The following is a 72,089-nucleotide window of genomic DNA, read 5'->3' on the forward strand; positions in this document are numbered from 1 at the left end:
TCATACTAAAGAACCAAACAGGTACTCAATTCTAGAAAGGTCGGGTAGTCAACATTGTGCTGGCCTTGACTTAATGCACCTACTTTCAGACCTCATGGGAACCTTAGCCCCTCTAGATGTCTTTATTTGCTTCTTTAACTCACTGACTAGTGAGTGTGCGTGTCTCACACTGGATTGCAAAGATAGTTTATATTTCCTAATTCTTTTGTTGTTGGTGGCGGTGATAACATAAGCCAATCCTTTAGATTCCAAGTAACAGCTTTTGAATGAATCTATTACGTCAAATGTTTTATTTCAAGATCTATACAATGATGGTCTCCTTTGACAGTTACCTATTCTTGAGGTTTCAAGGAGGCTTGAGAAAACCTGTAATTAGATCCATGGAGACTGCGGTCATAAAATCAACCCCCGGTTCACATATGACCCATGGCTCCTGGCCTGCCTCTCCTGTCTCCTCCCCTGAGCTTGGGGGAAATGTGTGGCTTCTTGAGAGTCTTCGAGTTCAGAAGACAAGAAAAGGAAGAGGCTGACAAAAGCAACAGTCTGGGGCCATTACGCCCAGGGTTTTGGCCCTATCTGTGGTAGGGGACCAGGAGTCGGGGAGCTCTGGCTCCCAGATGGCTGGGCCCAGCAGTAAAGACATGGGCACATGCATCACAGAGAGCCTGACTCGGAGTCCTAGTTTCAGTACTTAACCAGCATATTCTTACAGTGCACATTTAATCTCCAGGCTTCTTTGGGGATTATGACAACTAAATTAGATAATGTACAAAAATGTAAGCTCCATGAGGACAAAGACATTTGCTTCATTTGTGCTGCAACCCTAAACCTCATGCTCACACCATTGTTTATGGTGCTCAGATACTGGCTGGATAAATGAAGTAGGCAAACCACTTAGCACAGGGCCTGAAGCATGGCCAATGCATGGAGCATCACAACCACCGTTATTTTACCAGGGATGCATCCTGCACCCTGCTGCTTCCTGATCCACTCATCTACCAGGACTTTTTTGTGGGTGCTCCTGGGTGCTGGGCTCTCGCACTTCATCATGAGTTGAGTTTGCTGGCTTCCTTTTATGACTCAGCCAGATGGCAGATCTGTGCAGCGGGACTGTGGGACTGGGGCAGCAGGTCTAATGCTGGTGACTTCAGCCTGCTGAGGACTAGGACAGGCCTGGGTAGGGTGCCAAGCTGAAGCATTTCAAACAGCAGGAGTCCCGGAATGCTTGAGGAGAGGCTGTTAGGTGCTGAAGAAGGGGTCCAAGGGGGGAAGTGGCAGGAAGCCAAAGACACAATGTGCCTGGTTTGTTTGAGGAACTTTCCCAGGACCAGTCCTGTACCCAGAAAAGCAGAAAGACATTTTTCTTTTCTTTTTTCTGTATACTCCTCCCTCCTGATTGTGTGAATTCTCTTGTCAAATCACAGAACCGAGCCTAGTACAGTTAGCTCTACAGCTGAGCCACAGTTTGGATTCCATGGGCTCTTGCTATTTGGAGAGAGACCTGAACCACCCATTGACACATTGTTTCCATGAGAAATTCATTCCCAATTCCAAACAGATGATTAATGGTGTAGGTCTCAGAATGAAACCCATTCTATACCCTGTCCTGGAATCCTGACAAATCAGAGCTTGATTTTGGTGACGGGCATTGGGGAGTTTTGTTTGCATAATAAAGAATTTGCAGGCCTCCAGGGAGAGCCAAGGCAGACTCTGGGGCTATCAGCTCCAGACAGATAATTCTTGAATAAATTGGAATGATCAAACTGGAGGCCAAAGGCACTTCTGCAGCTTAACATACTAGAACCCAACTTGAAGAGAAAACGCAGATGCATCAGCTGGGATGGAGGCTGGCTGCGTTTGCACAGCAAGGAACATCTTGAGAGTGGTCATCTAAGTGTTCATACCCTCTCCCAGCCAGGTTTCCTAAGGGGCCTGGGGCAAGAAGCTTATTGAATGAGCAGAAAAAGCCAAGGAAAGATGTGCCCCACTAGAACTGTTACAGAAATACAGACAGGGGAGTGCTTCTCGAGGTACCTCTTCAAAGATTTATCATGCTTGTGAGAGAGCAGTGACTGGGGCCATGTCAGGGTTGCGAAGGGGGAAGATGACCAGATCGTTCTTCGGCAGCCAAGGACGGACCTGTCACCCAAAGGGATGCGGGGTGCTGAGAGAGGAGCCCATGAGTAGCTGGCAGGACTGTTGGTGCCCACAGCCTCTTGGCTGCCAGAAGCACCCAGGGTCCCACCCCACCACGCCTGAACATAACCTCAGCTGCTATCAGAACCAGAGTTACTCTTATAGAGGCTTCTGGAATACACAAGGTTTGACATGTAGGCATTCACCCTGCGGATTTCTGCTTGGCGTCTTCTCCCATCTATCTTCCCTCTAATGAGAAGGTAAAGGGAGGAATAGGAGGAGCTGGCCAGATGGGTGCAAATGTTCATGGACCTAACCTGTTACATAAGTTATAATTGTTTCCAGTTAGTTCCCTGCCACCCCTTGTTAGCTACAGCAAACTGATTCGACAAAACTTTACACAAAGGGCAGCCAGCTCACTTCCCACTGCCTCCTTCTCCTCTCCCTGCCCACAGTAAGAATGCTAGGAATTGTTGCCAAAGCATTGGGAAAAAGAAATAGGACATTGGGGGTTGATCCATTGCAACCAAGCTTTTCTGGTGCCATCTGGATATGTGTTTCTCTGGAACACTGCACTTCCTTTCACAGATTATAAAATATGATGGCACGTCCTAATTATACTCCATAATAAAGACGGAGGGGGGAAATTGCATCTGAGAAGTTAAAAGCGAATTCCTAAACCTGACCTTAACAAGTGGTTTCCACCTCACCCACACCCTTGCCCCCACCCCATCCAGGAGAGTTTCTAGAAAAGAGCCAGTTTCCACTGCTCAGTAGAGGCTTTCAGGCCCCAGGGTGCCTAAACTGATCTGCAGCAGGAGGGAAAAGGACAAGGCTAAGGGTGAGAAATACCCGGGGAGATCCATTCAATTAGGAGACCATGGTTGCCCACCGGGCTGACAGAGACCTTCATATTCCAGTGTTGCTCTGATATTGCATGCCCGGGGTGGGGGTAGGGGGGGGGCATTTGTGGTTCCAGCACCTCATCTTTCCCACCTAACAACTGGGATTCTTTTTCTTTCTTTTTTAATTTTTAAACTGTTTATTTTTGAGAAAGAGAGAGAGCATGAGCAGGGGAAGGGCAGAGAGAGAGAGGGAGACACAGAGTCTGAAGCATGCTCCAGGCTCTGAGAGGTCAGCACAGAGCCCGATGCGGGGCTCGAACTTATGTCACCATGAGATGGTGACCTGAGCTGAAAGTCCACGCTTAACCGACTGGGCCACCCAGGTGCCCCTTAAGGCTGTGCTTCCTAATACGTATTTCCATATCAATAAGGAGATAAAATCCAAGAAACCTTAAAAGGTGCCAAAGCCTTAGAGAAGATTTCCACAGAAGGGGGGGGGGGGCATATCAGTTTCATGCTGAAGGCAAGGACATTTATCAAAAATTGGAGGGGAGTCAAGAGCTAAGGGCCGGAGAACGTTGGGTGTGGACGTGTGGGTGTGGTGATCATCTACCAGCCTGCAGAGGTGGGAACTGGGAGCATTCTTTTTTTAATCCCTGTTAGTATATCATAGTCGTGTTCCCTGAGTCAGTAAGGCCTCGGGGCCACCTCTTCCTGGTTCTGCACTGGCAGATAAAACATAGTCTGCCCTGTCTCCTGGGCTATAACTCATGACTGTCCCTGAGGCAGAAGCCTAAAATTCCCTGCTCACTGATGATCCCAAGCAAAGATATGTCCACAAATGGATCCCTCTCAAAGGGTGCCAGGAATTTTGAACACGGGTGTAATTCATCTTCTAAAGACTGAATACGTTTTTTTCTTTCTTCACCATTCAGTTATTTGTATTAAGTTTGGTTTGACAGTGGTGTGAGGCTTTATTTAAATTTGTCCCTCCCCCCCCCCCCCCCAGCCGGGGCAGGTCAGTTGGTGGGTCAACACTCACTGTGGGGCTGCCACAGTCTTCAGAGTGGGAGGGACCACTCACGTTCCTGTCTCAGAAAAGCGATGGATAATGATGCAAAATTCCTTTTTATAATTATGTTCAGCCAGCTTGAATTCCCCAAACTCGTTGTCACTTCTAGTTATAAAGACATGCCTGCCCTTGAGGTGCCTCCCCCCGGGCCCACCTCCAGGGAGCAGGCGAACAAAGAAAGAAGTATGGAAGCCAAAGTGATTATTAGGACAGAGTGACAGGATGGAGAGACTGTAAGGAAGTGATACGCACAATTAGCGGCCTGGCAAGTTTACAGACATTACTCAGTGAGCCCCCCCAGGATTTCCCTGAATACACTGATGGGGGCTTTGTAGCAAACGTTAGCTTTTTATACATCTTAGTAGCAATGAAAATAGAGCAGCTGCAGTTGATTGACGGAGCCAAGTATAGCCTATTTATCCATTCCCGAGCTTTTGTTAGAGAGGGGAGGTGAAAATGTCTTTAGCGCTCAGTGGTCCCTGCTCCTCGTTGAGACCCCAGCCATCTTTTTCTCTCCTCTGAAAAGTGCTTTGGCTCTAGCGCAGGGAGGTCAGTGGGAGAAACCAAGTGAAGGTCAAACTTTTTCTTTCTCCTTTATTTTTTGTTAGTCATGGTTAGTGGCTGAATTTTTTAAAAGATCCAAAAGCAGGAAGTGGGCAACTTGAATATTCTAATTTGCATATTCATGTCAAACCTGTGTTGCCAGGACTCTGTTATTTCAGAGACTGTTGCCAAGGGCCCAGCTTGGAAGGGCCTCCGCATGTAGGGGGGCACCTGGGCCTTTGCAGAGGGCTTCACAAAATGAGAATACCCCGCCGTTCCCCTTCTTTCTGCTGCTCTCTGGTCTTCCCCTGGTGGAATGAAGGACAGCTTCTCTCAGTGGCTGATGTCACCCATCCGTGTGCCTTTCTCCATGAAGGTATTCACGTGCAGTGAGCTGCAGGCACAGGATTTGGAGATAGGGGTATTTTTCTTTTTATGTCTGTGTTTTTGATCACCTGCTTGGTTTGTTTGTTTGTTTGTTTTGAGAGAGAGAGCATGAGAGAGGAACAGGGGAGGGTCAGAGAGAGAGGGAGAGAGAGAATCCCAAGCAGGCTTCTTGCTGTCAGTGCAGAGCCTGATGCGGAGCTCCATCTCATGAACTGTGAGGTCATGACTTGAGCCGAAATCAAGAGTTGGACTCTCAACCGACTAAGCCACCCAGGTGCCCGTCACCTGCTTTTTTTTCTTCTTTTAAATTACACTTATCATTGTTTGTGCTCTGTGTTAACCTGGGTTATCCCAGGTGCTAGCAATAGTGGGGCAGGGAGCATGATGGTTTTCCATCAGACACAGGAAACTTGTACTTTTACTATGTTCTCATAGCAATGAACTAGAGGAATGTCGGATTTAGATGGCCTAAGAGGAAGCATTCTTCAATAAGATAAGCTATTAAACAGAGAAATTAGTTTGTTTCGGAACATGCTAGATTTCTATCCATTAGAAGTGATACTTCTTAGGGGCAGAGGGACGGATTATGTTCCTTTCCAGGAAGAGCAAACAGAAACTGCAGGACCCTTCCTGGAATCCCAGGGGTTTTATGAGCACCAGGTGCCCCCTAGTGTCCAAATGGCACCAGTGGGTTTGCATGCTTTAATCCTGACAAAAACATAGCACAGGTGAGGGAGAGAGGAAGGGGAATTGCAATTTCTATTTGTTCCCTGGGGCCTGGCGTGTTGCAGGGGAGGAATAGAGGAAGGAAGGGGACCAGTTTCAGGAAGCCATAGTGTCTTGCCCCCAGACCACTCGGGGAAAGGGCCGACCGAGGCTAGGGCTTCCTCACCAAGTATCACCATAAGAACAGGTCCATGCAGTGGAAAGAGCCTGGGATTTGGGAATTAGAGACACTGGAGCTCATCTCCTAACTTAACCTTTAACCAACAGTGCGACCTTGGACCGAGCGCTTGATCTTTTTGATCGTGGCACCTTCTAGGTGGTGGCAGGAGTAAGTGTATTTCAAGGTTAGGATGAGAATGAGACAAATATGTGAATCACCTGCTACCTGACCCCCTTTGCCTCTTGCCTGTCCCTCCTCCCCAATTTGAAACTGCTTCCCAGGCCCAATTCGCTTGACACACAGCTACAAGGGCTGGCTTCATGAATATGCTATTTCCATTTATAAAAATATTATAGGGGTTTGTGGGTTTTTTTGTTTTTGTTTTTGCTGTTATAACTGATAATTAAATAAAGTAAATCTCCCTTAAACTTGGCCAAAAACAAAACAAAACAAAACAAAAAAACAAACAAAAAAACAACAACACCTCATGCAATCATTTCCACGTGAGATGTGGCCATTTGGCTTTTGGCAATTGTAAGAAAATGCTGAGCATTCAAACCTGCGCCGCCTGCCGGCTGAATGAGGTAATCCCCTAATGGGCTGCCGTGCAGTGTCTGGGAACGACTCTTCTGAAATGAAGCTTCTGGCTTCATTAAAAGTCATAAATATGTTTCCCTAGCGATCCACTCCAATGTAATATCAACATATTTTCCTGGAGAATCTCAAATCTTAGCTTCTAACTTTCTCTTATCTTTATTTGGGGAAGCTTTTTTTTTTTTTTTTAAATCAGGAGAATTTGGATTAATTAGAAAAGACTCTCCTCCTTTCCAATTTTACAATGGAGGAAGAAAAGAGGGATTATGGGTAGCCTAGGTAGCATAGGTAAATGTGAAAATATTTTACAGACTAACTTCTCTTACCATAGTCTTAAGTCTTCCCTAGAAGAAAGGGGAATAAATTAGAACACATGAATAAGTCATTTTGAAAAACTTGCCTTGTGTGTGAGAGGAAGGGGCAGGAGGAATGGAGACATCCATAAGTGTCTAATGAACTAGGACTGAGTTCCACCTCAGTCAGGTGTGTGTGTGTGTGTGTGTGTGTGTGTGTGTGTGTGTGTTTGGGCATGACAGTCAATGTCTCTCAAATCTCTGGTTTTCTCAGCTGTAAAAAGATTCGTTATAATAGCACCTATTATAAGGTTGTTGAGATTACATGAGATAATGCATACATTCACATAAAAAGTGTTCAGTACGTGGTATGTCTTTCTACTGTCATTCATTCACTTTCTTTTTGTGCTTATTTTGGGTTTGTGATGTATCTTTTGCAAGCTTCGTTGGCAATTTACAGAAGGAACAGGTGGTCTTACTTCACTTCCTGCTGAAATGTAAGAGAGTTGTCGCTTTAACCATCTAGGGATGAGATGTAGAGGGAGGTCTTATGCAATCCTGCAACAGGACATTTTGCCAGCCCTTGACTTGGCTCTAGAAACAAAAGACACAAAGGAAATGCTCATCACCTAACTTAGAGCCAAGGACAATGCTAACTACTAGGAAATATGCCAGTACTTATACTTGTAGGCATCATCAGATGTAGCCTCTTGTCAGCACACTGCTTCTGGGAGCTGAGGGGGCATCCAAGTAGAGTGTCCCACTAATTTGTTCTTGGTTTTGATTTTAAATGGAGACATTTGTAACAAAGAGCCATAAGTCAGGTGCCCCAGTGATGTTTCTGTTGTCATCCCCAGGCTGCTTTGTCACCTAAAGAAGGACCTGGACCTCTCAATTTTGAACCCCCCCCCCTTTTTTTTAATTCCATAGTACCCTTGTCACAGTGTTCAGGTTGAGTGTGATGGCTCAAGTTCAAAACCCAACCACAATATTTCCTGTGGTTTCCACTGCATTTCATTACACAGTGCTAAGAAAGTACAGGGGGGAAATGTTGTAGTGTCATTACCTGGGAGAAAGGCAATAATGTCAGTGAATTTATGGTAGCACAAACAATATCAGACCTAAATTCACCAAAGATTTTGTATAAGAACCTGTTCTTACATCAAGATGATTGTGGTGCTTATTTGATGATAATTTTCATAGTTCGAAACTCCATATGGAAGATCAAGTGAGTTTACTTCACTTGTAAAAAATAAAACTTCTCATTGCTGTGGCTTAGGTAGTCTAAAAATATATACTTATAGAGCAAGATGGACGCTTAGCAGCATCTGGTGCTGGTGGCTGCCTCTAGGAGGCTGTCCAGAGTAGAAGCTGATTGTCCTGACTGATACCCCCCAGCTCTAGATGCCGGGTAAGTTGAGTATCCTACCTGAACTCTACTCTTCTTCATAGCCACCTTGCAAGGTTGTTGTGTGAAGGTTAAGTGAGGTAGTCATGCATGCAAAATAATTAACATAGTCCCATGCATGCATAGTAGTTGCTCAATACGTGGTATTATTGTTATCATCGGCCCATTTCTGCAGCTCTTCAGGAATGATGATGTTAGGGGTCTTAGATGTGTATAGGTCACTCTCTGGGGTCAGTCTTCCTTCTGTATCATGGAAGTCTCTTATATTTCTCACAAAAGAAGAAACCCAGGTCTTATCTGAGCCTTGCTCTGTTGTGAAAATGACAGATAATCTTGTTGCAGTCTTCCTATCTTTCAGGACTCTTGTTCCTTTTTTTTTTTTTTTTTTTTGAAATTAGAAGATGAGTCAGAGATCTGAAGGGTCTTACCACTCTGCTTCTCCAATTCTAACACATGTCTAGTAACTGGATGCCTTGTCAGGCCAGTCCTCTGTCTTTGTCATAGTACCTTAGGTAGGACGCAGTGGGTGCTGAGAAAATGGTGACTGTTTGTGTGGCTGTTTTCTCCTCCACAGGTGTTGGTTCTTCCTTTCATCATTTTGAGTGCTCCACTCTGAATTTAATCCCTTCTTATCACACTTAACTTATAGAATTGAGAAGAACAAAAATCAGAATATTGCTCTTGTCCTTGTCTCTGGCCAATCCATTCAAATAATGGGCCAAGATGGGGCTGACCTACAGCTAAGTTCTACCATGAACCTTAGATAATTTGAGAAGGTTCCAACAAAATAAACAATAACAATAGCTGACATTTATTGAGCTAAGCTTGACATGCATTCACTAATTTAATTCTTATAACTGTCTTAGGTAGCTACTCTTGTCATTCCCAGTCTATAGAGGAGGAAACTAGGGTTTAGAGAAATTAAGTACTCATCAATAGTAAAGTCAGTAGTAAAGGCAGAACTGGGTTTTTGACTCCAGCAGCTCAATCCAAGAGTTCTTTCTTTTCTTTTTCTTTCTTTCTTTCTTTCTTTCTTTCTTTCTTTCTTTCTTTCTTTCTTTCTTTCTTTCTTCTTTCCTTCCTTCTTTCTTTCTTTCTTCTTTCCTTCCTTCCTTTCAGAGCTCACACAAGCAGGGGAGGGGCAGAAGGAGAGGGAGAAAGAGAATCTTAAGCAGGCTCTACATCCAGTGCAGAGCCTGCTTGATCACATGACTGTGAGATCATGACCTGAGTTGAAAACAAGAGTCAGACACTCAACTAACTGAACCACCAGGACCCCCGAGAGTCTTTGTTCTTAATTACTTGTGAAGCACTTCTAGAAAGGTATATCACAGTTTTTAAAAGGTATTCATTTGGGACAGATGCTTTGAAGCAAGAAGGCAGAGTAGGTGAGCTGACAAGGATTGGTTTACTCCATAATTTTGCCCAATCAATGTGATGTTAATACCATCATATGGCTCTCTAACCAAGTAGCACAAACTTTGGCTTAAACAACAGAAGTTTGTTGTCTCCCAGTCCTGGAGGCTAGAATTCTGAAATCAAGATGTTGGCAGGGTTGATTCCTCCAACAGCTGGGAGGGAAGGCTCTGTTCTAGGCTTTTCTCCTTGGCTTGTAGATGGCTATCTTCTCCCCTTGTCTCTTCATATTGCTTTCCTTCTAAGTGTACTTGTCTCTGTGTCCAAATTTCCCTTTTGAGAAGGACACCTGTCATATTGGATTAGGGCCTAACCTAATGACCTCACTTTAACTTGATCACCTCTGTAAAGACCCTATATCCAGGTAAAGTCACATTCTGAGGTACCACGGCTCCAAGCTATCTATTTATGTGGAGGGGACACAATTCAGCCCCTAACGGCTCCCCTCTGTCATTTCAAAGTAGTGATCTGCATCATGACCCCATCTCCCCATAGCAGGGAAGTGGTTTACTTCACAGGGAACTGTCCAAGAGAGTTAGCTTTTGGAATCAAATAGAGCAACTTTGTTAATGCCTCATTTGCCACTTTTAGGCTATACCTCTGAGAACTCACCTACAAAAATAGAAAGGACAGGTTTAAGAAATAAAGAAAGAAAAGGAATGTTTCAGTCAGTGGCTAATGTTTAGAAGCTCTTGACTGTTGATGATATGCAACAGACTCTCAGACACCGTTAAGGAATCAGATATCAGGGATATCTGAAAGAGGGCGAAATGCTTTCTAATTGGTTTCCTAAAACAGTTAGTTAGTCTCTCATAGAGGAGAGACTTACCTTCTGAATCACTTATTAATGATTTGGAGATCCCGTTTGTAACCAGTAGAGTTGGTCAATAGCGTTATACTCTTAAGAACTGCTTATAATCAACACAGTTATCTCCTTTCTTATTTTATCCAGGGTAAGGATTGTTGCACTAAATTAGAGAGGAAACAAGGCTGTAGGAAATACAAATTTTAAGATCTATTGAATGAAAGGATAACAGCACCATGATTAAGTCAGGGGCTGAAGAAGTAAAATGACGAACTCATAGCTGTCTATTGCCTCTGGCTGGGCCAGATTTAGAAAGGAAACTGAGCATTTGTTTTAAATATTTCTACTCTTTCGTTCATTGAAATTTGAACGTGTTATTGAGAAAAGTAGAAAAAGTGTGTAGAGTCTAATACTGCTACCACTTGTGTAAGAATGAGCACAAGGAGGAAATCTATATATTGGTATTTAATCTACATGTCCCGGGGGGACAAGAGCTCCTAGCTAGGAACTAGAGGACTGGTGGGAAGAAAAGTAAATTCTCACAGTATATTATTTGCAGAGTTTTATTTATTTAAACAATATCCATTTTTAAAAGTCAGTCCATGTTTTGGATAACTGCATACACACAGCTAAACTAGTCAGGGACACACAAGTTCCAAGCTCCTTCCAGCTTCCCCTTCTCTGTGCTGGCCCCGGGGCTGCCTCTGGGCACTGTCTCAAGTATAGTTTAAGTTCATCTGGAAGCCTAGAAATGTGGCTTTGAGCACCTTCTTCTTCGTCCTTTTCAGGCTAAGATGAGCTTTCCAGGATTGAAGAAATGAAGTTTCAGACCTTATAAGAAGTGGGATGAGAGGCATTTGGCTTCTTGCTCTGTCAGATTTCAGGGACTGGAAGTTCTTAGCTGTCTATCACTGGAATGTGCCATATCTGAGTAAATCTTAGGAGTCTTAGGTTTGTGAGAGTCTTGAAATGTCAACCGAGTCAGCCATTCTGGCTCACTTGAATTCCTTCTCCAGCATCTTCCGCCCAACGGCTCTCCTCCCTGTGATTGCCTATCAGCCATGCTTGTTCTTCAGTCAAGCTCTTTCTGGCAAAAACAAAAACAAAAACAAAAACAAAAACGCTCCTCCTTTATATGGTGCTGAACTTGAACTCTAACTAACTTCTACTCCTGACCCTGGTCCTATTGTTATAGCCCCCTGGAATAAGTTTAATTTCTGCTTTCACAGGGAGGACTCTTTGAGTGACTGCTCTGTCTCCTGTTTCACAGGCTCTTCTTTCAAATACCTCCAGAGTCTTCAACTCTGTTTCCACTAAGCTGCTTTCAGATAACCTTGATCTCCTGGACACCCTCTTTGGAATGTCTGTGACTACAAGAGACTGGGGTTCCCAACATTTTACCAGTTCTCTGAGCAGCTGAGAGTACAGATAGACATCACCAACCTTAACTATATATTATAAATTTAAAATTTAGGGGTGTCTGGGTGGCTCAGTCAGTTGAGCATCTGACTCTTGATTTTGGCTCAGGTCATGATCTCTCTGTTTGTGAGTTTGAGCCCCATGTTGGGCTCCTCACTGACAGTGTGGAACCTGCTTGGGATTCTCTCTCTGTCCTTCCTTCCTCATGCCCGCATGTGTTCTCTCTCTCAAAATAAATAAACTAAAAAAAATAAAATAAAATAAAATTTAAACCAAGGACAAATGATCATTTATTTATTTTTTCCTTGCAAGGGTGGTGGGAGGGGGTAGGCAGTTACTTCCTACCATTACATCACACTGTTGACTCTCTTTGAACTATTGCATAAAATGCCTCAGTATTTCTACAACGTGGCTCTGAATCCCATGCTTGTTTTTTAGAACCACAGCAGAACCCTGCCTCTTTCTCTATATCATTTCATCTTGTTAGCCCATGGCTAGAACTCAGATTTGAAACCCAGATTCTATATTCTTAGGTATTCCCCTGGTGGGTTCACAAACTGCCTCTTGTGTCTTCATCTAAATCAATGATAAAAACTGCTCCTCTTGGGGACAGAACTCAAATCGGATTCAATTCTACTTTGGAATTAGAGTGTTCAATGTGGGGAAGGGGCCCACAGAAGACTCGAGTACTTGGAGAATTTTCTGACCAGATATTTATGTTTATCTCAGTTGAATGAGCACTGGAGTTTGTAAAATATGAAGATGACTGTATTTTTTCTCATGAAGAAAAGCCCTGTTTCTTAGAAAGGTGTTAGTAGCTAGGGGTGGGGAGTGTGTAGAGAAATGAGAAGAGCCTGAAGCCCTTATCGTTCATTTCTCTCAAGGGCTCAAGGACATAGGGAGGGGGCCTGGAGATCACTGGCCAGGAGATTTGTCTTATGATTTCACCAGTCAGAATTTTAGAGTTTCTCAATTAGGATGGCTGCAGAGTTCCAGAAAGAACTTTAAAGTTTTAAAATCCACTAACTTTTCTTTCTCTTTTTTAATTATTTTTCTTGAGGGGAGAATTCATATTTTATGGAATTAGAGAGAATTTAGGAATCATAGATCATTAGAGTTGAAAGAATCTTGGCTACTAGGCTCCTCATTTGTGAAATGGAACAGTAAAAGCACGTGTTGTGTAAATGCTATAAAAACTATATGAGAACATTCACAGACAACACTCTGGATGCTGGTGTATTTTAAAGGTTCAGTGAACACGAACTGTTATTATCATGATGGTTTCAGAAAAATCAGCTTTTTTTCCCCTCTCTTCTCTCCGCTGACAGATTTTGGCTCAAAAATAATGAAGAATATTCTATTAACCAGAGCTAATCAACAAGGTAATTAAAAGGTGGTCAACCTACCATTCTTCAGTGGTTTTGGAGCAGAAACTTGTCAGACCAGGAATGTTGCTAGTGGGAATGTCTCTGTGAGAAATACTAGCCTGCATGTCCTCTTCCCGCCAAGTCAGAATGTCCAGCTACCTATGGGATTATCTTGGATCGCAGTGTGTTAGTGCTATGAGGCCCTGACCCCTTTCCAGCTAAGATCCTCTCCTTTTCTCTCACTAGTATTCCCAGGGCTAGCACTAGCCACAGTGACTACAACAGTCCACCCCTTCCCCCCAACCCCCAAGTGGCACTTTCAGAATCACTTCTGGAATTGACAAAAATTGACGAAACTACAGCCATGGGGAAACAGTATTTGTGGGATGCTAGTTTTCTGTCCTCTTTCCTTTTTCTGATCTTAAAAGCTAAAAGATTCAAAGAGTTGGTCTTGGGTCAATACAGATAACCCAAGATTAGCAAAAGTTGATTATATATAAATTCTTCAAACTAACAATAATAGTAACAACAAATAAATAAAATTGATAACAACTAAAAAGAAAAAAAGAAGGTAAAAAAGGAAATCTAGAGATTTTAGTTAGAAAGCATCAAGGACCTGAAAAATGGTGTATAAGTACTTTTGTTATTTTATAAGAAGTGAGAAGAATTTTATTTATTTGTTTATTTATTTATTCATTTATTTATTGTAATGTTTTAATTTATTTTTGGGACAGAGAGAGACAGAGCATGAGCAGGGGAGGGGCAGAGAGAGAGGGAGACACAGAATCTGAAAGAGGCTCCAGGCTCTGAGCTGTCAGCACAGAGCCTGACGTGGAACTCAAACTCACAGACTGTGAGATCATGACCTGAGCTGAAGTCAGATGCTTAACTGACTGAGCCACCCAGGTGCCCCAGAAGTGAGAAGAATTTTAAACTAGAATAGAGGAAAACAAAAAAGAATATATATACTCAAAATTATGCATCATTCTTATGCATAATATTATTGCCTAGGCAAGACTCAGGTTAGATTAATTTAATAAAGTTTTTTTTACAGGCCCAGTATTAAACTTTGGAAAAGTACTCTGTGAGAGTCAGTTTCAGCACAGTGGCTCTGAGTGTGAGCTCTGGCATCAGACTGCTTGGGTTTGAACCCTGGCCCACATTTACAGTTAGCAGTTAGCTTGGGCAAACTGCCCACGTCTCTGTGATTTCCTTTCTCCATCTCTAAAACAAGTATCTAATATCCAAAGATACAATACACACATATTATGTCTAATATCCAAAATATATAAGGAACTTCTTCACCTCAATAACAAAAACAAATAACCCAATTTAAAAAATGGGCAAAGGCCTTGCATAGATATTTCTTCAAAGATGTACAAACAGCCAATAGGTAAATGAAAAGGTGCTCAATATCACTAACCACTGATGATCAACTAATGCAAATCAAAATTATAACGAGGTATCTGGGGTGCCCGGATGGCTCAGTTGGTTGAGCGCTGATTTGAGCTCAGGTCATGATCTCACATTTCATGAATTCGAGCCCCACGTCAGGCTCTGTGCTGACAGCTCAGAGTCTGGAGCCTGCTTCCGATTCTCCTTCTCTCTCTGCCCTTCCCCTGCTCGTGTTCTGTCTCTCAAAAATAAATAAACATTAAAAAAAAATTAAAAAAATTATAGTGAGGTATCAGCTTATATTTGTTGGGATGGCTGTTATCAAGAAAAAAAAGATAAGTGTTGGTGAAGTTATCGAGAAATTGGAACTCTAGTGCACTATTGGTACAAAAATAAAATGGAGCAGCTGCTATGGAAAACATTGTGGAAGTTCCTCAAAAAATTAAAAAAAAAGAAATACCACGTGATCTAGCAATCTCACTTCTGGGTATGTAGCCAAAAGAATTAAAATCAAGATCTCGAGATATTTGTACTCCCATATTCCTTGCAGCACTATACACAACAGCCAAGATGTGGAAACAATCTAAATGTTTACCAATAGGTAAACTAAGAAAGAAAATATGATATATACATATAATGGAATATTATTTAGCCTTAGCAAGAAGGTGATCCTTTTATACGTGACAACATGGATGAATCAGGAGGACATTATGTCAAGTGAAATAACCCAGCCACAGAAGGACAAATACTGCATGATTTACTTACACGAGGTACATAAAATAGTGAAACTTATAGAAACAGAGAGGAGGGGCACCTGGGTGGCTCACTCAGTTAGGCTTCTGACTTCGGCTCAGGCCATGATCTCATGGTTCATGGGTCCGAGCCCTGCATCAGGCTCTGTGCTGACAACTTGGAGCCTGGAGCCTGCTTCAGATTCTGTGTCTCCCTCTCTCTCTGCCCCTCCCCCGCTCCCACTCTGTCTGTCTCTGTTTCTCAAAACTGAATAAATGTTTAAGAAAAAAAAAAGAAAAGTAAAGAAACAGAAAGGAAAATGGTGGTTTCCAGGCACTGGGGGAAGGGTATAGGGGGAGTTGCTGTTCACCCAGTATAAAGTTTTATTTGTGCAAAATGATTAGGTTCTAGAGATCTGCTGTACGTTCTGATGATACAATACTGTATTGTACACTTAGTTTAAGAGAGTGGATCCCGTATTAAGTGTTCTTACCACATTAAAAACAAATAAACAACACAACACTAGCAACAACAACAAAACATACCCTGGATATGGTTGGGATTAGATGAAATCATTCGTGTAATGTACAAATGCATTAAGAACCTGACATGTGCTAAATATTAAATAACCATTGATATTATTTTCTTACTATACCTGTGGGAAGCTAGACTTCTTGGATTACCTGATCCATAAGCCAGGCCCCACCGTCTATTGGGCAGCATCATACTCAATTTCCATTTGTCATATCTAAGAGGAAAAAATAGACCCAGAATCCCGAGAGTAAATCTTTTACCTGATCGTGGGACTGAATGATTTTTGTCCAGGGTTTATGCTATGTATCCATAGCAGAACCCTTCCCATGTCCAGTTCCTCAAAAGGGACTGGAGTGGGACTGTTCAGGGCAGTTGCCTGTTGTAGAATGTGACAGAATGCCATGTTGCCTTGCCTGACCTATTTCAGGCCAGAGTGCTGTTTATTTCTAGGGCCTAATCAGGCAAGAGCCGTGATCTAGTTCCTTCTTGGGCAGGTGCTGTGTGCAAAAAGAGTCTGAAAAATTCTGCTAAGCTAGAATCTGCATTAGAGCCCTGGCTATTTTAGTACCTCATATATATAGTACGAGGGAAATTACTCATATTTTCATTTTAAAAATGAGTCACAGAGCTGAGGAAGAATGTCAGTATTATGAATGTCAACAGAATTGTCTTATTTTTTAACAGGCAAAAATTTAGGAAACTGTTGACCAGCATTGTCCTTATAAACTGTGGTTTAGATTAAATTGTTACAAATGATTTCTATATATTAAAAGGCCTTTCATTTTGCGACTGTTTAGCTATTTCCTCCATGCTGATGAGACTGTGGTCTCTCACATTCCTGACAATTATTGGAATTAATAGAGAAGAAAGTCAAAATTGGTCATTTTCCTTAGAAGCTCCTGGAAATTTTCCTTCTTAAATATTGGCTGGGTTGCCCAAGGAAATTGTGGAGTTTCTGGACAGATTTTCAATTGAAGTGGTGGTTCTTTTTAGCCTGGATGGCTTGGCCATATCCTGCTTATAGGCAGAGAATTAGATGAAACGATTCTTGATGCTCTTTGTTCTGTGACCACTGAGCCCAGAAAGCCTCAACATGGAGTTTCTCCAGACCAACAGATAGATCATGAAAAGTCACCATGGCAACTAGTTTCTGAAGGGAGGCTTACAGCAGAACCAGAGGTAGGGAGCCATTGTGGAAGTAGTCAAAGGCTTAAGGAAGTTACAGGATTTTATTTTTTTTAATTTTTTTTTTAACGTTTATTTATTTTTGGGACAGAGAGAGACAGAGCATGAACGGGGGAGGGGCAGAGAGAGAGGGAGACACAGAATCGGAAGCAGGCTCCAGGCTCCGAGCCATCAGCCCAGAGCCTGACGCGGGGCTCGAACTCACGGACCGTGAGATCGTGACCTGAGCTGAAGTCGGATGCTTAACCGACTGAGCCACCCAGGCGCCCCTTGGAAGTTACAGGATTTTAATTGAACTGATTCTTTTTTTTTTTTTTAATGTTTCTTTATTTTTTTTTTTTTTTTTTTATTATTTTTTTAAAATTTTTTTTTTTTTTCAACATTTTTTATTTATTTTTGGGACAGAGAGAGACAGAGCATGAACAGGGGAGGGGCAGAGAGAGAGGGAGACACAGAATCGGAAACAGGCTCCAGGCTCCGAGCCATCGGCCCAGAGCCTGACGCGGGGCTCGAACTCACGGACCGCGAGATCGTGACCTGGCTGAAGTCGGACGCTTAACCGACTGCGCCACCCAGGCGCCCCAATGTTTCTTTATTTTTGAGAGAGAGCCAGAGCATGAGTGGGGGAGGGGCAGAGAGAAAGGGAGCTACAGAATCTGAAGCAGGCTCCAGGCTCTGAGCTGTCAACACAGAGCCCTATGCGGGCTCAAACACAGATGGTGTATGTGTCAATGTTCACAGTGGCCTTGAATAGGCTGTTTAGCCTCCATAGCTCCCTCTAAAATAGGCAGGCTTGTCCTGGAATCTCCCTCTCTCCACTTTCATACTTGTTTCTTCCATTCAGTACTCTTGTCCTGCTCTTTTCCTTCTCCTACTTGCAGTCCTACTTTGTGTTTTTCTGCTCCTTGTAGCTGATACCAGTCACATGATGCTTCCTCACCCTTCCTTCTCCTGACCTGTCAAAGCTTACAAAAGTGAGTTCCAACCCTTCAGAGTCTTCTTCTCAGCAAAATAACATATCCAATCCTCTCATGAAAAGTATTCTACTTACCATTTAAAAAAAAAAATGCTGTTAATTTTTTAAAGTTTATTTATTTATTTTGAGGGAACAGGGCAGAGAGAGAGAGAGAGAGAGAGAGAGAGAGAGAGAGAATCCCAAGCAGGCCACACTGTCAGCGCGGAGCCTGATGTGGGGCTTGAACTCACGAACTGTGAAATCATGACCTGAGCTGAAATTAAGAGTTGGACACTTAACTAACTGAGCCACCCACGTGCCCTAGTATTCTACTTATCTCAACATTTTGTTTTTTTTTTTTTTAAATTTTTTTTTTTTTCAACGTTTTTTATTTATTTTTGGGACAGAGAGAGACAGAGCATGAACGGGGGAGGGGCAGAGAGAGAGGGAGACACAGAATTGGAAACAGGCTCCAGGCTCCGAGCCATCGGCCCAGAGCCCGACGCGGGGCTCGAACTCACGGACCGCGAGATCGTGACCTGGCTGAAGTCGGACGCTTAACCGACTGCGCCACCCAGGCGCCCCACTTATCTCAACATTTTGGTAAGGGGCAAATACTTAACATTCTGGAGTTCAAGGGGTAGTGGCTAGAGGCATGGAGCAGGTGATAGATATCATTTTGAATGGGAAAGTCTTTCAATTTCCTTTACATCCTATGAAGCAGGCAAAACCTCAATATTGGGCAGGTGCCATCCTGGCCTTTCTATATGACCCATCATCACTGCCCTTCTTTCCAAAGAAGGCTTGAAAAGGGACCCTGGGACATCCCGAGTGGTGGTTGGATTCCCTCATTTATCAAAGGAGGCATGATCTAAATGAGTCCAGGTTGGATCAGGTAAAGAATGAGACCAAAAAGGAGATGTGTCCTTGAAAGCAGCCAATCTCATAGCCTGGGGGCAGGCATTTGTTGTCAGCTGACTCACACTGCCTTGGGATTAGCCAGCTCTACTTTCTGTTTCAACAATAAAAAGTCTTGCAAAACTGCTGGCATGTGAGACAGAGGTATCCAGAAGGTCTTGGCATCTCTTCCAGCAGCATAATGGGTCTTGGGGAAGAGACTCGTGAGAGCGTGGTCCATGCACTCCACCACCAGGGAGAGGTCCATGTTCACAAAAGAATTAGTGTCTTTCAGTTTGTCTAGACCTGTAAAAAGAGACAAAAACACCCTTACTCTTTGGAAGAAGGGGAGAAGGGGTGTGGGAGGCTAGGGTGTAAAGGGGGGGATGCGTATGTGGGTATTTATTTTGAATTTGCTGTTATAATTGAGACCCTTTGTGGTGGGTTTCTATCTGTTCTTTAGGAAAGGATACAACCGTACTTTCGTTAGACCCCTGGCTCTCAAACTTGAGTGGGCAGCAGAATCTCCTAGAGGGCTTGTTAAAACCCAATTGCTGGGTTGGTTCTGACTCACCACCTGTGAGATTCATATATAGCCTTTAATACTACAGTGTTAAAGTGGGACCCAGTAGGTAGGTGTGAGGTGGGACTCAGTAATTTCCATTTCTATCAAGTTTCCAGGTGATGCTGATGGTGCTGGTCCAGGGAACAAACTTTGAGAAGCACTACTTTAAAGCAATGAAGGACAGATGCTTTATAGTCTATGAGGCCCCTGAGCCCAGGAAGTTGTGGGTTTGAGTCCAAATTTGTTTTAAGGGAATACTATATAGGAAATGTGGGTGTGCATGTGTGTGCATACGTACACTCACATACCACGTACTTCTATAATTCAGTGAATAAAGAGGGAATCATCCCCAAAAGTCTTGACTCAGAATGCTAAACACAGGCTGGTTATCAGACAGATGAAATGTCTGCCTAATGAATTATGATAGCTTTAAAGAGGCAGGTATTTTATCAGAGATTGGTAATGGCTCAAAGCATTCCTCCTGTGCTCTTAAAACATACCTGAGTTGTGTCTTCTTAAGAGAAAAGTCTATGATTTTTAAATCTTCCCTTCTACTTCAGGCCTTAGTGGCTGCAAGTTATTCAAAAAACCTAACTGAGATTACCTAATAAGTCTTAGTGTCTATTTTAAACTCTTACAACTATTGCCTTGGAAATGAAGAAAGGTGAGCTTAAATTTGTGGTCTGCTTTGGAACTGTGAGTCTGGCTGATGTCCAAGTCCTGATTTGGAAAATTCTAATAAGAACAATCAGTAAAAGAGAGGATACCTCAGCCAGGGGCCAAGTAAAAAATAATTTTCAGATGGCAGTTCATGATATATTCATAGGCATTTAGAAATATCAATGTCAATATCAAATAGAAAAAGCTCTTTTAAATGAGGGATTTTTTTTTCTGAACTACTTAGAATCTTCAGAGTTGGTAATGAGTGAGAAGCTGAGTTTTTAATGGCAGAGGTTCTCAGCATATAGTGACATGATGGCACTGGGAGGTTTGTCAAACCAGACGTTCTCGTTGATATGTATGTATGCATCTGTGTGTGTGCACAAGTGTGTGTGTGTTGGGTGGGGTTGGGTGGTTGAGGAAGTCTGTCATTCTAAAAGCCTCCCCATGTGGATCTGACTCAGCTCTTGGCTCCACCTCCAAAACTTCCAGCCTTGAACCTTGCCACAGTTGGCTGACTTACCAAATCCATCAACAAAGAGGCAGGACCAGAGTTTTAAGGTTAGAGTGACACAAAGTTAGGCGGGGCCCTGTTCGGCTCAAAGCAGGAGCTCAGTAAGTGTTTGAGGAATGTCGACTAAGCTTGTAATAAGACCAGGAAGTTTGAGGTGGAGGCAGAGCCCTGTTACAGGAAGTTCCACCAGCTCCTTAAAGCCTCGTTTACATTATAGTGCAGGGCCCAAGGATAAATGGTGAAGTCAGGCTGTCTGGATTCAGATCTAGCTCTTCTACTTACTAATTGTGCAACATAGGGCAAGTTACTTCTCTATGCCTCTGTTTCTATAAAATTAAGGTAATAGCTACCTTACCTATGCCTCATAGGGTTTATTTGGGCATTTTAAATGAAAGAGTCCATGTAAAGCACTTAGAATGGTGACAAGTACATAGCAAATGTTCACTATATGTTAGTCATCATAATCTAGTCTATTATTATTTCTCCATCCCTGACTCAATCTGATTTATGTTACTTCTCCTGCTCTCTCCACCCCCACCCCCACCCCCACCCCCCCAACCCATGCATTCTTGCTCTGGAAAGCTTCCACCCAAATAATTCCTTCCTGTCCTTTAGGCCTTACTCTAACCTGACCTGTCTCAAAGGCCACTTAACTAGCAATGCATTCATCCAGTTCTGAATTTCTTGGGTAAGTAGAGACTGCACCATCTAGCACCCACTCTGGGCTTTTGGGCTCTGTCTAAGAAGTATAGCATCAATTTTCTTACACATTGTAGAGTCACTGTTTTAGTTTCACGTGGTTACTTTTTCTTGTCAACTTGACTGTATACTAGGTAAGGGTCAGAGTCTGACTCTTTATATTTTGTAACCTCCATGAATCCTTGAACAATGTTTAGTGAGTGGTTGTTGTTTACCAAAAAGAGGAGGTTTACGTAGAGTTGAAGATGGGGGGCTCCAGCCTGGACACGACCAGGAGGAGCTGTATAGCCTTCGGTAGGACATAGCACCTTTCTAAGCCTCTGCTGACTACTCCTATGGTTCTTTTGAGGAGTAAATTATAAAATTTATAAGGTGTTTAGTATAGAACTTGGCACTTGGTAACTGCCCAGTAAATGTTTGTAAACCCTTGAAGTGAGAGATGGCACTGGAATTAATACGAATCTCTGATCCATATCTAGGATTCCCTATTGGTATATTATTATGAACACCTTATTTTTTTTTTTTCATTTAATTTTGAGTCTCCTTCATGTTGTCTATGATAATGAACCCCAGAGGAACCCTGGTCCACCAGAGACTTACTTTTTTCAATGTAACCTTCTCCGTATTGTTGTTTTATATCTGGAGACAGATGTTTCCAAATGGCAAGTTTTTTTTCGGTGGCCTTTACTGGATCTGATAATCCTGTTTTGAACAATCCTGGTTCAATACATGAAACGTGTACACCAAAAGCTTTCATGTCCCGTCTGTGAAAAGAATACACTGATGATGTTTAATCCAGCTTGGTTTGGAGAATGTTTGCTATTTGGATGACTATTTTCTTATGAATTTTTTTCATGGAATCACAGAATTGGATAGGTTGGAAAGGAGTAGCTTGTTCTATGCTTGCAGCTTGCAGGTGAGGAAGCTGAAGTTCAGGGTGGCGAAGGGAGGGCGGTTTAGTGGCAGAATGGGAAAGGCATCTGGGTAGGCCCATCCCCAGTTTAGTGCTCCATGTGAAGCCAGATTCTCTCATTAAATTGACAAGCATTCAGGATAAGGACAGGCTTCTTCTCAGTACGCAAAGCACCTTCTGGAGAAATGGACTGATGATTGGCCTGGGTGGATAAGTTTACCTCCATTCTAGGAATGTAAAGAGATTGTGGAACAAGTGAGGCTAGGCTGAGGGACACAGTGTGACAATCCTTTTTGTGGCTAATCTGTTCCCTCTGCTGCTTAGTGAGCTCTTTCATTGTGTGACCTCAGAAAACCAAAGGTCTGCTCATTTACTGGGCAATAAGGTTTTAGGGGAATCATGGAACCCCTCCCCCCTACCCTGGGCCTTTTAAAGCAAAATAAAGTATTGCAAACCATTATATGAGTAATTACCTCCTAAATTTAATTTATATTTCCACCAAGGATATATAAGGAAGTAATTATTCATTTTATACAAGTCTTTATCCTAAGATTTTTAAAGAACTCTACCAATGAACTTAAAATGTGATTTATCTTAGGTTCTGCTTTCTAGCAACATGCCTAGTGGTTAGTTTGCAGTGTACTTAACTAAAAATACAAATTATCTTGATCTTGAAAGATTTTGAAAATATGTTGCTTGCATTAAAATTTCAAGGGTTATTTTCCAACTTAATTGTACTTCACACACCTATCTTCTGATCTCCTTTGGGTTTTGGAAAGTATTTGGGAAGATTTGTCTCCCCACCCACTCATGAAATAGCATATAATCTGGGGACAACAGGCTTTAAGTCACCCAACTAAGCTTACCAGGTAAGTAAAACCAGCATGAAACCAGTATTTTTGCTTGGCAAATATAGCTTTAAAGAGACCCAGGCTTCTCCCAGTTGGACCACTGTCCCTAAACCGTCCTACATATAGAAATTCTGGAGTTGCCACTTGACTGTGGCCTTCATGCACAGTACCTTTTCCAATACCAGTTCCATGATTTAGAAAAATACCCACTCTTTATTGGGTAATTTCAGGCATGTAGAGCTGTATTGCAATCACACAAACACTTCACTTGAAAAAAAAATTTTTTAAGTGGTTATTGGTCCCCAAGAGGATAGGAAGAAACCCTGTTGCTTTTTGTCTTTCTCTTTCCACCCATCATGTGGCCCTATACCCAGAACACACATGGGAAGTAGATGGCAGAATAGGGTGACATCTGGTTGGAGGGAAGTCCCAGGAAACAAGAAGGAACGGGAAAGATCACAGAGAGGAGCTGAGGAAAGTGACCCCGTAACATTGTTTATGCACTGCACTTGAGCATGTATGGATCTGACTTAGAGAAGCAAACTCTGGGACAACCATCTTCTGTATCCTAGACTGGCTACTGTGTGGTACATCTATGGGACATCTCTGGTAGCAAACAGGAAAAAGTACAGAATGATGGTTAGCAGTTGTGACCTGAATACAACCTCATCAATTGTCTGCTAAAACAAAAATATCAACCTTCTCTATAGGACTTAAATAAGACCCATAGTCTCATATAATTCCAAATATTCAGCATAAAAAGAACTGGAAACATTCCAAAAGAACTGGAACATTCCAAATGTTCAGCATAAAAAGAACTGGAAAATCTCAACTCACATGGGAAAAGACAATGGCAGATGCTAATGCCAAAAGGACACAGATGTTGGAATTATCAAAGTCTTTAAAGCAGCTATTATAAAAATGTTTCAAGTACAAAAGAAAATGCTCTTGAAGTCAATGGAAAGTTACAGCACTTCTCCCCAAAAGGAAAAGGCAAAGAACCAAATGAAAATTTTACACTTGAAAGATATAATAACCAAAATAAAGTATTTATTGGTTGGATTCAATAGCAGAATGGTGATGGAGGAACGTCAGTGGATTTGAAGGTAGATCATTAGAAATTATCCAATTTGAACAGCAGAAAGAAAAATGATTGAGAAAGTGGACAGAACCTTAGGGATCTGTGTGATAAAACCAAAGGTCTACCATTTGTGTTATAGTCTCAGAAGGATAAGAGAAAGAATGGATTACAGGAAAAAATGTTTGAAGAAACAATAGCTGAAACCTCACCAAATTTGGCAAAGATATAAATCTACAGATTCAGGAAGCCCTGTGAATGTCAAATGTTATAAACCCAGAGAAATCCATGCCTGGGTGCACTTTGTTTGCTAAATAAGTCCTTTGTTTTAGGCTCTGGGGTTCTCTGGTAGGCACACAGGAAAATGATGTGGTCAGTGCTTTCTTGGGGGAGCAAAATCTCCACCTCTGATTAGTAAATTCCTGCTCTGAGTTTTATTTGGAAATGGAAGCACCAGAGGAAAACTGTATTTCTTGTCCTCAGGGTGGGGTTGGGGAGGTTATCATCTCTTTAGCTGTAGTGTCTGAAATGTATGGGAATATGGGTCAGGAGCTTGCAGAGAGAGAGAGAGAGAGAGAGAGAGAGAGAGAGAGAGAGAAAGCTATGTAGCTGAGTCATTATTTTGTGATAATTACATTTACTTTACCAGATAATTTTCTACTGAGGGTTTATTTATTTATTTATTTATTTATTTTAATGTTTATTTATCTTTTAGAGAGACAGAGCGCGAGTGGGGGAGGGGCAGAGAGAGATGGAGACAGAATCTGAAGCAGGCTCCAGGCTCTGAGCTGTCACCACAGGGCCCAACGTGGGGCTAACCTACAGCTGTGAGATCATGACCTGAGGGAAGTCAGACGCTTAACTGACTGAGCCACCCAGGAGCTCCTCTACTGATGGTTTAAACAGAATGGTGTTGTTGTGTCTGCAACTGATAGTTACACTAACGGAGAGGTCTGCCTTGATTTAGCCTCCCTCTATGATTCCTTAACTATTTAACAAACTGGCTTGTTGAATACGAATTCACCATCGCTATCAGCATCATGCATTAATGCAAAAAGTAAAAAGAGGCTTGTCTAGACTTAGGTCCAAATCTCAGTTCTACCACTTACCAGCTGGGTGACCTTGGGCAAGTTACTTAATCTGTTTCAGGGGTATTATCTATTAGGAACTATTATTGGGAATAATTTAAAGCACTAAATAGAGTGCCTAGTGCATAATAACCACTCAATAAACATTACCAACTAATATTTCTTAGTATGTCAATGTTTACTTTACCTTAAGCTGTCATTGAAGCCTTCTAATGCATATTTGGATACAGTATAACCCCCTCCACCAAGTGCAAGCCGACCTCCAATGCTGGAGACATTGATAACCCTTCCTTGAGCTTTTTTGACCAAGGGAAGCAAATTTAATGTCACATCGATGAGTCCAAACAAGTTCACTTCAATAGGTTCCCTGTAGTCTTCCACTGTCAGCCAGTCGGTGGGAGCCAACACTCCGAGAACACCAGCATTGTTGATCAGACCCCAGAGACCTAGAACAGAGAGGAAAGAAAGGAGTTGTGATAGAAGATGGCACTGATATGGGCATCCTTGATGGAAATACAGCCCCTGCTTTACACATTTGTGCCATTTCCTCCTGCTAGCCATGTTCCTGCTTTGAAATACGTTACAGTTTTGGGAAGTAACTACTCTCAGAGAAGGTGGGAAGCTAAATTGAAATAGTTGAAGCTCTGTTACAATTTCACAGTAACTCTATTTCTGGTTCTGAATGTAAAATACTGATACTGTCTGAATGAGCCTTTTACTTTTTCATCTCAGATGTAGAGTAAAATGGTCTATTTTCCCCACTTGCTAGATGGCAAAGTGAGAGATTATTTATAAACTGCTTTTTACAGACAAAGAGCAGTATCAATCTACTTCACATCTATTTTTGGTAAAAAATCTAGTCATCGAAAGTTTTATTTTATGATGGAAAACATTTAATATTGTTAAATTTGTTTGGAAATCAAGTATTAAAAATGGTCTGGAGGGGCGCCTGGGTGGTTCAGTAGGTTAAGCGTCTGACTTCAGCTCAGGTCATGATCTCACGGTTGGTGAGTTAGAGCCCCTCATTGGGCTCTGTGCCGACAGCTCCCAGCCTGGAACCTGCTTCAGATTCTGTCTCCGTCTCTCTCTGCCCCTCCCCTGCTGGTTCTTTCTCTCTCTCAAATATAAATAAACATTAAAACATTTTTTTAAAAAAATGATCTGGGAACATTATCAAACCATTGCTTTTCAGGTTCAGAGTCTCAACTACACAATGAAGATGTGATAGAGAAAAATCACATACATTTGGTTTCGTTTTTTCCATTTTGGATCCTAATATCTTCATTAATGAGAATATTTCAAGCTTCATTCAAGCCAATAAAAGTCCTCTAGTTTGGAATGCTGTCATCTTGGCAGAATGAGGTCTGATGGCTTACTACTCTATCACGATGATCTAAGACAGCTTTATCAGAGTCTCAGGCTATTTTCTACCTTTTCCCATGGAAAATGTGTGAGTTGTGGAATGATTTTAGAGTGAGAAGTAGGTCCCAGGTATCCAGATGGCAATTTGGGGATTGCTCTCATGATCTCCTGTAGCTTTTAGCTCCAAGTGCCTTTGCTGTATATGTAGCTAAACTAGAACTTCACGAGAGAAGAGCAGGAAAACTCAATACCTCCAATTCACTTCTAAATTTGCCCACCGAGACTTATGACTGAGAATAATGGGGACTGTGTCTTTCATGCAAACAGAGAGCTTGCAACTTGGAACTACTGAGGGCTCTATCCTAAGATTTTCCCAATATTCTCCAGTACCGTAACTGGTCTTTAGGAGACATTTTCTTGAAAGGCCATTTAAGATCCAAACACATTTAACTTAGCTGTAGCTACTTTACAACACCCCCTCCATTTTTCCCACCCCTGTATCACTCACCTTTTTCCCCAACTTGGTTTTTCACCCACTGGGCAGTCCTCTTGACATTCTCTGGGTCTGTTACATCTAGAAGCACGGTGTGAAGCCTTTCTGAGGTTTCTGCCTTTAAAGCTGTTGATTTTGATTCAGTCAGACAAGCAGCAATTACATGAAATCCTTTTTTATCAAAAGTTCTGGCTGCCAAATTTCCAAAACCCGTGTCACACCCAGTAATGAAAATGTACTTATCAGTGATGTCTGCAATCTTTAGTTGTCTTTTATAATTCCATACAAAACCACAAAAGATTAGGAGGGCTAATACCCAAAAGAACATGTTCTTTCCAGTATATGATAGGAACTCTCCTTTCTTGTACAATAAAAGAAGATGGTGACCTGAATGTTCAAAATTAGAAAGAAAATTCAAATTAGAACCATCAAAGGATTATAACCCAATTTTTACGAACTTCAGATACTTTAATGCATTTGAGTAGATAGTTTTTAAAAAACAATAACTGTTATTTAGTTGGAAACATGGCTATTTAAGTGCTAAACCATAGCTCTAAGTAATGTGAAAACCAACCAAGCTACAGTCAGAGAAAGTAAACAGGAGAGAGAGAGAGAGAGAGACAGAGAGAGAGAGAGATTGAGAGATGCCATGGCAAAGCTGACACAGGTCATTGGGTTTGATGTGACAGTAATCTCATGTGTGAATTCATCTATCTGAAACATAGACTGTCATGGTAAAATCTTATCTCTTGCAACTTCATGAAATTCAATCTATTAGAAAATGTTCAATTTCAATTGCTTGATTAGATTCTTAATTATTCTTAGACTGTCAGGAAAAGGAGAGTATTTTGGTATTGCCATTATGAAAATGTTCCTAAGTTGGTTTCCAGTTTGTTATTTTCAGTAGCTTATTGTCATCCTTCAACCCAACTCTAAAAACCATCACAACACCATGCAGAGAGTATGCAGTGGGCAGCCGCCAAGGAGTTCATGGAGAGAGGGTGAGATGAGTGGGAAGAGACTGAGGGATGATGGCCGAAGGCACAGTGTCCCAAACAGAATCAAGAAGTCTCAGATTCTGTTCTCTCTGGCTTTCAGTGAGGAAAAAGATTCGCACGTACATAGGACAAAGGAGAGCAAATTCTTTCCTGAAAACCATGAAGCTTTGACTGTAAGCAGTGCAGAATGACTTGGACAATTAGTTTGACAGGGCTAGATGGCCTAGGGCCTAAAATCAAAAAGGTGGAGGGCTTCCTTTCCCCTTTACTCAGAAGACTGCACCTGCATTTTGCCTCAGCATGTATTACCTTTTTTTACTTTTTTTAAATTAAAAAAATTATGTCATGTACACTTACTACATCAATTTAGAAATATCACACTTCTTTTTGGATTAAAAATACATGTTAAAAAAAGAATATTATATTAATTTTATAATCTTGACCATTTAAATGCATATGCTGTCTTAAAAGTTACAGTAATTATTGGGGCACCTGGGTGGCTCAGTCAGTTAGGCATCCGACTCTTGATTTCAGCTCAGGTCATGATCTCATGGTTTGGGCTCTGTGCTGACAGTGAGGAGCCTGCTTGGGATTCTCTCTCTTCCTCTCTCTGCCCCTCCCCTGCTTGCAAGTACTCTCTCTTTCAAAATAAATAAATAAACATTACAAAAGGTTATTATGCAGTGTTTGGCTGCAAAATTACAGTTGTGAATGAATCAAGCAATTGTATGATTGAAAACAAGGGTGATATTAATTTGGAAGTGTACTATCAAAAGTATCACAGGGAGGGATTTCAGACTATTTGGAGATATAAAATTCCCCAATATATACATATTCCCCATAATATAGATATAAAATATGTATTATGATGTTTGTTATTTACAAAGACAGCCAATACTGTCAATTTTACTGTGGGTACCGGTGGCCAGGGAAGGGCAAGCTATCCCATAGGACAAAGTGAACAAGAACTGGAGGGCATTTACCTGTTTGCCTAGGTCTGAGCATCACGATGGCTCAGGCCTCCTAGCTCAGCCATAGACAACACAAAGGAGGAAGATTGTTAGGTCCCACCACATGTAAGAGCAGCCCTGGGCCTGTATTGGCTCTCTCTGCCTTTGGAAGCAAGAGGGGCAGCAGAAAATATCATCTTGGGAAAAACCCTATTTCCTTCGCTTTTGACTCAGAAAGTTTCCTTTCTTTGCCCCATGTTCACACATATCTCTGCCCTTGATCCAGAGCCACCCTTAGAATCAAGAGGGGCCTTATGTGCTAAATAGAAGATAAGACTTGAGTTGAAGTTCAGACCTTACGGGTGCTTCTGGAATCATGACTGTTTATGGACACTGTGTTCAAAGTACTTGCAAGGCCAAGCAATTTTATAAACTTTGACCTTTCTCTCTCTCTCTCTTTTTAATGTTTACGTATTTATTTTGAGAGAGAGAGAGAGAGAGAGAGAGAGAGAGAGAGAGAGAGATTGAGAGAGAGAATGAGAATGAGTGAGCAGGGGAGGGGGCAGAGAGAAAATGGAGAGAGAATCCCATGCAGGCTCTGTGCTGACAGCATAGAGCCCAAACCATGAGATCGTGACCTGAGCCAAAATCAATAGTTGGATGTTCAACCAACTGAGCTGCCAGGTACCCCTGGACTTTCTTTTTCTTTCTTTCTTTCTTTCTTTCTTTCTTTCTTTCTTTCTTTCTTTCTTTCTTTCTTTCTTTCTTTCTTTCTTTCTTTTACAATTATTTCCTGGTTTTTCATTTGAACCATTTAAAAAAATTGTTCATTTTTTTTTCCTGCTTGTAAAAGTAACTTTTGCTCACGGTAAAAAGAATTTGGCAAATACAGAAAAAATTAAAGAAGGAAATAATGATTATCACATTTGGCTCTTAGTGTTTTGGTAAGTCTTCTTGTATATATATTTTCCTGTATATGTAAATGTTTCTCTCCCTAATAAGGAATAGAAATATACAGAATTATACACACACACTCATGTGCACACATACACACAATTTTTGTCTGCTGCTTTATAAGGAACAGATTATTTCAGATAAAAAATAACGCAATCTAATATATCTTCTTCACTTCTCAAGGAAATTCTGGGCTCTGCCTTCATCTTTTTCCCAGAAAAAGATATATAAGTAAAGAAAGAAAAGGCAAGAGAACTATCAATTGATAAAAATAAGTCAGAGGTAAACATTAAAATATGGTAGGTTTGAGCAAACTAGTTGATTCTTTGGATACAGCTGTACCTATTTCTAAAGCAGTCAAGTTTGTAGACTATCGTGGCTTAATAATTTGGCATAGTTTCACAAATCTTTCCTGCATAGGAGTTATTGATTTGTGGCAAATCAATGTCCATGTAGTAGAATTTTCCCTTCTCAAACATATAAATACATTAAAAATGTATAATTTTGAGGTGAAGTGTTGGTGTAACTGCCTTTTACAAAATTTCATGTTTAGATATTTTAAGGAAATTTTGTATTTATAAATTCAATTAGTATAGTGTTTTGTTCAGGTCTGGCCTCAATTAATTGAATAATTGGATAACTAAATGTTGAATATGTTTTCTGAATGGATTCTGTAGCCTTAACTGCAATCCAAACCCCATGGAATTATTTGAAGAAGGCAATGCTCATGGAGTTTAATGTGTACTAGATCAGAGAGTAGAAACTTTCTATGTTGTCAAGTTTTGCTGGGGGCAAGCATAAGGGGAGTAATCGTAAAAGAATGGTTTACATTTGTGAAGCATTCTACGCTATACTTTTACATATAGATCTCATCTGGTTCTCTCAACAGCTTTTTTGAGTTAAAGAGGGCACATTGTTTGCCTCATTTTATAGAAGAATCAATATGCTAACTAATAAATGTAAAAGGAATGATGGAATTAGAAAGTCATCATTTAGCAACTGACATCATAACAATTATATCAGAGAAGTTTGATCAATGGATGCTAAAACTAGTAGGTGAAATTCTGATAAGAAACCATTATAGAATCTCAAAAAATCTCCCCATAAGATAGGCACTAGTTAAAAAGAGAGTAATAATAATTTCACAGAAGAGAAATCTGACAGATACCACCTTACCCAAGTGATAAAAATTAACACTGCTAGTCATGGGACAAACCAACATTAGGTGCCTCCTGGGATGGTGCACTGGAAAGGACACAGCAACACTTTTGTACATAAATGGATCCTAATCCTGCATGGAGCTACCTCTTCCATAGACAATATATGAGATATACTCTTTAAAAATGTCAAAGTCATGAAGGAAAAGAAAGATTGAAGATTGCTCCCGATAAACGGAGACTGAAGAGATATGACAACCCAATGCAACATGTGATACTGGACCAGAAAACTATTTTTTTCTTTTGCCAGAAAGGATGTTATTTGGTCAACTCATGAAATTTGAGTGAGATTTGTTGATCTGACAAATAATATTGCATTCTCAATAAATATTAATTTTTCAATTTTTATAATTTACTAAGATTATATAGAAAGTTCCTGCTTTTTAGGAAATATACACTGAAGTATTTAAAGATTAAGTAGCACCATGTCTCAACTCAGTTAAGACCATGTCTTTAACTCTGTTAAGAAAATAATAAGAATATTCATATAAATAAGTAAACATATAAAGGAAGCAAGGTGAGTTTCCATTGATAGATGAATGGCTAAAGAAGATGTGGTTGCCCAACCACAAACAGGTGGTTGCCAGGGCAGAGGTGGGGGGTGGTGGGGGTGGTTGTGGGGGGATGAGTGAAATAGGTGAAGGGGATTAACAGGTATAAACTTCAGTTATAAAAGAAATAAATCCCAAGAATAAAAAGCAGAGTATAGGAAATATAGTCAATAATAATGTAATAACTTGTATGGTGATAGGTGGCATGCATTTTGTAATGTATGTGAATGTCTAGTCACTATATTGTACACCTGAAGCTAATATAATATTGTATACCAACTATACTTCAATTAACAACAAAACCCCCACATACATATGGTTATAAAGAGAGAATGAAAATGCAAATGTGGTAAAATGTTAATATTTGGGGATTCTGGGTTGTATTATTTTTTCAACTTTTCCACAAATTTGAAATTATTTCAAAATAAAAAAGTAAAAAATTGGCAAGGGAAAATAAAACATTTTTTTTTTTTTCCCTGAGAAAAGGCTTCACTAGACCCAAAGGGTTTCATGCACAAAATAGGTAAGAACTCCAGCACTTCAGAATCTAGTGACCTTGGACTTCTATTCTTTGGTAAGTTCACCTTCACAACTAGTGGAGAAAAACAAAAACTCAAACCAAAGCAGTAAGATTCCTTCCTCCTTCCTCATCCTCTCCATTTCTCCCTTACTTCCTCGTTCCCTAGCCAAACACATTTTTCCTTGGTGACAAGCCACAGAGAAGAGCTTTTTAGTTGTTAAGGATGGGCTCACACTTATGTTCAAAAATTTTTTGAATATTTATTTTTGAGAGAGAGAGAGAGAGCATAGTTGGGGAGAGGCAGAGAGAGAGGGAGACACAGAGTCTGAAGCAGTCTCCAGGCTCTGAGCCGTCAGCACAGAGTCCGACGCGGGGCCCTAACTCATGAACCATGAGATCATGACCTGAGCCGAAGTCAGACGCTTAACGGACTGAGCCACTAAGACGCCCCAAAGATGGGTTCACATTTTAAAATGTGTTGTCTTTATTAGGTACCTCTCTAGGCTGAGAGTCATTTCAGATGCTGGTGTCCCAGCCTGCAGCCGGAAACCAGGGGACTACCAACTCTGACCTAGAGTTTTATAAAGCCTGTCCTTACCCCAAATATTATTGTCTAAAAAATACTGGTTCTTCTTCAATTCTTAAGGTTCACATTCCTCTAGGTCATCGGACCAGTCAACCATAAACCAATACATACACACCTCTGACCTCTAATAGTATTTTAGCCAAGATTCCATGTGTTGTCATGTTCCTGAGCAGCAGCCCTTGGTCAGAGTCATTGGGAACATGACCTGTATACAGAAGCTGATTGATGGCTGGTTGGTTCATTGACCACCAAGAAGTAAATGAATAACTGTGATTACTATGGCTGCCTCAACAATACACCGCCAGCCTGGTCACCTTCACATGGCTCCTTGGTCCCTAAAATTCAGAGACTTGGGGCACTGACCTTAGTGGCTTGGCTGTTTGTTTATCTGCTTTGTCTTCCATCTCACAACAAAGTGCTTACCAGGGGTACACATCGCTTGGTTCAAGGCAAGGAGCACCTCATCTGTAACAGTCCTCTTAGGATGCAGTGGCTGTGAGCCTGTGGACTCATCAAAGGTGAGAGCAGAGTAAAGGAGAGCAGGTCTGCAGCCCTCACACTGCAGTGTGTGGACAGCCGCATGCTCTGAACCAGTCCTGGAGATATTTCTTAAGCCCAAATAAACACTAGCCACTTTGCTAGGAAAAATAAATGTGGGAAGCAAGGACTGAGGCCACACACACACACACACATGGCAGTAGGGCAGGGGTTAGGAACCCAGGTCTCAAAATCAGACAGGTAGAGGTCTAGTCCCAGCTCCTCTATCATCAGAGGTCTTTGGGCACATTATTTATATTTTCTTAGCCTCCATTTTCCTATTTGCGAAATGGAAATAATAACTTTTCCATTGGAGAGTACCTCGTAAAAAAAAGTGACTAAATATCTGCTACATAGGCAGAAGCTTATCGCTGTGGCAGGATCAGTCATGCTCACTTGGGAAGGCCTGGGGTACTTTTCCTATTTTGGGTCAAATAATTATTTGTTGTGGAGTCTGTCCTGTGCATTGCAGGATGTTTAGCAGCACCCCTGGCCTCGATCCTCTACATGCTAGTAGCACCCCCACCCCAGTTGTGACAACGAAAAATGTTTGCCAGTTGTCCCCTGGGGGACAAAACTGCTTCCATTTGAGAAACACTGGTCTAGCGGTTCCTTGCCTTGTGGGTCCAGAACTTCACAACATCAGAACTATTTTTCTGGAAGCTCAGTCATTAGTTCTCTGGTGGTGCCACATTGATGAGAGTTTATTTATTTTTAATGGCCTTACCAGAAAAGTTTTATTACTTATAAAATATAACTCACATCTTGCTAATATTAGTATTAGTTTCTACGATTTAGAAAAAGTGCCTTTTTGTCATCATGAGGTTGGAGGCAGTGAAAAAGCCAAAGTTAGAAATTACCAAGTTAGCACTCCCAACATTTGTGAGGCCTCAATTCTGGCTAAGACTTTTGGGTTTGGGCCACTACAGGTTCCTCTGTGGAAGCCCTTCTGGTGGGATGTCAATTGATTCTGCAGAATTCAGAATATGGTACTAGAAAAACCATGGTACTTGGATTCCCAGTTCACCGGGTCAGGTAGGAACGGTAATAACTGCTATGGTTTATTGAGTGCTTGCTGTATTCTAGGCCCTCTGGTAGAATCTATGAGTATTTATCTTATTTATTTATTTAATTATTTTTGAGAGAGAGATACAGAGAGAGAGAGAGAGAGACAGAGCATGAGCAGGGGCGGCGCAGAGATGCGGGGCTCGAACTCATGGACCATGAGATCCTGACCTGAGCTGAAGTCAGCCTTTCAACCAACTGAGCCACCCAGGCGCCCCTATCTTACTTAAACCTTACAGTAACATTATCTCCATTTTATAGAAAAAGAAACAAATTCAGAAATGCAGGTTAATTGGCTCAAGATACAATCATAGTGCTGTTTGGGGACCCCGGCCACTTTGATTTGGCTATTCATGCTTTAATCCTTTGCTGCACTGCCACCTGGATTCCCACTGAACTCTGGGAGTCTGGGCTATGTGTACAATTCTCTACAACCACCAGTACTCGTGTGATACTGGGTATTAGGTAAATTAGTGCTGTAGAAGGAAAGAAGGAAGAAAAGAAAAGAAGGAAAAAGTTTCAACTCTAAGCCCAGGGTTCTGGTGATAGTTGGGTTAAGTCTTTGAGCCCTCTGAACCATCAGGCGAAAGGCTAATAATAGCAATATAATGTTCACACTTCCAATTTAGGAAACTTTAAGAACTTTTGAAGAGTGTTCAAGTAATATTTATCTCATTTAATTGTCAAAATATTTCTGTGAGCTAGGTACAGTAGGTATCGTACATGAAGTTATCAGCCAGAGAGTGGCGAGAGCTAAAATTCTGATCTCTGAACCCCTAGACTGTGTGGAAGGAGAAGGAATAACTGCAAAGAAATTAGCACATTATCGGTTAGTAGGAGGAATGGAAATACTTTATCAAAATTCTTGACCACAAAGATTCAAAAGGAACCAAGAAAGGAGAACTAATTGTGTCTTTCATTTGCCATGCAAAATGCTTTGCTGCTTTGGGAAAATATTGCAACTCGATTGCTGTCCTTGCTCACTTCTGCTTTTTTTTTTTTTTTTTTAACTTTCTATAACTGGGTTTATTTCCCTAGTAAAAAGTCCAAAATAAGATGCTTTGATTTCACTTCTCTTACTGATCTTCCTCTGCCCTTTAAAATTAAATGACACAATTAAAAATAAACAAAAGAACTGAGAATAATGTCTCAATGTCATTCTGAGCAATGCTTTTCATAAGAAATATATAATTCTTTTAAAATACATCCTCCAACCAGATTTCATTTCATTTCTACATAACTCCATGGAGGGCTTTGTTTTAGAAAGCAATATTGAAACTTGTCAATCACACTGATTGATAGGAATTTGTAGGGTTTGAATTTACTTGCAATTTGTTGCAATCATGGCCTAAATTGAATCAACAACTAAGTTGTTCATTAAAAAACATCAAATAGAGCGCATTTAGAAGTAGCTTTCTAATATTTTCTTTTTGAAGTTCTCTTGCACAGCTTTCGTAACATCGATGGCATTCTGGACATATATGTCCTTAGTACATTTAAATATCGTTAACCTAGCTAAGTATACCAAATTCCTTTTTAGTTTGATCTTTTCATTGAAGTAAGAAATTCTGTTTGTTTGTTTTTGTAACCCAAGTGACCTTTCACAGATTTCGGCTGCACTTTTAAGAAAAATAAGTGTTTAGATCTAATGACACAAACTAAATCATATGACTAATAAATTATGTTTCTGTGAAAAAAAATGTTCAAGTTGGGCACCCAGAAATGTAAGGAGAAAATTTTAAGTGAAGCCAAGGGATCCTATATGAAGTATGCTTCCATTAAGTAACAAATGCTTCTTTGAGGGTCTGATTAAAATAATAATTGATGATGATGATGACAAAAATGATCATGATGATATAACTGAGGGGGTATTTGTCATCATGGAAACATTAAGTTCTCTCATTCAATGGAATGAAGAAGCTCCTTTGACAGTGACATTCCCCTTGAGTCCTGCTTCCTCCAGGAGGGAAGTACCCTGGGTGTACTTTGTGTGGTGGGACCGGTGAGACACGGAGGAGGGCGTGCTTCCTTTGCAGACTCATTCACTCAGTCTCCTAGAAGAGGTCTGGCAGCCACTCTTAATGTAGGGAAGGCCTGACGCATGTGCATTTGGCGTTTTTAGTTCTAAGGATAAAAGTATCTCTGAGTTGCTTCTGCCTTTTCTCAAAACTTTTTCATTATCATATATCATAACACCTACAATTATTAATTAATTAATTATCCCCGATACCCCTAGTTGATGGCTTTGCCAATATGCTTCCTGACAGTACTGGCAGGGTAAGAATTATTGGTAAAGCCATGGCTGCTTTACTTAAGAGATTGTATATTGTATATGATTTAGTTTATCATCACAAGGCTTCAAAAAAAGCTTAGAATATGGAGAGAATGTTAGGTATGTATACAGAAAATGTGTTCAAAACTGCAGTGTGTTTCTTTTCCTACACAGTCATCTTTGAGCGGAAGTAAAGGTGTGAGTTTTGAAAGTCTGTACCTTAAGAAAGTGACACTGTTATAAGGGTTTTAAGACAAATTCCCCCTTTCCTCATCTGAAATGTATGAGATAATGATTTTTTTTCCTTGTATTTAAACATTGGGATTTGTTCTAAAATTGGGCACACTTTTCAAGTCTCAAAAACATGAAGATGATACAACATTTAAATTTCATTTCATGCAGCACCTAGCCAAGGATATTCTTAGAGCATCTAACATACGCTAAAGGATACTAAGATAAATAAAGCATGGGGCGCCTGGGTGGCTCATTCGGTGAAGCATCCAACTTCGGCCCAGGTCATGATCTCACAGTTTGTGGATTCGAGCCCCACGTCCGGCTCTGTGCTGACAGCTCAGAGCCTGGAGCCTGTTTCAGATTCTGTGTCTCCCTCTCTCTCTGCCCCTCCCCCGTTCATGCTCTGTCTCTCTCTGTCTCAAAATAAATAAATGTTAAAAAAATTAAAAAAAAAAATTTTTTTTGGGGCGCCTGGGTGGCGCAGTCAGTTAAGCGTCCGACTTCAGCCAGGTCACGATCTCGCGGTCCGTGAGTTCGAGCCCCGCGTCAGGCTCTGGGCTGATGGCTCAGAGCCTGGAGCCTGTTTCCGATTCTGTGTCTCCCTCTCTCTCTGCCCCTCCCCCGTTCATGCTCTGTCTCTCTCTGTCCCAAAAATAAAAAAAAATAAAAAAAAATAAAAAATAAAATAAATTTTTTTTTTTTAACATTTATTTATTTTGAGACAGAGAGAGAGAGCATGAACAGGGGAGTTTTTTTTTAACGTTTATTTATTTTTGAGACAGAGAGAGACAGAGCATGAACAGGGGAGGGGCAGAGAGAGAGGGAGACACAGAATCGGAAGCAGGCTCCAGGCTCTGAGCCGTCAGCACAGAGCCTGACGCGGGGCTCGAACTCACGGACCGCGAGATCGTGACCTGAGCCGAAGTCGGATGCTCAACCGACTGAGCCACCCAGGCGCCCCTGATTTTTAATCTAAATGCATGTTTTATTTAAACTTTTTCCTCAGCTGCTAAAAATTAACCCATTGAGAGAGTGTGCCACACCACCATTTTATTCATAAAGCCTTTAACAAAGGCTGCCAAGATTAAGTGGCAGTGAAGCCACTAAATTGACTTTCTCCCTTACCTGTTGCATGTTGGGAGTCAAAGTGAATACAGACTCAGACTGGGGGAAAAGCCCAACGTCTTCCAGGTAAAATGCCAGGCACAGGATCATGAAATGGAGAGTAAATATCTGAAGCGAGTTTACTGCTCTCATCTTAGTTTCCAGGAATCAAATATGCACTGTGAGGAGTTCCCTGCTTCCTTCTGCCCTAGAAGGTGTTTTTCTCACCCACTTTAGTGTGCATGTGTGCATTCGCCTCAGGTGACATCTGATAATATTGGCAAGGCCGGTTGATAAACAGAACAGAACTATAGGTAGCAAATCTGCTGCTCTAGTAAGAAACTCAGCTAAGATTCCTACTCTTTTTTGGAGCCCCTCCCTCATTCAGTTTCCAGCTAATTATAAGTTTTACAGATGGTGTCAAATAGGCACAGAAAGAATAACTAGATATAAATTGGATTGTAACTCTAGAGTGCCAAAGAACATTCAAACAGAGACCTGGGAGAGCTTAAGGCAAGGATCTGGGTGACATTGGGATCACTTTTATGGTAAGATGGACTCAGTGTCCATCACAACCTTCTAACATTGTTGTTGTTATTATAGCATGAAAAATAACTCGATTAATTTTGTAAGAGTGAGGAAAATCAAAGGCAGTTTGAAGACTGACATGAGAAACCAAGAGATAAAGGACAGAATTCAGTCATCGGTTACCTTACTGAGAATGAACTGGGGCGCAGAAGCTGTTGTGGACCGGCTGGGCTAAGTGCCGTCTGCCCACTGTGCTGGGCAAGGAAGGGTTGAGCCACCTGACCACACTGATCCCCTGGAGGTGTTGATGCCTGGGCTTCCGTCAAGTTCTGAGTTCATATATGTGTGAGAAGTCCTCTGGTTCCCACCTTACTCTGAGTCACTCTTATATGACACTGATGACTAACTCTCTCTTCAGTGGATGAAGAAAGCCAAGAAGCTAGGGGTCATGTGTTTCCAAAGGAATTGGTAGTAGCTTCAGTAAATTAAATTTAGCAACTTTCAGAAGAGACTTAAAAATGATTAATAACATTCCTTTAACTCTGAGTGCAATCTCTTGACTAAATTCAGCGGTTGAAATAATGTAATGTGGAAATATTTTGTAAACTGTCTGGTGCATTGTTTTAATCATTTAATTTTGAATTATGATTACTGTTCATAATCTCTAGGGTTTTTTTTTTCTTCCTGTTAACCTGCTTTTGCTAACTTAGTACTCCTTCTTTCCTAAGAGAGTAGGTAAGGGACACCAATCTGATGATTCTTTTTATCATTTTTTTTTTAACACCGATGAGCAAGGAGATCAAAATAATTTAGTGAAATGAGGTTCTATACTTATTTATGAGTCTTAAGGTATGTCGAGGAGATCTTACCTAAATGATTTCTGGGACTAAATCACTGAGAACAGGAAAGGATGCCCCTTCCCTTCCCAGAGTTGTTCTATTTCAGAGTTTATCACAATTGACCTGCCGTATCCAGGGACTGCAATGGAAAATATTGAGGCTCCAGAGGAAGAGGAGGAAGAGACAACGCTATTATGCACCCGCCCCATCCCCTAGGCTACCACCTCCCCCCTTAGGCACACAGCCAGGTACAAACTCCACTGATTGTTTACTTTCAGTTTCCCTACATATCATTTTATTGCTTTATGTCTCAGACTGCCCAGACTTCTGTCTTCCCTCTTTGAAAATGCAGTTTATTTTGGTTTAGCTGGGATAAGTGAATGAATGAACATATCTGTCTAGGTAGAGCTTGAACACTGCTATCACACTATAAATTAAATGGGGATCGTTTGTCTCCAAAAGAATAAGAAGCCAAGACTGAAATTTATACAGGTAAAGATGTAGGGTGCCACAAATATGCCAAATATACTTCTTCCCCTTTAACATTCTGCAAGTCAAAGTAAGGCTTACATAGAAAACCCCTTAGAGAAATAATACATTGACTTAGATCTACATGAAGAAAAGTATAAATGATTAATATCAGATCCTTTCTGTGAGCAAGTTATTGTCATTGAGATGGAGAGAGCTATAAGCACCTGGGTGGTCATGTAGGATTGAAGGGAAAAGGAGAAAGAAAAGGCTATGACATTAGTATGTTTTCCCCCTTGTCAAATGGTCCCATATAGGGGTTTAAGCAATGGAACTATTTGTCAGCAGTAACCGTATCTGGACTGTAACTACATCTACATTCAAATTCACATCTTAAAAGCTAAATTTCCTTTCATTCTATTCCTTAACAAGGCAACCTATGAGATGTTACTTTGTTCAGCACTCTCTCTAAGTTAGTTAGACTTCTGGTTATCGAAGGTGATGTAAAAGATACAGAGCAAATTGCAATTCTATTTTTTCCCTAGTTCCTTTATAAAGCAAAAGATTGCACTGTGGATTTCACTTAAATGTATTCAATGTTGATAATTGGGCTGCACTTTTATAGGTACTGCCAGTGTCAAAACACTAAATATATGACTCTCCTTTTTCTTCTAAATCTCTATGTCTCCCATATTTCCCCCAATTTCTGTCAAAGGGTGCCTTCTCCACCTTTCCAGACACCAAAACACAAGGAGAATGTCCAGATTCAAGACAGTCTCTGGTGACATATATCGGGTTTTCTACAACTAACTGCACTGTGCTGGGGTCCAAGCCAGACATAATCCTAAATGAGTCAGATGAATAAAACCACTTACCCCAGCACTGTAGGCTGTGGTGGGTCCAGCTCCTGATTATGGTTGATGTCACTCTGGTAAGGGGGTGGGGGGCAAGGCTGTTTATGCTGAGTGTATCTTCCCCTTCCTGGTATAGTATAATCCACTCTCTCAGGTCACTCCCAGTGGACTGTGACTTTCTGAATAACTATGAGTTGGTATTACGTCTTTGTATTTTTAAAAGTGTACTTTGTAATTTTTACTTCCTCCTTTTGTCAACAGACAGTGCTCTTATTTCCAGTATAAAGATTCCCCTTTTTGCACCAACAATGCGTTTGACATTCGAGCTGCTTAATTGCAAATGCTGCCCATAAATGCGTTGCTAGGCTTGGTCAAAACTAGGAGCTTTGTTGCTCATTAGGCATTTCCTGACTCTCCCCATTGTAAGATGAAGCTGGGCTAATCTTTTGTTTCCCTCCACTGTAAAATCCTTACAAATACTAATAGTTAAGGACTGAATTGTGAGAACATTTAGTAGATTCTTTGAAGAAAGATCTTATTTGCAGAACACACAACCGTTTAGCTTACTCAAACAAGAGGTCTTGGTTTAAAAGATGGGGGTGAGGAGTATTATATTAGGGAGCATTGCCCTGGAAAGAGCAAGAGAGATGAATGAAGGCTTAATAAGAAAAATGTGACTCTCACAGAGGAAGGAGGTGGGTCCTCCTTTTGGTGTGACTGTCACATGTAGACCATTAAAAAAACCATTAAAAAGACCATGACTTAGGAATGATCATCTTGCCAAGTTTCTTGGTTTCTTCTAATTCAAGACAACTCCCCCGCCCCCACCCCCCCACCGCCCAGAATCTTAGTCAAGATGGCTAATGACTCAAATGAAATTAAGAGCAGATGGTAGATACATTACATTGTGCAATATGTAACACAGTAGGAAAGAACTCACTGGGATCCATGAAATGGAGAGAAGTTAGAGGTTAACTCTTAGCAGTTAGAGATAACTGTCTTCAGACCCTGTTTGGGGGTATTTTATATTGTCTGTTCAGTGCCATGCCTGCATTAGGTTCATGAGATACAAAGATGAATAGGGCCTTTTCTATTGAGGAACCACTTGCCATTAGCTCACTGAATGCTGATTAGGAGATCCCATAGAGGTTTTCCTCTCCTTGAATGGCCCCTGCTCCTTGCTGGCTTCCAACATGTGACTCTTACTTGTGACTTTTTTTTTCCACTCCTTGAGACTGTTTTAGATTGCCAAGGAAAGGATGATCTCACCCTTTGCTGTGGATGTGTGAAATGCTACAGCCTTTTTTGAAAGCTATCTGGAAACATCAATTAAAATAAAATATACATGATATTTTTTGACCCAGCAATCTCACTCTCGGGAATCCATCCTACAAAAACAAAAGCCAGCATATACGTATATGTGAACAAGATGTGGCAAAAAAAAAAAATCCAGGAATAAAGTATTTGCCACCTGAAGTAGGATGGCTGAGTAAATTGTGGTGGATATGCACATGGAGTATTATTTTGGAGCAATTAAATAGAACAAATTAGAACTCTTCTACTAGGCTTGGAAGGCTTTTCAAGACCTCATTTTTATAAAGCAAACAGAGAATCTCTGCATGTGAATAAGATATTTATGTGAACATGGAGAAAATATGGAGGGATATGTATTGGATTGTTAATATGGGTCACCGTAGTTAGGTGGTGTAGGGTGAAACAAGAGAGGGTGAGGCAAGAGAAAAAGGAAAAGATTTTTTTTTAAGATTACAGTGAGAATGATATGATTCAGCACAATGGCAACTAGGGAAAAGTCTTATCCACACTCATGGCCTCCCCCAAAACACCAAAAACAAACAAAAAAAACCCCCTCAATCTAATATAGCCTTCACATCCAATTACCAATTTACAGGAAATATAGAGAATAGGGGAAACAGATTAAACTATATCCTGGAGGTCTTATCAGCAAACCAATGAGGGCAATTCTAAGGACAAATAACATGGTTTATTTAATAGAAATAAATTACACAGACAAAAAAATGGAAAGGAAGTCTATTGATTAAAAGATGTAATAACCATGTGCAATATATAGAAATCATTTGGATCCTGATTCAAAGAAACATACATTAAAACAACAACAAATCCATTTGAAGCAATTTTTCTGAGACAATTAGCAATTTAGATAATGGAATAGCTGATTCTATTCAGAAATTATTGTTAATTTTCCAGATGTGATGGTGATATTAGGTTATCAAAAAAAGAATGCTTGTTGTTTAGAATAATTACTGAAATATTAATGGATGAAATAATGTGATGTCTGGGAATTGTTTCAAAATACCACAGTATTTGGAGGACTGGATATGTGTGTGGTTGGGCCAGGATTAGCCATGGGTTTATGCTGGGGCTGGCGATGGGTACCTGGGAGTTCAGGATACTAATCTGTTTACTTTTATGTATATTTGGAATATTCTATTATAAAATGTTTAAAACATGATAAAACCATACTTTTTTATTTATATACAATTTTTTACAAAAGCGTGTAGTTTTATAAAGATGATTATACACACACACAAATACATATATACATACACACATATAATCAATGTTCTTTGGAATTAAAGTTCAAAGGTTAATTAGGCATTGTAGAAGCAGGGAGGGGCATACTGAGATTAGTTTCTGGTCTCGTAACTGTGCCTGGAATGCATAGCTTATTAAGAACAGACTGCTCACCTAATGGAAAGTGCAGTTTTGCTGTAGGTTTTTTACACTTCTAAATATACTTTCTTTTTAAAATTTTTTTAAAACGTTTATTTAGTTTTGAGAGAGAGAGAGAGAGAGAGAGAGAGAGAGAGCGAGCAAGCAGGCAAGGGGCAGACAGAGAGTGAGGCACAGAATCTGAAGCAGGCTTCAGGCTCTGAGCTGTCAGCACAGAGCCCAATGTGGGGCTCAAACCAAAGAAGTGAGATCATAACCTGAGCCAAAGTCAAACGCCCAACCCACTGAGCCACCCAGGTGCCCCTTCTAAATATATTTTCAAATTTTCCCTACTTCTTTATCATAATGATAATAAAAAGTAAGATACCTCATTGCTATTTTATAAAATACATCAGATGCTTTCCTTACAGTCATCGAGTTGAAGTTGTATTTGTAAGCACTCAAATGTCAAATCAAGTGCTTTGGCTATTAACCAACAAAACTAGTCAGGCCCCAAGTATTTATGGTGCAAAATAATTTGTCAGGTGTTATGGGAAATACAAATAGACAACAAACTTGGCCATCAACAAGCTTGCAATGTCTGGAACAATTGTTTTTATTTTATTGTATTTTATTTATTTTTTAAAAATACTTTTAAGTAATCTCTACACCCAATGTGGGGCTTGAAATCACAACCCCAAGATCAAGAGTCACATGCTCTATTGACTGAGCCAGCCAGGCGCCCCACAATTATTGCTTTTAAATCTAAACATCTTTATCATCTAGGTGCACTGGATTCATTTAGTTTGTAAGATTTATGGGCACTATTCTATTGACTGAAATTTGTGAGATGCTATTAGCCTTTCAGATTTTCTGAATATAATGTTCTTGTCCTGCTTCAATACAATTAAATACACATGGCTTTTTGGTGATTGTTTCTTTTTAAAGGTGAATTATTAGTTTGAAAGCAAACTGCCTAGAAGCTAATTTGACTATAAAACATCACATCGTGGGAATGGCCATGTTATTGTTAATGTTATTAATGAAACCGTCCCAAAAATAAAGGACACGTCCTTGTTATAATAGTCTGTTCAAGTTGATTGGCTGTAGATGCAGAAAATGACTCATAGTGGAGTATACCTGACCTAATGCAGGTCAGCTGCCCAGCCACCAGTGGCCCTCTGATGCAATGCCAAACATTTGTTAAATAAATGTCCCAAGTGAACTTTTGTCTTATCTTTACAATGTCCTGGGATTACTGCCTGACAATGTCTTGAAGCAGGGGGCTGGTTTCTCCAGCTTCTCCCTGAATGAGAGCCTTTCCTTTGCAGAACAAGGACTGCAGAACCTGGGTTTTGGCTCTGTTCCATCTGTATGGAGGCTGGTTTAACATTTAAACAAAATCTCAATAATTCCAAGAATTTTTTTTACTATTATCTTAGTTCTGTTATTAAATAAAAATATGATGTCATCAGAGAAAAATAAACAGAAAAATCATTCCTTATTTAGCAAATCAGAGCAATCCTAAAGTTCAGTTTAGTTTGTCAAGTAGTATGCTACAAGCATTATCTCATTTAATACTCATAACAACCCTATCAGTTGTTAAACTACCAACTAATTTAAAGTTGAGAAAACAGAGACCCCGAGAGGATTAAATAATTGGTCCAATTTACTTACCTAGTTATTCAGACCCAGATCTGTCCTACCTCAGAGTCCATACGAGTACATTCATGATCACTATCGCTATGTAGAGTACATTCATTTTGTCTTTTACTCCTATGATCTGTGTTTGTTTGTCTGCATATGTTTTATATTTATTTTATTTTTTTATCAAAACAGTGTCATATGTATTATTGGCTGCTTTCTAAAAAAAAACCATACACTTATCCAGAACACTTTCTGATACCAATAAATATTCTTTTGTTCAGTGATTTAAAAAACAAAAATTTGTATTGTATTCTGTCATATGGGTTTGTTTGGCTAACCTCCCATAATCAGATGTTTTGATTGCCTCTAATTTTAAAAAATTAAAAAAAAATTTTTAATGTTTGTTTATTTTTGAGAGGGAGAGAGACAGAACGAGCAGGGAGGGGCACAGAGATACACACACACACACACACACACACACACACACACACACAGAATCTGAAGCAGGCTCCAGGCTCTGCACTGTCAGCACAGAGCCCGATGTGGGGCTCAAACTTGTGAACTGTGAGATCATGACCTGAGCTGAAGTCAAACGCTTAACTGACTGAACCACCCAGGCGCCCCTGAAGAACATCTGTAAATGAACATCGTCACACACATCTGATGTTTACTTAGAATAAATTCCTAAATGTGGACCACTTATGCATGTTTATATGGTCGAAGTTTCTGGTAGACTACTTCAGTAATGGACAAGCCTCCACATATCCATGTCCATGTGTGTAGTCCCTTCCCGTATTGAATCTGGGTTTGTCCATGTGACTGATATTGGATAATGAGTCATCAGTGGCAGTGATACAAGGACAGGTGTTAAAATGGCACATTGGAGCCTGCCTATTGGTAATGCTGTCACCGTGTAAAGTCTGGGCTATGTTGCTAGGGTCCCACAAAACAGCTGTCTGCCAGAACCAAACCACCAAACCCATGAGTGAGCCATCTCAGACTATTAGTCTATTAGTCCATGAGACCATCAGTCACCAGATGACGGCAGCCTGGCGCACGACCCCCAGTGAAACACCCCCACTCCCACCCCCACCCAAGCTGGCAGAACCCATCACAATGCTTAACTCACAGAATTGTCGGCAAATAAAGTGGTGCTTTAAGCCACCAAGTTTTGGGGGTGGTATGTTATATAGCAAAAGCTAACTGATACAAGATTGAATAAGTTTGATATATATTTTTATGCAAGGTTATTTGCAAGTCCGGGATGGAACATGACACTGGGAGAGCTTGGTAACATTATACCAGCCAGTAGGTGGTTTCTTAGTCTTTTCTAATTATCAGCTCATTTAATATGGATTTTAAATATGCAAAACATCTTTTAATTTCCTTGGAATTTCCATTAATTTTGCAGTAAACAGCAGTTTATATGCTTCCCTAGTAAAAAAGCAAATTATTTATGGTTCTCTGGACAAAGACAATGTTCTATATTTGCAAAGAGTTGAAAAATTATTTAATCATTACTATAACAGAACCAATAACTTATAAAATGATTAAAGCTTAACCTTTCTTTCAGCCTGGAAGCTTTCAGAACTTTTCCCCTCTGTCCTTGTAACTTGCTATTTTTTGCCAGGAAATAACCAAATATGGTTCTGTTTTTATTGACCTTCAATCTTTATGCTTCAAAAATTTTCAGCTCCATTTATTTCAATGATGATTGCTTCAGTTTTTTTGGCTTTGTTTCTTCCTTGGGGAGCCTTGTAATTCTTATCTTAAGTCTCCTATTTTCTATCACTTTTATTTATAATCTCTATTTAGGGGCGCCTGGGTGGCTCAGTCGGTTAAGCATCGACTTCGGCTCAGGTCATGATCTCACGGTTTGTGAGTTCGAGCCCCGCATCTGGCTCTGTGCTGTCAGCTCGGAGCCTGGAGCCTGCTTCAGATTCTGTGTCTCCCTCTCTCTCTGCCCTTCCCCTGCTTGTTTTCTCTCTCTCTCTCTCTCTCTCTCTCAAAAATAAATAAAACATTAAAAAAAATTTATAATCTCTATTACATCATTTTCATATTTTTGTCCTCTTCCTCTACAGTCTGAAATAATTCCCACATTTAATGTAATATGTCACTGATTCCATTTCCTACAGTGTTGGCTTGTGGTTTACTACTTGTAATGAAGATTTTAATTCTGATAGTACATTTTTAGTTTCTTGCTTCTCTTCCATATCACATTCTGTTTTCTTTCCATGTCCTTGTTTTGTCTCCTCATATCTTTTACTTCTATCTCCTGAATCCGTGTCTTCCTATTTTCTTTCTTTCTCTTCAGATTGCTGAACAATTTTCTAAATTTTTGTGTGGGGATTCTATAGAAAGTCACTTTCAGATCCACATACCTGTATTAGTTTGCTAGTGCTGCCATGAAAAAAGATTACAAACTGCATGACTTAAACAACGGATGTTTATTTTCTCACCCTTCTGGAGGCTGGAAGTCCAAGATCAAGATATTGATGGGGTTCAGTTCTTCTGAGGCCTCTCTCATTGGCTTGCAGATGGCCACCTTTTCCCTATGTCCTCACATGGCCTTTTCTCTGTGCTTGCTCAGACACGATGTCTCTGTGTCCACACTTCTTTTTTATAAGGACATCAGTGAAATTGGGTTAGGGCCCACCCTAGTAGCCTCATTTTAACATAGTCACCTCTTTAAAGGCCTTATCTACAAATACAGTAACATTCTGAGGTACTGGAGATGAGAGTTTCGACATACGAATTCTAGAGGGACACAATTCAACCCATAATAGTACCTCGGTTATAAAAATCATGTTCCCTTTTCCTCAATGCTTGACCACGCCACTTACAATTCTGAATTAGCCTTCACTTCCTGCATATGCTGAGCCTAAAGATCAGCTAGAAATGAATGTTTATTGTCTTTTCTAGTCTTCTCTGAGCATGCATGCTGCCCTGGGCACGTGTGTAGCTTTCTGGATTAGCTAGTATACTCAGGAGCTTTTCAAAGCCCTTATTCCCTGAAGAATCTCATTCCCCAATGCTTTCTTCCTGGCTTTTGTCATGTCTATTGTTTGCTTCAGTTGTTAATTTTTGTCCCAGGTGGCAGCACTTGACTGTCAACATTTCTGAAGAACATCCTCCACCCTAAGAGGGTTTTAAGTTAAGTGAAACAAAGGTAGGCTTTTTGTGATAATTCTTCAGGGAAACCACAGACAGGTCAAAACAAATGTGATTCCTTGAGAGCAGTTTTCTCTACCTCCTCTAGTACCATGAATTCATACAGAGGATTGATTCAAGCTGCCATCTTGAAGACTGCCATTGTACCAGGGAAAGGGATGGGAGAAGGCTGAATCAAAATGCCATAGAGTTCTCTTACTATGTTCTAGTGGCCTTTCTCCTGGTTAAGTGTTCACTTGATTGCTGTAAACCCTTGCCTATTTTACAGAATTCCAATAATGTTGGTTTTTACAATTTTTGCCAGGTTATTTGGTATTTCTGGGGAAGCACAAGCCCCTTCAGGTCCCTAATGTGCCATCTTCACTGACGTTATCAATCTGCTTGGACGATGTTTGAAGTCCTTTTGTGTATCTTCAAGTGGATAGTGGATTGATCCAAATACTATGAATTTGCCTTCTACTGTCTAACATACTTTCTTCTTTGATGATTGTGGAGGATACTGGCAGAATTTTTTCCCCTGGTTCAATGTGTGCATCTTTGTTATGCTAAAAAGATAGACTATCTGAAAAACTTAGTTTTTAGAATCTGCCACTAGAGATTCTTCTTGTTTTTAATCTACATTCTTACAGTCATATTTTAATCTCTTTTGATGATTTCTCCTTCTTTAGTCCAACCTCAAATGATGGAGTCCTTTCAGGGATCAATTGTAGATTTTTTTTTTCCATTTTATGTTCTTCTAGGAGATTTTATTTTATTTTTTAAAATGTTTATTTATATTTGAAAGACAGAGACAGAGCATGAGTGTTGGAGAAGCAGAGAGAGACAGAATCTGAAACAGGCTCCAGGTTCTGAGCTATCAGCACAGAACCCAATGCGGGGCTGGAATCCATGAACTGTGAGATCATGACCTGAGTGGAAGTCGGACGCTTAACCATCTCAGGAGTCCCTCCTCTAGGGGATTTTAGATCCTTCCAAGCCTGTAAATACCACAGATACTCCAATTATTCCAAAATTAACATCTCCAGTTCTGTAACTTGTTGAATTCAAGACCTAGTTGTTACTCAGCATTTCTCCATAAATCTCACAATATCCCAGAATAAACATATTAAAAACTGGACACTTAGTTCTCAGTCTTGCAATATTTTTTCCCCTCAGTTCTTTTCCAGAGAAAACCCTTTGGATTGTTGAGGAAGTTCAAAAAGCCTTGGGTTTATAAAAATGATTTATCAGAGATGTTCTAATATTAATGAAACAAAATTAGAGAAAAGGAGACTGGAGTTAGGATAAAATTCAATAGCTGTGTCAAAAAACACAGCTGCAGATCCTTACAAGGGAAAATTAAAAAAATGTGAATCCAATGGGAGTGTGAAAAAAAGAGGAAGTGACTTCATGGAGTTGGAAGTTATAAGTACGTTCGGTGCTTAGAGATTTAAGGTGATAATTGAGAAGCAACATTGGAAATCTGAGGAAGGATGTGCAAATAGCATTGCTGTGAATTTTATCGCTATTATAAAATTTAAATGGGAATGTTTTGGAATTTAGGATATACTAGGAGATACCAGAAATTACACATGGGGTTTCAGGCATGAGAAAGTGTAAGTATACTTGTAAGTATTATACATTATTTTATTATACATTATTACAGAGACCAGTTTGATCACACATGGTCCCAGAACCCTCACTTAGTAAATCAAATATCATCAGATGTTAAAGTTTGGTCTTCAAATGTTATCACAAGTGATGCTATGATTGTCTGTGATCTCATGGATATAAAACTGCATCCATACCTCTGTGGCCACCAAACCATTCAACACAGCTTCTTTAACTGTGAGCTGTTTGTAGCAGTTTAAGCACCACGGATGATTTTTTTTTCAGGCTCTAAGTAGTAGTAGGATTCTCAGCAGAGGTTGGAGAAACCAGCTCAACCTTAAAGTTGTTCCAAAAGCTGGCTAACCAGGCTTTGAGTGAGTCACAGCAGCATTTATCAGCACCAGAGCCTTTTCAGTAAGGTTACGGACAAACTGGACCATGGTTCTAGGAAGGAAAGTTTGTCACCTTGAGTGGCTGGCTGAATTAGGTATAGATATTTTACAAGATTAGATATTTTACAAGACTTATAATAGGAAAGGGAAGCAGAGGCAGTGGAGGAGAGAAAAGCTTAAGGCTTTACCAGTAAATTTGAATTGTCACTGACACATCAGGAATCAGGGCAAGGGAGGAGGGGAAGTCAGTAATCACTTAGGTGGGGAATCACTCAGAAAAGCCGTGATAAGTGATTGGAATGATGATTTGAGATGAATCATCAAGGAGTCACATAGTTAGACTGTTTTTTCTTTATTTCCTTCTCTTAATTTCTTGTGTCATTTTCTGAATTCTCTATGATAAGATCTGCAGAATGTATAAAATGGTGTGTGTGTGTGTGCCCAGGCTCTTTCTATTGTTCCCCCTTTTCTTGGCACATAGCTCTTCATTTTTTGGTATGTCACCTTGTGGTCTCCAGACATAATTCCTTGAGGTCTGATTTGGAGAAAAATACTGTAACTTAGAATATGATGTGTTCTGAGTTGGGCTTCTTTGGCACTGGCACACACAAACACACACACACTCCATACACATTCATTTATGCTAGAAATAAAGACATATGCAACAGTCCAGAAGAAAAAAAGGAACTTGTGACTGTCATTTGTACATGCCCATGAAAGACACGCGACACTTTGAAATGAATTTCTGGTAATTCAGGCGGCCACCCTTCCATCCTCAATAAGGAAGTGAGGATGTGCCAAATCTGCTACTGTGGGATGGGCTGTGGTCTAAAGGTAAGGGTGGCTGGCAGCATCCTGGGAGAGATAAGTATGGACTCTGAAATGCAGTCTGTTGAAAGCCCTGGGCTGACTAGGAGACTCCCTAGTGTTATGGCAACAACCTGCATGGCCGCAGAGTCAGATGCAGCTTGAATTTGGCTGCAAGTCCTTTATTTTATCCTGCCTTAGTTTGAGTTTTGATGCTCATGACCAAAGTCCTTGAATTAATCACTCTTATCCCATGTTACTTAAAAATGTGACATTTTCTCTGCACTGTTTCAATTCTAAATTGTTATGGCATTTTTCTGCAGGTAAAATTAATAAATAAATAAGGTGAGGCATTTTATCACTGAAAAAGTAAATTGTGACATTTTCAAATGTGTGCCTAGACAAGTCAGTGAGAAGCAATGAATTAGTGAGTCCGCTCTAGATAACTCACTGTTTTAAAACTTTAAAGCTAAGTTTCCTGTGTATTAAGGAGTCACCCAGAGTTAGTAAGAGTGGAACTGGGGAGCTCTGAATTGCCATCTCCAAGAAAGCAGTAAAAATAATGCATCTTCAATTTTTTTCCTCAAAGCAATAAGACTAGTTTGCCAACATCTACCTGGATTGACAAGCTTACTGAAAAGAGAGCTGGATTTTGGTTTTATAAGTCTATTGGATTGTTGTTCAAAGACATGATTGACTAATTTGGTAAAACTGGTTCCTTGTTGCCAGGATATATTGTATTAACAATGAGTTGCCTTGCATTAAACTAGGGAGTAGCAGATACTTTCTCACACTCATACGCTATTTATAACCACTTGGTGGAGATCATTGTGACCTCTGCTTGACGATGGTTTCCAAGATTTACATATCACTTTAAGAAGGGAGGTGTCCTGGGTGAAGCTATGACTTGAAAACCCAGTCTTCCCAAAGCCTCAGCAGGCTTGCCCCTCTCCAGTGAGAGATGAATTCATTTTACAATTCAAGTGACTGCTCAACGCCATAGGCACAATCTCTTCGTAATGAATGTTGTTCTATAGCATTGTCTTGGATTTTCTTTTTCTTGTTTTTTTTTCACCTATTCTTCTCCCTTTTCCAGTTACTCATGATTTTTATAGATATATGTCCAACAACGAGCCTTCAGGGGAAGATGAGAACTAGTACACTCAAAGGTATGAAAAAAGATTTGCTCACAGATGAAATATATATTTTTGTGTCAGTTTTCCTCATTAGAGAGGGAAACAAAAATAGAAATTCTGGCCAAGTACTGAGAGCTGAAGAAGATAAATAGTTGTGGAGTTTAGTGTATTTCATCAGATAATTGTAAGCCACAACTTGCTAAGAGTGTGATGAAGAAGTCTCATTTGGTGTTGTTAATTCTATAGGGGGAAGATAAAATATCTAACAATATACTGAGGTTACCCAACTCACTATTTTTAACTTTTGTCTCCACAACCATCTTAAAAGAAGCATGAAGACCATCAAGAAGTGTTTTATGAGCCAAATGTTTTACTCTAATGGCCAACCGAGTGGGGTGAGGAGGAGTCCCAGGACCCAAAGCCAGATGTGACATAGGGTTGAGGCAGACTGTACAAGGACCCAAAGGGGATCTCAAAGACTGTTCAGATTAGAGCCAGCTTTTGGGAGAAGTGGGCGCAGAGGCACAGGTCTGGAGTAGGATGAAGCTACCTCTAGGTTTAGGCTACTGGGCCGTACTACTGAGTAGCATCTTCAGGGCTTGTCTGCATTTGGATGGACCCGGATTGCAATGCAGACAGACTTCAAATCCATAGTAATATTCCCTGTCATGTCCAAATGAGGGCTCCATGGTTTTTGCACAAACTAGAGCCTCCTGGAAGAAAAGCACTAACTGAACCACAGCTAGCGTTTGGAGAACATTCAAAACCTGTATATACATTATCAACAATAGTCAACTGTGGAAAGAGCCCAAATGTCCATTGACTGATGAATGGATAGAGAAGATGATGTGATATATACATCTCTCTCTCTATATATATACAAGTAGATATATATGTATACGTACATCTATCTATCTATCTATCTATCTATCTATCTATCTATCTATCTATCTATCTATCCACACAAGCCATCAAAAAGAATGAAATCTTGCCATTTGCAATGATGTAGGTAGAGCTAGAGTGTATTATGCTAAGTGAAATAAATCATTCAGAAAAATACAAATACCATATGATTTCGCTCACAGGTGGAACTTAAGAAACAAAACAGATGAACATAGGGGAAGGGAGAAAAAGAGAGAGGGAAGCAAACCATAAGAGGCTCTTAACTATAGAGAACAAACTGAGGGTTGATGGAGGGAGGTGAGGGAATGGGCTAAATAGGTGATGGGCATTAAGGAGGGCCCTTGTCATGAGCACAGGGTGTTATTATATAAGTGATGAGTCACTAAATTCTATATCTGACACCAATTTTACCATACATGTTAACTAACTAGAATTTAAATAAAAACTTGAAAAAAAACCCAACAAGACCTATAGATATATTTAAAAGATTGTTAGCAGTATAAATTTTATTAAGCATCTTTATAGGCATTACTTTTTGTTGTATACTTTATTCTTTTCATTTAATAAATTATATATGAAAAAGGAGTTTGCTTTTATTGTATACAATTGAGAAGATGAAGAAAAGCACCAAGAAGATAAAACTCATGCATACTCACATTCTTTTTTCTTATTGCATCCTAGTCTTGAATGTTTATTTTTTATTTTTTTTAATTTTATTTTTTTAATTTACATCCACATTAGTTAGCATATAGTGCAATAATGATTTCAGGAGTAGCTTTCTTAATGCCCCTTACCCATTTAGCCCACTCCAGCTCCCACAACCCTTTCAGTAACCCTCTGTTTGTTCTCCATAACTAGGAGCCTCTTATGTTTTGCCCCCCTCCCTGTTACTATATTATTTTTGTTTCCCTTCCCTTATGTTCATCTGTCTTGTCTCTTAAAGTCCTCATATGAGCGAAGTCATATGATTTTTGTCTTTCTCTGACTAATTTCACTTAGGATAATACCCTTCAGTTCCATCCATGTAGTTGCAAATGGCAAGACTTCATTCTTTTTGATTGCCGAGTAATACTCCATTGTATATATATACCACATCTTCTTTATCCATTTATCCATTGATGGACATTTGTGCCCTTTCCATCCTTTGGCTATTGTTGATAGTACTGCTATAAACATGGGGGTGCAGGGTCCCTTTGAAACAGCACACTTGTATCCCTTGGATAAATGCCTAGTAGTGCAATTGCTGGGTCATAGGGTAGTTCTAATTTTAATTTTTTGAGGAACCTCCAAACTGTTTTCCAGAGTGGCTGCACCAGCTTGCATTCCCACCATCAGTGAGAAAGAGATCCTCTTGCTCCACATCTTCACCAACATCTGTTGTTGCCTGAGTTGTTAATGTTAGCCATTCTGACAGGTGTGAGGTGGTATCTCATTATGGTTTTGATTTGTATTTCCCTGATGATGAGTGATGTTGAGCATTTTTTCATGTGTTAGTTGGCCATCTGGATGTCTTCTTTGGAGAAGTGTCTATTCATGTCTTTTGCCCATTTCTTCACTGGATTATTTGTTTTTTGGGTGTTGAGTTTGATAAGTTCTTTATAGCTTTTGGATACTAACCCTTTATCTGATATGTCTTTTGCAAATATCTTCTCCCATTCTGTCAGTTGCCTTTTAGTTTTGCTGATTGTTTCCTTCGCTGTACAGAAGCTTTTTATTTTGATGAGGTCCTAGTAGTTCATTTTTGCTTTTGTTTCCCTTGCCTCCGGAGACGTGTTGAGTAAGAAGTTGCTGCGGGCAAGATCAAAGAGGTTTTTGCCTGCTTTCTCCTCAAGGATTTTAATGGCTTCTTATCTTGCATTTAGGCCTTTCATCATTTTGAGTTTATTTTTGTGTATGATGTAAGAAAGTGGTCCACATTCATTCTTCCCCATGTCGCTGTCCAGTTTTCCCAGCATCACTTGCTGAAGAGACTGTCTTTATTCCATTGGGTATTCTTTCCTGCTTTGTCAGAGATTAGTTGGCCATACGTTTGTAGGTCCATTTCTGGGTTCTCTATTCTGTTCCATTGATTTGAGTGTTTTTGTGCCAGTACCATATTGTCTTGATGATTACAGCTTTGTAGTATAGCTTGAAGTCCGGGATTGTGATGCCTCCAACTGTGGTTTTCTTTTTCAAGATTGCTTTGGCTATTCAGGGTCTTTTATGGCTCCATACAAATTTTAGGATGATTTGTCTTAGCTCTGTGAAGAATGCTGGTGTTACTTTGATAGGGATTGCATTGAATATGTAGATTGCTTTGGGTAGTATCAAAATTTTAACAATATTTGTTCTTCCTATCCAGGAGCATGGAATCTTTCTCCATTTTTTTGTGTCTTCTTCAATTTCTTTCATAAGCTTTCTGTAGTTTTCAGTGTATAGATTTTTCACCTCTTTGGTTAGATTTATTCCTAGATATTTTATGGTTTTTGGTGCAATTGTAAATGGGATCTATTCCTTGATTTCTCTTTCTGTTGCTTCATTGTTGGTATATAGGAATGCAACCGATTTCTGTGCATTGATTTCACATCCTGCAACTTTGCTGAATTTATGGATGAGTTCTAGCAGTTTTTTGGTGGAATCTTGTTGGTTTTCCATATAGAGTATCATGTCATCTGCGAAGAGTGAATGTTTGATCTCCTCCTGGCCAATTTGGATGCCTTTTATTTCTTTGTGTTGTCTGATTGAAGAGACTAAGACTTCTAATACTATGTTGAATAACAGTGGTGAGAGTGGACATCCCTGTCTTGCTCCTGACCTTAGGGGGAAAGCTGTCAGTTTTTTCCATTGAGGATGATATTAGCGTTGGGTCTTTTGCATACGGCTTTTATGATCTTGAGGTATGATCCTTCTAGCCCTACTTTCTTGAGGGTTTTTATCAAGAAAGGATGCTGTATTTTGTCAAATGCTTTCTCTGCATCTATTGAGAGGATCATATGGTTTTTGTCCTTTCTTTTATTGATGTGATGAATCACACTGATTGTTTTGAGGATATTGAACCAGCCCTGCATCCCAGGTATAAATCCTGCTTGGTCATGGTGAATAATTTTTTTAATGTATTGTTGGATTCTGTTGGCTAATATCTTGTTGAGGATTTTTGCCTCCATGTTCATCAGGGAAGTTGGTGTATAGTGCTCCTTTTTAGTGGGGTCTCTGTCTGGTTTTGGAGTCAAGGTAATGCTGGCTTCATAGAAACAGTTTGGAAGTTTTCCTTCCATTTCTACTTTTTGGAACAGCTTCAAGAGAATAGGTGTTAACACTTCCTTAAATGTTTGGTAGAGTTCCCCTGGAAAGCCATCTGCCCCTGGACTCTTGATTTTTTTGGGAGATTTTTGATTACTAATTCTATTTCTTTACTGGTTATGGGTCTGTTCAAATTTTCTATTTCTTCCTGTTTCAGTTTTGATAGTGTATATGTTTCTAGGAATTTGTCCATTTCTTCCAGATTGCCCATTTTATTGTCATGTGCTTGCTCATAATATTCTCTTATTATTGTTTTTATTTCTTCTGTGTTGATTGTGATCTCTCCTCTTTCATTCTTGATTTTATTTATTTGGGTCCTTTCCCTTTTCATTTGATCAAACTGGCTAGTGGTTTATCAATTTTGGTAATTCTTTCAAAGAACCAGCTTTTGGTTTCATTGATCTGTTCTGTTTTTTTGGTTTCGATAGCATTAATTTCTGCTCTAATCTTTATTATTTCCTGTCTTCTGCTGCTTTTGGGTTTATTTGCTGTTCTTTTTCTGGTTCTTTAAGGCATAAGTTTAGGTTGTGTATCTGAGATCTTCCTTTCTTCTTTAGGAAGGCCTGGATTGCTATATACTTTCCTCTTATGACCGCCTTTCCTGTGTCCCAGAGGTTTTGGGTTGTGGTGTTATCATTTTCATTGTCTTCCATGAACTTTTTAAATTTTCTCTAACTTCTTGGTTAGCCCATTCATTTTTTCATAGGATGTTCTTTAGTCTCCAAGTATTTGTTACCTTTCCAATTTTTTTTCTTGTGGTTGATTTCAAGTTTCATAGCATTGTGGTCTGAAAATATGCACAGTATGATCTCGATCTTTTTGTACTTGTTGAGGGCTGATTTGTGTCCCAGTATGTGGTCTATTCTGGAGAACATTCCATGCGCACTGGAGAAGAATATATATTCCGCTGCTTGAGGACGAAATGTTCTGAATATATCTGTTAAGTCCATCTGGTCCAGTGTGTCATTCAAAGCCATTGTTTCCTTATTGATTTTTTGATTAGATGATCTGTCCATTGCTGTGAGTGGGGTGTTAAAGTCTCCTACTATTATGGTATTACTATCAATGAGTTTCTTTATGTTTGTGATTAATTGATTTATATATTTGGGTGTTGCCACATTTGGTGCATAAATGTTTAAAATTGTTAGGTCTTCTTGGTAGATAGACCCCTTAATTATGATATAATGCCCTTCTTCATATCTTGATACAGCCTTTATTTTAAAGTCTAGATTGTCTGATATAAGTATGGCTACTCCAGCTTTCTTTTGTTGACCATTAGCATGATAGATGGTTCTGCATCACCTTACTTTCAATCTGAAGATGTTTTTAGGTCTAAAGTGGGTCTCTTGTAAATAGCATATAGATGGATCTTGTTTTCTTATCCATTCTGTTACCCTATGTCTTTTGATTGGAGCATTGAGTCCATTGATGTTTAGAGTGAGTACTGAAAGATATGAATGTATTGCTATTCTGTTGCTTGTAGAGTTGGAGTTTCTGGTGGGGTTCTCTAGTCCTTTCCAGTCTTTTTTGCTTTTGGTCTTTGTTTGTTTGTTTGTTTGTTTGTTTGTTTGTTTATTTTTCCATCTTTTCTCCCCTCAGAGAGTCCCCCTTAAAATTTTTGCAGGGCTGGTTTAGTGCTCACAAACTCCTTTAATTTTTGTTTGTCTGGGAAACTTTTTACCTCTCTATTTTGAGTGACAGCCTTGCTGGATAAAGAATTCTTGGCTGCATATTTTTCTGATTCAGCACATTGAATATATCCTGCCACTCCTTTCTGACCTGCCAAGTTTCTGTGGATAGGTCTGCTGCAAACCTGATCTGTCTTCCCCTGTAGGTTAAGAATTTTTTCCCTTGCTGCTTTCATGATTCTCTTGTTGCCTGAATTTTCTGAATTTGACTATGATATGCTTTGTTGATGGTCAGTTTTTGTTGAATCTAATGGGAGTCCTCTATGCTTTCTGGATTTTGATGTCTGTGTCTTTCCCCACGTTAGGAAAGTTTTCCGCTAAGATTTGCTCTCATAACACTTCTACCCCTATTTATCTCTCTTCTTCATCTGTACCCCTATGATTCTGATGTTGTTCCTTTTTTAATGAATCACTGATTTCTCTAATTTTTAAATCGTGCTCTTTTGCCTTAATCTCCCTCTTTTTTTCTGCTTCATTATTCTCCATAAGTTTGTCCTCTATATCACTGATTCTCTGTTCTGCCTCATCCTTGCTGCTGTGGCATCCATCTGAGGTTGCAGCTCAGTTGTAGCATTTTCTATTTCATCCGAACTAGCTTTTACTTCTTTTATGTCCGCAGAAAGGGATTCTAATCTATTTTCAACTCCATCTAGTATTCTTATTATTGTAATCCTAGATTCTGGTTCAGACATCTTTCTTGCATCTGTGTTGGTTAGGTCCCTGGATGTCCTTTCTTCCTGCTCTTTCTTTTGGGGTGAATTCCTTCGTTTCATCATTTTGAAGGCAGAAAAGGAATTAATGAGGTAAAAAAATTAAAATTAAAAAAATTAAAAAATTAAACACACACACACACACACACACAAAATCAAATAAATGATGCTAGGTTCTAGGTGTGTTTTGATCTGGGTGTTGAAAGGGGCTTGATATATTACAGATAAAAGGGGAAAGAAAAAAAGGAAATTGTTTGAAAATTTGAAAAAATGAATATACTGAAGTAGACTAAAGTGAAATGATGGAAGTGAAATAGAATTTGAAAAAATTTACACAAAAGTAAAAAATATAGTAAAAAAATTAAAGAAAAGTATTTTTAATAAAAATTGAAAATAAAAATGAATTTTTTCTCTTTCTGTATTCAAGAAAAAGGTAAGAAACTAATAAGAAAAAAAAGAAAAAAGAAAAAAAAAGAAAGAAAATTGAATAGAGGACCAGTGAACAGACTGAAATACGACTGAAATTACTTCATTTTTCCCTAGAAGTCAATCTGTGAAGTGCTTTATAGTCCATAAACTAAGCAGGCAGAGAGACTTGTGTTCCTGAAGAGCTAGGTTGGCCCAGTTGGACAAGGCTCAGTGTAATGGCTCCATTATCCATTAGATGGCGCTGCTTATCTTACTGGGGTGGATTGTTGTGGTGCTTGTAGGTGCATAGGCGCATGCGCGGGAGCGTTGAAACTGGTGTCACTCAGCTACCCAGTCTCTAGTATTGGAACTCTGTTCTCCCTGATCAACAATCAGGCATGGTCCTTTGTCTTCAGCTTCTGTCCACTACCCACTTTTACACTGTCCGTGAGCAAGCCCCAGGTAGCACCTCCCTCCTGAGTTTTATCTCAGATGGGACTGTTTTTCCAAACCCCTTACTTCTGAGGGACTGCGGCTTTGACCCACTCCACCCCTCCGTGGAGGGTCTCACTGAGCAATGGCTGGGTGCCGGACACACCCAGGAACGTTTGTGGGACTGTGCTGCTGCCGATGCCCAGAGACTGTGGCCAGTTGCCAGCCCACCACAGAAAAAGTTCACAAGATAGTGTAGCAGCAGCATTTCAGGGATTATGGAAAATCACAACACACATCTGGCACCAGGCTTCACCCTTAGTGATCTTGTTCTAGCACCAGAGAATGTGGTTGTTCTCCAGGGTCCACTGGGGCCCTGCCTTTGGGGGACCCACACAGCCTCTACCAGGTGTCCTCCCAGCAGGGGAACCGCCTCTCCCTGTGTGGCGTGAAGAACCCCGGACTCCACTCTGCTCCTGAGTATTCGCCCTTCCCACCAAAGCACCGCCAGGTATTGAGCCACGGAGTTGCAGACTCTGTGCTCCCCCTGTTTATAGTCTTAATGGAATTTAAGCCCTCTCCTTTCTCCTTTCTGCCTTTTTAGTTCAGTCCCTGTGGCTGTTTCCACTTTTCCACTTTCTCTCCAGCTGCTTTTGGGAGGGGGGTGCTTTTCCTGTATTCTCCTCCCCATCTCTGCCCTCTCTCCACATGCAAAAATAGTTCCCTGTCCTCTGAAGCTTCTCTCTCCCCCAGTTCACCTCTCCATGCCGTGTACCTGCTGAATTCTGTGGTTCAGATTGTGCAGATTGTTGTGTTAATCCTCCAATCAGTTTTCTAGGTGTGTAGGATGGTTTAGTGTTGGTCTGGCTGTATTTCATGGATGTGAGACACACAAAAAACTTCCATGGTATTCCGCCTGCATACTCACGTTCTTATAACTTACAGATAATCACGTTTACATTTTCATGTTTTTTCTTCTTTTCGTCTTTTCTATGTGTCTACAAAACGAAATGAAGAATATACTGATTTTGGTAGATGCAAAATATACAAAACTCACCTAACTGCCTGCCTGGAGAAGAGTCACAGGATAAGGAAAGGGGAACAGAAAAATGCATAGGTTATTGTTCACAGTGTTCTATTGCACTAATATCAGATCATCCTTGCACAAATGTACAGTCAATTTTTTGGATATCATTGACTTATTGGGAAAGGAAAATATGGACTATTAATATATCTTATTACAGGTATCAATCATGGGCATCTTTGACTAGGCAGAATGAGATTGAGAAAGTTCACTTAAAAAAAAATATTAAAGCACGGGGTGCCTGGCTAGCTCAGTTGGTTGAGTGTCCGACTTTGGCTCATGTCATGATCTCACAGTTTGCGGCTTTGAGCCCCATGTCAGGCTCTGTGCTGAGAGCTCGGAGCCTGACACCTGCTTCAGATTCTGTGTCTCCCTCTCTCTCTGCCCCTCCCCCACTTGCTCACTCTCACTCTCTCTGTCTCTGTCTCTCTGTCTCTCAAAAATAAATAAACATTAAAAAACATATATTCAAGCATGTATTGTTCAGGGCAGAGTCAGCCAGACTCATGGTGCAGTATGATTAAGGAGGATACCTAATCATTAGCTTGGGGCATGTTGGATCTGGGGTGAATACCCACATGCCATCCAGATAGACTGAAATCTCAGACTCAAACTAAACTTTACTCATTTTAGGGTATAATCCCTCACGGGTCAGATCAACTGTTTTCTGGCACTCGTGCTGCCAGAGGAGTCACTGCCCTGCCCTCATATCCAAAACATTTTCTTTCCCACAGGCAGCCTATTTTCCCAGGATTTATGGCACAGGTAATTTCTGGTAGATTCATCACCCTGTAAAGATGGTATTACTACTTCCATTTTACAGATGAAGAAACTGAGGCTAGTGGAGTTTAAGTAACCTGCCCAAAGTCACACAGCTGGGAAGTGAATTCAAATCATTGTGATTCCAAAGTCCATCTCTCTCTCTCTCTCTCTTTTTTTTTTAAATCTAATTTAGTTAATGTATAGTGTAATAGTGATTTCAGGAATAGAATTTAGTGAGTCATCACTTACATATAACACCCAGTGCTCATCCCAGCAAGTGCCCTTCTTAATGTCCATCACCCACTTAGCCCATCCCCTCACCCAACACCCCGCCAGCCATCCCTCAGTTTGTTCTCTGTATTTAAGGGCCTCTTATGGTTTGTCTCCCTCTCTGTTTTTATCTTATTTTTTGCTTCCCTTCCCCAATGTTCATCTGATTTGTTTCTTCAATTCCACATATGGGTGAAATCAAATGATATATGTCTTTCTCTGACTTATTTCACTTAGCATAATACACTCTAGTTCCACCCACGTTGTTGCAAATGGCAAGATTTCATTCTTCATGATCGCCGAATAATATTCCATTGTATATACAGATCTATCTATCTATATCATCTACTTGTATATGTAGATAGATGGATAGATAGATAGATAGATAGATAGATATCACATCATCTTCTTTATTCATTTATCAGTCAATGGACATTTGGGCTCTTTAAATAGTTTTCCCAGGGCTTTTGCACTTACTGTTCCCCTATAAATTCATGTACTTGCTCCCTCACCTCAGGAGCACCTTCTTCATATGTTACCTTCTTCAACCACCTGCTTTAAAATGATAACACACCTGCTCACCTCACAAACACACATACACATACCCCCATCATATTCTTTTCCTGTAATGTTTTTCTCCATAGCATTTATCACCATCTGCATGTATGTTGCACTTATTGTTTACTATCTACCTCTCCTTTCCCCCACACCTGAATATAGGATTCTTGAGGGCAGGAATTCTCAACTGTTTTGCTCATTCTTGTATCCCAGAGGTTAGAAGAGTATTTGGCACGTAGTAAGCACTCAAAAAGTGCTTCAGTTGAGGCTTTAACTGGAGGACAGCAGGGACCACAGCCCTACCTGTTTTTAAACCATAAACCATAAAGAAAACTCACCTACTGCTAACACAAAATAGGAATGATTAACTTGGTATTCATCCTGCCCTAGCTGGTCAGGGAGCCAGAGTTGAAGGAACAGAGGAAGATGTTACTAAACCTCAAAGGGGTTCAGAACAGGTTGTTGTTCCGTCCTCAGTTTTTGCATCTACCGGATGAGGTGGTTGAACAGAACATCTGCAATATTGTTTACAACTCTAACACTCTATTTTTATTATCTCCCTTCACATCTACATGCCAAACAAAGAAAAAACTTAGGACACTAGGACCAATGAGAAGCTCATTTTCACCCTGTGGGTGTCATCAATAATTTTACCAGAACAAAGGTCACAAAATTCTACTGAGAATCTTCTCCCAGCCAAAGCTACAATCTCACAGCTGTGCTGTCTTTTTGGGTTTGTGTAGAACAAATTTCTTTTTCCTAGGTCCTAATTGGTGCCAAACCCAATATTATTACATTTGCATTGACTCGGACGTCAACTTGTCCCAGGACTTGTCAAACCAGTTCAGATGGAGGGAATATCTTAGAAACCTTTCTTGTGTTTGCTGCCCTTGATATATTGAAATTTTAACATATACATATAATAATATACAAAATTTGGAGCTAAATCATAAACCATTGTATATGCAGGTTTCAGTAGAGACAAATAGAAGATACTGAATTTTTAAAGAGTTTATGGCAGAAAAACTTTAAATTAAGAAAATTTGATCTTATCATTGATTTGATCTTATTTTCTTCAAACTGAGAAGCACTGGCCCATCACCTGCATTTCAGAGCCTGGGCTGGAAGGTCAGCATAGAGTGGTATAGAGCATAGACTCTAGAGTTATCAATGATAGACTTTGGGTGGGTTATTTAACCTCTCTGTGCTTCATTTCTCTTAACCATAAAATGGAGGTAATGATGATAGCACCTAACTCCTATGGTTTTTGAGGAATCCAAATAAGGAGGTACAAAATAGACTCTTCAACTGAGCCAGGTACCCAACAAAGGCTTGACCAGCATTGGCTATTATTACTCATCACTGGAGGCCACAGTGAGGTGCTCTTAGGAAATGGTTAACTCAGTCAGGGAGAGAGAGAAAAAATAAGAGCATTTGAGAAAAATGTTGGAATTAACAAGAAGGGAGAGGAACAGGTATGGATAGCACAAAGCCGCTGGAGAAGCCACATATGTTTATTTGACTTGGATTTCTGTTAGTTTAAACCCTTAAAAAAATCATTTATCTGGTGGGTAGAGCCTGAGGTTGTTGACTGTTGAGGCCAGGGTGCAAGGGTCATGTGAGCCCTCAGAGTTTTGAGCAAAAAGGCTATTTCACGTGTTCTTTCAAGTCATCTATCTCCACGCAATTCTGGGGCTGGGTCAGGAATATCAGGGGCCTGCAATGTAAGGACTTTCCAAGAGTAATCTTTCAAATTGAGGGGAAAAGTTTAAAGTTGTTTTTTGTTTGTTTGTTTTTTGTTTTTTTTGTTTTTTGTTTGGTTTTGGTCTGGTTATGTTTTAAAGTAATTTCTTAAGACCAAGGGCTTATGAGAAGAAATGATGTAGCCAGAATCACAACGCTCTTGCAGGGTGTGGGGGGACAGGGTACCAGCGTCTTGCGCCTCCTTTCAAGGGAATCCACACCTTCCAAAGCCTGTTGAAGCCCTCAGCTGGCTTCCTAAGCCCACTGTGTGTTTGGGGTTATTGTTTTGAGTGTATTCAACCTTTCCTCAGATGTCACTGAACTGTGCTTTGACTGGCCTTCAGGGCATTGACCCGTCAGCAAATAGATAATGTTTTAGAAAAAGCTTGAATTCTGTTCAGTGTTTAGCAATGATGAAAACTGAAGTTGGAAAAGGTTGTAAAACCTTTGACTCTCCACGGTAGAGTCTGTTGTTTTCCTGGCTTCCTCAAGTCCTCGCTCACAGGTAAGTGACTTCTATTCTTTACAGCATTTGAGGACCATGTTCTGCAAGTCCATTTCCTCCAAGTTTTACTTTGTGGGGTATTGTGTTTCTGATTCACTAAAGGCTATCCTCTTGTCATGCAATAAACAGTACCATAATGCCATAATGCTTGGATAAGAACTTGCAGAATATATTAGTAATTTAATAATATATTATACAATATGGGTGACTCTTGGTTGCTGTCTCATTTATAGCAATGTTACTTTATGCATCAATTGTTTTGAGAGAGAGAGAGAGTGTGTGTGTGTGTGTGTGTGTGTGGTGCAAATGGATGAATGGATTGAATAATGTGCCCAAAGTAAAAATGCTAGAGAGCTTTTTTGTCTTGGGTTTATGAAAGTGCAATTCTGTTTGCACTGATAACCACAAATCCCATCTGGAAAGCTGGTGCTGTTTTAATACAGAACTATGCCAACTTCATCTTTTCTCCAACACCATGCTTATATCCCTCATTCTCCCAGTTTTCAATAATTTAGATACTAAAAAATATGAGCTCTGGATGTATGGCTAGAAGGGAAACATTGATTTCTAGAAACTAATTTCCATTTTTAGGTTTCTCTAGCCAGTAGAACTCACATGTTGTGGATGATTTGAACACATCAATCAAATATGATTCATGTTGAAGACTGGGAATAAGGTGTGGTAATTCCAAATGTTTTGAGGGAAGAATAGTTAACTAGATATATTAGAGACAAATTATAATGACTGTACAAAAAACTCTAATAGTGGTTATTACTAAGTTTTTAAAGTATTAGCTTATTTATAGGCTCTTGTTTAATAAAGTTTCTTTCTGTGTGCAGCCACAACCCCCACCTCACCCCCACACCCCTACCCTACCACTCCAGACTTGGCTACCCTCCCCCTGTGCCCTGTAACACTCTGTAATTATCTTTGGAGGCTGCATTTCCCTACCTGGGAGTTACCGTTCACATGCCCTTTCCCCCACTTGATTGTAAGCCCCTTGAATAATTTGTGTGTCTTCCTAGTAAGAGTAATGGTGACAAATATTTACTGATGAATTTGAAATAGATTATGAAGTAGTGTAGGAAAAAAAAAATTGCCCAGTCCGCGGTTTTAAAAGACACTGAAATTACTAAAAACAAAACAAAACAAAACAAAACAAAATGCTTGAGTTCTATTGCAAGAATCAAGTGTTAGGGTTGTGTGTTGCTTTGTGCAGATGGGAGAACTGTGCACATAGAAACCAAGACAGACTGGGAGTAACTTTGAAATTAAACTCTCTCTTCTTCTAGAGCAATTCTTTAGTCCTCCATTTAATTTCTTTCCTATGTTCATCAGCCGTGGCCCTTGGGGCTAAAGGGGCCTCATTTTTATCCCGTCTCTGGAGATGTCTTCCATGTTGTTGACACACACCATCCTGCCACAACCTGCTTATCTGCCAAGCAGTGGTTTTCTATTTGTCTTGCTCCTTAACACAAACTAATATTTCTCTCCTCCTTTTTTTAATGTTTCTTTATTTTTGAGAGAGAGAGAGAGAGAGAATGAGTAGGGCAGGGGCAGAGACAGAGGGAGACACAGAATCTGAAGCAGGCTCCAGGGTCTGAGCTATCAGCCCAGAGCCCAATGTGGGGCTCAAACTCACGAAACATTAGATCATGACCTGAGCCAAAGTCAGACACTTAACCGACTGAGCCACCCAGGATCGCCTATTTCTTTCCTCCTTTTAATGATCCTTGGGAGAAAACCCAAGGTTTGCTGGGTTTGATAACAACAAAAGTGCTCTACCTGCATTGCAACATGTCAGCAGTGACGGATATTTTAAGGGCTTTAAGAAATCTGAATTGGTGGCCAAGGAAGTGACTTCCAGAGTCAAGAGGAGCAGGAGAAATTCCGCTTTTCTCTCCAAGCAGCTCAGGGAAGGGCAGTGTGTGGTGCTGGCGACCTTGAAAGCTTTTACACAAGGAAAGTCCTGGCAAAAGAAAAACCAAGGGGAATATTCACAATGTGACGTGGGGTGGGGTGTAGGCCACTCCTGATCCTGGCATCGTACCCCTCGCTATCCCTCCAGCTCCTCAATGGCTGTTAGGGCATTTAGATCCTCCTCACTGTGTTGGCCTGGATGTGGAAAAACCTCAGCCTCTTCCTTCTGAATTCAGTCTAGATCAACATGCTTCAAAAATAGTATTTGGGAGAAAATGAAATGGAAAGCAGAACAAATCTCCCCAGAGACAATTGGAAACTAGAACACTGATAGAGTAGAGAAGTCATCTCCTAAAGTGACAAGAGTCTGGGCACCAGTGGCTTGGCTGTGTGGCACCACAAGCCTATTTCTTTTGGTCACCTGAGGCCTATCTGCCCAGGAGTGAGATGAACTGTGTGGTTCTTGCCCTTGTAAATGAAGGCACCCACTGCTTGGCCTGGAGGAATTTCTGCTCATCCCAAACAGATTTCCTAGTCCCTCTGGGTGTGGACTCTCAAGTTCTAAGCCTTATCAGAGTGTTGGCTTTTTCAAAAAGAATAAATATGATCATATCTCTATCTTGCCTAAAAGTGTATATTTGTTCCATTGCCATTGGGATAAGGTCCCACATCCTCAGTGTTAAAGATGAGGCCCGGAGGAATCCACCAGCCACATCTTCAGAGACATCCATCCACTTTTCCTCACACTGGCTGGACATTTTCTTTCTTTCTTTCTTTCTTTCTTTCTTTCTTTCTTTCTTTCTTTCTTTCTTTCTTTCTTTCTTTCTTTCTTTCTCTTTCTTTCTTTCTTTCTTTCTTTCTCTTTCTTTCTTTCTTTCTTTCTTTCTTTCTTTCTTTCTTTCTTTCTTTCTCTTTCTTCTTTCTTTTTCTTTCTTCTTATTCAGTTCTGCTGCAGCATCAATAGTCATACTGGTGTCTTGAAGTCACATTTAGCAACCTTGGTGTAATAGCCCATGGTGGGCACTGACACTTTGTACTCTTTGGATTTTTTTATTTGTTCCTGACATGGCTATAGAACTCTATCTCCTCGTGCTCGCTTCGGCAGCACATATACTAAAAAATTGGAATGATACAGAGAAGATTAGCATGGCCCCTGTGCAAGGATGACACGCAAATTCGTGAAGCGTTCCAAAAAAAAAAAAAAAAAAGAACTCTATCTCTTCCAGTTTTGACAACCTCAAGCCCCCCATGGCACTGCTTACTTATCCCTCTTTCTGAGGTCTGTCGATGTCCTAGGTTCTCTCAGGGAATTCATTCAGGTGTTGGTCTCTGTCTCCTTTCTCTCCTCCCCAACAGTGTCTTCCAGAATATTGTTGCTAGTGTTCTTTTTTTTCCTTTTTTTGTTTTTAATTTTTTAAATTGTTTTTATTTATTTTTGAGAGAGAGAGAGACAGAGCACAAGTGGCAGGGGAGGGGGGACAGAGAAGGAGAGACACAGAATCCAAAGACGGCTTCAGGCTCTGCGCTGTCAGCACAGAGCCTGATGTAGGGCTTGAACGCACGAGTCATGAGATCATGACCTGAGCTAAAGTCGGACACCCAACTGAGCCACCCAGGTGCCCCATTGCTAGTGTTCTAACATACAAATATCTGTGATGTATCTACCAATAAAGGTCAGGAGACTGTCCTCTGTGTTGATAAGATTACACATTTTATCAAAGAAAAGAAAACTTCAACCTTGGATAGTTATACAGAAGCACAGATTGTCTGCACATAGACCACATGCCATTTAGCAGAGAGGGACAGTGGTGTTGGCATGGACAATTAAAAATCTTGGGATTTTCACAATTAGGTAATCAAGGTCTGCCAGGCAGTGCTTAGAAATCTTGATTTCCAACTTTTAATTCCTAGATTTTCTAAGTTTATTGGAAGACCATATTTCTGGAGGACTTGAAAATTCTCAAAATGTTTCCAAAGAGATTTTTTTGGAGATTAAAGTAATTTACTTTATGAAAATACAGAGTAAAAATGAAATAGCATGCATGGTACCTTATTTTTAATTCTGAGTTCTTTTGTGTTAAAGTAAAATTTTGTTATTGTAAGTTAAGTTACCTTAATTAAAACTTCCTGCATCATATTATACCCAAGAACCCTTCACATGCTTCAGGAAGCTCAAGACCAAATTTCTAATTTAGGTGTTATAGGTAACAGCTGAGGGAATAGAATTAGATGATATTACATCTGCTTATATTAGTGGGGAGAAATAATGTGACAAAACACCATAGCCTTCTTAAATCATGGAATGTACCAGGTGAGGAGGAAGACACATTCTTGTGACCCTGTGAAACAAACTTGTTTATCACTGAAAACTAGATTCCCACTGTGTTGCTAGGGTTCCAGAAACTGGCCAAGATATTCTCCATTATCTGCTATGCCTCCCAGGATCTTATCTAATAAAAAGGGAACTAACCAGTAGGAAAAAACATGGTCTAATAATACAAGTGTTTCATTCTACATTTATAATGATACGAGACAATTCATCTAACATCTCATTGTGGAAACAGTGCCTTTCCTGGAAAATATCACAAGCAAGGCTTTTGTTTACTCATTCTAGTAATTTTGGTATCTCATTGCACTTTCCCAAACTTAGCATTATAAAAATGCCATTGTCTTTGTGAGTGTATGCAAGTAATAAACTGTTTCAACACAATGGCCTTCAAAAGTCATTACTGCCACTCCTGAACTGGGCAGAAATAAGGCAACTAGCTTCCATTTCTGATTGAGCAAACCAACCAAAGTTCCAAGAAGAAGCAGCTCTAGTATGCAAGGACAGGAAAGGATGGATGTTCCAGCTAAAGTAAAAGAGCTAATTTTTCCTTTACTGGCCTTTAAAAAAATCGATTAATTTTTTACTCAGGTGTATTTGACATACAAGATTGCATAAGTTGAAGGTGTACAACTGGTTGCTTTGATACATTCGTATACGTCTATATGATTACCACCATAGCTTTAGTGAACACCTCCATCATGTCACATAATTATCATTTCTTTTTTATGGTGAGAGCACTTAAGATACAGCCTCTTAACAATTCCGAAATATACAATATAGTATTGTTAACTATAATCACTATGTTGTGCATTAGATCTCCAGAACTTTCTCATCTTCCAGCTGCAAGCTTGTACCCTTAAACATCCTCCCAATTCCTCCACCTCTCAGCCTCTAGTAACCACCATTCTACTCTTTATTTCTACGTGTTTAGCTTTTTTAGATTCCACATATAGGCAATGTCATACAATATTTGTGTTTCTCTGTCTGGCTTATCTCATTGAACATAATGCCCTCAAGGTCCATCCATGTTGTCAACAAATGATAGAATTCCCTTCTTTCATATGGTTAAATAATATTCCATTGTATGTACATGTATATATACATAGTTTTTTAATATGCTGTGTATGTGTGTGTATACATATATATGTATATACTACATCTTTTTTTCCCATTTATCCATTGATGGGCATTTAGGTTATTTCTATATCTTGGCTATTGTGAATAATGCTGCAATAAACACAAGAATGTGGATATCTCTTCAATATCCTATTTTAAATTCCTTTGTGTATATACTCAGAAACGGGATTTCTGGATCATTTGATAGTTGTTATTTTTAATTTCTTAAGGAACCTCCATACTGATTTCCATAGTGGCTAAACCAGTTTGCATTCCTCTCAACAGTGCACATGGGTTCCATTTTCTCCAAATCACCGCCGACACTTGTTCTTTCTTGTCTTCTTGTGATAGCCATTCTAACAGATGTGAGGTGCTATGTCATTATGGTTTTGATTTGCATTTTCCTGATGATGAGTGATGTTGAGCATCTTTTCATGTACCTGTTGACCATTTGTATGTCTTTTTTAGAAAAACATCTATTTAGTTTCTCTGCCCTTGGTTTCTCTGCCTCTTTGCTTTATTCAGGACTTCAAAGGATTGAATGAATAATGTCCATCTGCACTGGTGAGGGTAATCTACAGATTCAAATGCTAATCTCTTCTGGAAACACCACCAATGACATATCCAAAAATAATGCTTTGCCAGCTATCTGGCGTCCCTTAGCCCCCTCAGATTGATACATAAAATTAACCATACCACCAATCTCAGACAAAGTCACTCTGAAACCAGGATAAAAATGAAACAAAGCAAGGCCAGTCTATAATTTTGCTCATGCACAGGCAAAAATAAAGTCATTGTGCAAAAATACCAAACATCCCTCTCTCTTGCTATATAAGTGACTATTTCTTTACCCAATCATGAAATTGCTCTGGCTTTCTGACAACATTCAATCTAGAGCAGATGCCTACTTTCTTGAATCCTCTCCCAAATCACCTAATTGAAGCCCACTTCCTATGATAGGTTCATCCTAAAACCTTCTTACTGAGACACCCTGTGGTCCCTACCATGTGTTCTCCCTCACTACAATGAATAATAAATTCAGATTGTTCAACTACAGTTGTGTTCCCAGTGGTCTTCTGCTACAGGTCAATGCTACAGGGAGGAAATCCATGCTATGTGTGAATTTTTGTGTTTGAAAACATTACCCTTTAATAGTAAATTAGAGATCACAAAAATCATTGCATTGAGAAAGAAGCAAAATGCAAACAAACCTAATATGAAAACAAATGTACGGAATTGGTGGAGGAACAGAGACGGAAAATGAAAAGAGTAGGTTGGTTGACCATCATTCTCTTCCTTAATAGAGGGTGCCTTACTACAAGCAACCCCAGAGGGAGGGTGGGAAGTAGGGCAGGGGAGAGAGTCTCTAGGCTTGAAGGCCAAAAGGAACTTTAGCTGTCTTCTCCCTTTCGACCAGCTGATGTACAGACTCAGTTTCATATCATTTTCATACTAGTCCCGCAAGGTACATCTTATCACCATCACCATCACTGACTTGAATGATGGAGAATTCAGAGCCTGGAGAGAGGTTAAAAAATGTTTTCAACAACATGGAGTGAGACCACAGGATCAGTGAGACTCTGAAGTTCACAGGCAAGACACTACACCACTGGGGTCTAAATGTTGTCAAATATTTGCACACCAGTGGAAAGAAACCTTTTTAAATGAAGAGCTAAGCCAGGAAAAAATAATTGAAGACTGATTTTTTAAAGTCTTATTTTAAAATTAGGAGACTCAGTATTATAAATATTCTGAAGATTTATTTTCTCATTATCAAAGAATTTCTTTGCTTTCTGAAAAACAAATTTTTGTTAAAATTTCAAAAATGAGGGGCGCCTGGGTGGCGCAGTCGGTTAAGCGTCCGACTTCAGCCAGGTCACGATCTCGCGGTCCGTGAGTTCGAGCCCCGCGTCAGGCTCTGGGCTGATGGCTTGGAGCCTGGAGCCTGTTTCCGATTCTGTGTCTCCCTCTCTCTCTGCCCCTCCCCCGTTCATGCTCTGTCTCTCTCTGTCCCAAAAATAAATAAAAAACGTTGAAAAAAAAATTTAAAAATGATATAACCAGTGAACATTGCATTCTCTGCATTGAGAATATATTCTCAAAATACTGAGCAAATTTTGTTGTTGAATAAAAGAATTTTGAATCTGCTTCATGTAGTTTTTTTATCTTTACTGAC

General features: G+C 40.0%; 2 protein-coding genes, 1 non-coding gene and 1 pseudogene across 8 annotated transcripts in view; 2 read left to right on the forward strand and 2 right to left on the reverse strand.

Moving 5' to 3' along the window:
• Positions 1-18,559: 18,559 nt before the first annotated feature.
• DHRS9 (dehydrogenase/reductase 9) lies at positions 18,560-40,941 on the reverse strand. Of its 3 annotated transcripts, none has more exons than XM_058714908.1 (5): positions 40,791-40,941; positions 27,108-27,479; positions 25,425-25,683; positions 21,908-22,071; positions 18,560-19,175 (listed from the first exon to the last, which is right to left on the reverse strand). In XM_058714908.1, the coding sequence occupies exons 2-5, from the start codon at positions 27,418-27,420 to the stop codon at positions 18,952-18,954; spliced, it is 960 nt and encodes a 319-aa protein (XP_058570891.1). In that variant the 5' UTR covers positions 27,421-27,479; positions 40,791-40,941; the 3' UTR covers positions 18,560-18,951. The 3 variants fall into 3 exon arrangements, with proteins under 3 accessions (XP_058570891.1, XP_058570884.1, XP_058570879.1); XM_058714901.1 differs by lacking the exon at positions 40,791-40,941 and adding an exon at positions 38,797-38,956; XM_058714896.1 differs by lacking the exon at positions 40,791-40,941 and adding an exon at positions 38,792-38,955.
• A 9,061-nt stretch (positions 40,942-50,002) lies between these two features.
• LOC131490445 (ATP synthase subunit g, mitochondrial-like) lies at positions 50,003-50,311 on the reverse strand (annotated as a pseudogene).
• Positions 50,312-64,093: 13,782 nt separating this feature from the next.
• ABCB11 (ATP binding cassette subfamily B member 11) overlaps positions 64,094-72,089 on the forward strand; it is a 91,779-nt gene continuing 83,783 nt past the window's right edge. For 2 of the 4 annotated variants that reach the window (XM_058714873.1, XM_058714872.1), the window contains exon 1: positions 64,135-64,548. The gene's annotated coding sequence lies outside the window, so the exon portion shown is untranslated. Of the gene's footprint in view, positions 64,549-72,089 lie in introns of all 4 variants that reach the window. The other 2 variants (XM_058714875.1, XM_058714871.1) reach the window with 2 other exon arrangements.
• Positions 67,558-67,666, forward strand: LOC131505780 (U6 spliceosomal RNA). Its single transcript, XR_009258555.1, has one exon. It is a non-coding gene; the product is annotated as a U6 spliceosomal RNA (small nuclear RNA).

The sequence above is a fragment of the Neofelis nebulosa genome, chromosome 2 (assembly GCF_028018385.1).
Source record: "Neofelis nebulosa isolate mNeoNeb1 chromosome 2, mNeoNeb1.pri, whole genome shotgun sequence".
Taxonomy (NCBI): Eukaryota; Metazoa; Chordata; class Mammalia; order Carnivora; family Felidae; genus Neofelis; species Neofelis nebulosa.

Coding starts and splice junctions, on each gene's coding strand:
- DHRS9 (XM_058714908.1), bottom strand. CDS start 27,420: ATGTTCTTTTGGGTATTAGCCCTCCTAATCTTTTGTGGTTTTGTATGG. Junction 22,072..25,424: donor GGCTTCAATGACAGCTTAAG/GTAAAGTAAACA, acceptor TTCTTTTCACAG/ACGGGACATGAAAGCTTTTG. Junction 19,176..21,907: donor AGAAGGTTACATTGAAAAAA/GTAAGTCTCTGG, acceptor CTCTTTTTACAG/GTCTAGACAAACTGAAAGAC.